At 40.8% G+C, this 72,089-nt stretch overlaps 2 protein-coding genes across 2 annotated transcripts; both read right to left on the bottom strand.

Annotated features, from left to right (window-relative positions):
- Nucleotides 1-35,097: 35,097 nt before the first annotated feature.
- Nucleotides 35,098-65,432, bottom strand: LOC309326875 (taste receptor type 1 member 2-like; the record flags this gene model as incomplete). Its single annotated transcript, XM_081835907.1, has 7 exons — nucleotides 35,098-35,121; nucleotides 35,204-35,236; nucleotides 47,016-47,243; nucleotides 61,015-61,242; nucleotides 62,378-62,509; nucleotides 63,091-63,382; nucleotides 65,257-65,432. 7 exons carry the CDS (start codon nucleotides 65,430-65,432, stop codon nucleotides 35,098-35,100), a joined length of 1,113 nt encoding a protein of 370 aa, XP_081692033.1.
- On the bottom strand, nucleotides 41,852-42,751 carry LOC309328402 (vomeronasal type-2 receptor 26-like; the record flags this gene model as incomplete). Its single annotated transcript, XM_081838401.1, has 1 exon — nucleotides 41,852-42,751. One exon carries the CDS (start codon nucleotides 42,749-42,751, stop codon nucleotides 41,852-41,854), a length of 900 nt encoding a protein of 299 aa, XP_081694527.1.
- Nucleotides 65,433-72,089: the final 6,657 nt, after the last annotated feature.

Raw genomic sequence — 72,089 nt, 5'->3', positions numbered from 1 at the left:
TTCTTTTCTTGTGGATGGTGGGATCCTGGACTAATCTAGGTTGTTAGCAATCCCAAAATAGCGAGGGAAAAGACATCTCAAATGTCAAAGGTCAAGCTGTGTAGCTATGGTGCCACACGGCCCTCTCTGTGGGGAGGGAATTCCAAGGGCCACAAGAGACAACACTTTTTCCCAGACCAACCTACCCTGATATGTCTGAGGGCAGTGAAACTACTAAGAAGGTGATTCTTAGGAGATGATAAAATTGAAGAGAGTCTGTAGAGAAGGAGATGCACTCTCAGTTGTTTAGGGCTTTAAAGAGCACATTTAGTCTGAGCACATTTGCAGACCAAACAGACAACCAAGAACAATGTGGTGGGTTGCACTCCTTCCTTCTCTCTCCCGAAAATATCACCAGCCAGGGCAAGCAAGTCAGTATAGTTGCCTTGACCAGGCCTGAAACCAAACTGAAATTGATCCAGACATTCAGTCTCCTCTAAGTGTACCTGGAGCTGGACACCCACCACCATCTCAAGTATCTTGCCCCAAAGGGATTATTTGTCACTGGGCATGAACGCTGCCTTGCCCCTGTGATCGGGGTTGCCTGGGCAGTGTGATGTCAGCAGGCCATGCACACATGCCGTGGGCTGTTCTGATGTCACTTGCACACAATGTGGGGTGTGTTGACATGTCATGCAGACGCCCCATGGCTTCCGCACGGGTCACAGCATGCTGACATCATGTGGCCCATGCCCCCTCAATTGCGATGGCAAAGTGGGGTGATGTGAGCATGCCCTTTGGCCTGCACCACAATGGCTGTTATTAAATGTTGAAGGAGCCCTGCCCCTTCCTTGAAAATTTTCAGGGGAAGCCCCCAGCCCCACTTAACACCCCTGTCACTGGGTCATAGTTTATGGCTCGTAGCTTCTGGGTCATAGCTTCTGGGTCTATAAAGGTTCTCTTAAAGAGTGGGTGTGCCATTGCCTCTATCATGCCACACACTTTACTCTGAGCTGCTCTGGGACTGCCCATTCTCCCCTGTATCACATTTTCATTTTATTTAAGATACGCAGCCCTGAGCTGGGTTTTCTTTCGGTGTTTTAATAAACATCGCCTTTATACCTGCTGCCCCCACATATCACTTTGATCTGAAAACTTAATCCCTCATGTAGGCAAGAAAGAGGCCTTGTTCTGAACCCGGCCATGCTCTGAGGTAAGTTCTGAGACTGCACGCAGCGAGTGTCATGGTCTGGCTGGATGAGGAAGAGTGGGGGCAGACAGGTGGCACCTGAGGGTGAAGGGGACTTTGAACCAGGTTCAGACTGGTGGAATAGGGAGGAATCACTAGCGGAGAGTGAGGGTGAAGGGGAGACGCTTGAGGTAGCCACAGATGCTGATAGAGAAGGAGCAGGGACTGTGTCTCCTACTCTGCAATACAGTCCTGATTCAGCTCCTTCCCCTTCTCCACTCCCAGCACAGGATAGAAGGGACGGGAAAAGGCTAGATGATTAAGAAACTGAGTCACAGTGAAAAAAATGCAAGGGGGTGGTATAAATCAGGGGGAGAGAGGACAGAATTTTAGCTTCTGCAACTGACGTGCTTATCTGATAGGTGTGCTGTGTGGTGACTCCTTGATTATTGAGCAATAAAGTTGATTACTTCATTCACTGTTCCTGGTTCTGCTTACAGCATCAGACAACAGACAGAGGGCCTTTTCTGGCAACCAGACAATGAGCAACAAAGTACTCAAAGCTAATAGATGCCATGCTTGCAAAACAGAGAAGCAACCATATGTTAACACTGGCCAAGTTCTCAGTGAACTATTTCTTCCTTCCTTTGTTAGTCAAGATGCTGGACCTGGCCACTTTTTCATGCAAGGCATATTCTATACTGTGGAACATTCCCTTCTCTGGAGCATAATGGAACACCAGCCTTTCCATTTTCTCCCATGGCCTGGCTAATCCACTATAATTTTCATTCATATGTTCCTGAAACCAGGTGCTCTGCCTGATCTTCAGTGCAACAGATAATATCTTCTCAAGGGGACAAAACATATTTTGTTCAATGTTTCTGCTGCACATGGTGCCACAGACCTAGCAATCTCCCTGGGACCGTGTACCATGTTATTATCCTAACACACAACAGTTCATTCTTTCTCTAGCAGTATCCATATGGTATTTTGAAGCCCATATGCCACAGAGAAACAGCAGAATGCTTATAAAAAACCACCCCATTGCCAATGACAGCTACTCTACCATTTATAGACAGAGACTAGAGCTGCTATGCTGACATTGGGTGAGGATAAGCATTTATAGACTTAATCAGGTGATTTATGGTTAAGAGGAGAAGCTCCTCATCTCAGTAATGCTAAGTTTACCCTTCTGGGTCCTACTCATGGTGTTCCCTCTATTTTTGGCATGTTATGCTTTGCATTGTGTGATTGACCCCCTCCACGCCCCTCACCAGTATTATCAGCCAGGGCACTTTCTTATTGGTGGAATCACTTCACAATTCTTTGAACCTATCTTCACTTCAATAGAGTTTGAGGAGAAGCCAAAGGAATCACTTGCTGATGATGAATATCTGTAAGGACATTATTTTTATTCTTTTTTTGGGGGGGGGGAACCTCCTGGTTATGTACGTAAATAATAAAAATTAGATAATAAACGTGATAGTATGATCAAAAAGCAGGCTCCTCAGTGTTGGCAGGTGGCTAGTAGGATTTGTAGTAGAGAGGACAGGCAGACCATCAGTAGACTGAGCTAGAGTCAATGACATGGGACCATTGCCTGGACTGTCCATAAGCAGGAATAGGGGAGAACATTAGCTCAATTTACATTGAAAGGTACACCTAACTAATTCAGATTTCCTGAAAGGTTTTGGAAACCAAAACATTGACATCCTTTGAAATGCACATTTGATATGCAGCTATATTTTTCTCTTCTGCACTTTCCTCCTACTCTCGCCTTCAGCAGTTGTGTAATACATTTCATTCTGTTCTCCACAAAGAGGTCATAAGAATTAGCAAATGTAAGAAAGACCCTGCTGGGTCTGGCCAAAGGCCTATATAGCCCTACACTCACAGTAGTCGATGGGTGGCCATGAGAAACCCACAAACAAGTCCTGAACATCACAGCAGTCTTCTCAGCTCATATTTCCAGAAACTGGAATTCAAAGGCATAGTGCCTCCAATGGTGGAGAGAGAACCTAGCCACTGTGCTTAATAGCTATATCCCTGAGGTCTGTCCAGCAGAAGCAAGACAGAAGCAAGAAAATCCACCACATGCATAATCTCTGTATTGTTTCAGCGCATTGCCAAAGAACTACCAGCATGTCCTTTCCTTAGTCTTTGCTGTGAATGAGGTCAACGAGAACCCCAACATTTTATCCAACATCACTTTGGGATTCCAGATCTATGACAGCTACTGTCATGCAAAGATGACTTATCAGAATACTTTGAACCTCATCTCTCATCACAGGAAAACCATCCCCAACTACAAATGTGGTGTTCAGAAGAACCTGGTAGCTGCCATTGGGGGCCTTGACTCTGAAACTTCAAGCCACATGGCCTCAATCTTGGAGCTTTATAAGATTCTACAGGTAGGAAGAGTGTGGCTGGAATGAAGACTCCGCAACTGTTGTATATGATTTAGCCTTAGTGTGTATTCCCAGGGCATTGGGAGGGGGAGAAGGAAATGAGAATGTTTTTTGGCAGGCTAAAACAAATATTTCTTGCTTATTTATTGTTTTATTTATAAAAACAAAACTACCCTGTTCTTTCAACTTTCAGTATGCCATGACTAGAAGAAATTAAGATCCACTCCCTTAGCAGGCCACTGAAGGTGTATGGTATGAGAAACCAAAATTTTAATCTTTATGACAGCAGGTTGGGATCCACCAGAGGATCCTCAGGGCAAAGCCAGACCAGTTCCCCTTCACTTGCCATGACAACACCCTTAGGGTGCATCACAGACAATGTGGTTTGGAGACAGGGAAGGTTTATGGGGAGGGATGTTAAAGTTGGGTGGGTATTGGTATTAAAGGAAATTCGAAAGTAGTATAAAAGATTAATGTTTTTAGTAAATAAATTTATTAAGAAATATATATTAAGCTCAGAATACAAAGGATCCACTCCAACAGCCACTACTGCCTATAAGACATATCAAAAGTAGGAAAATGAGGAGCAAGGATGAGGAAAAGCAAATTCAAAAACTAGTCCTTAAACTCAGAAAGTTATTGAGATTGCCAACTTAAATGGAAAACCTAAAGTAGATGAGGATTACCTAAATAAAACTGACCTCTCATCTGCGTTAGTGTAATGTTTCTGGTCCCAATCTCTCCCTCTGCTGAAGCATGATGTACTAAAAATGTGTTTGATTACTTGAAGACACATAAATATCCAGCACTCACCATAATGCATTTGCACTGTTCAAACGTCTCTCCCTTCCCTTTTGCCCTCAATGTACATCTCAGAGACTCTTGTCCCGAGAGGCCGAAGAAGTTCCCTTGACCCACTCCACCAGCCACTACTGCCTATAAAACATGGCAAAAGTAGGAAAATGAGGAGCAGGGATGCGCAAAAGCAAATTCAAAAAGTAATCCTTAATTTCATAAAGTTATTGAATTCAGCAAGAATAAAAAACCTAAGGACACACAGATATCCTACCTGGTGATTTAAAATCCCTCTGTTCTTCACTAGATCACCTATTCTTCATTCACTCCATCGGTGAGTGAAAAAGACCTTATTTCTTCGTTGTACCAAATGGCCCCCAGTGAAGCACATCAATACACTGGCATTGTTCAGCTTCTTCTCTATTTCCAGTGGAAGTGGGTTGGGATATTTATCACAACTGACGATAAAGGAGAAACGTTTGTGAAAAAGTTGACACACCAGCTTTCCCGAAATGGCATTTGTATAGCTGTCACTGAGAGATTTATAATCCAAAAGGATCTTAGTGATTTGGGGATGATGGCGGAATATCGGAGAATGGCCGAGTCCCTAGGCAAAACAAAAGTCAATGTATTTGTTGTCAATGCAGACAAAAACACCAAGACAAGTTTGCAATGGCTGCTACTAATAGGCATAATGGTGAGTGCGAGTCCCATAAACAAAGTGTGGGTTATGACTGCTGACTGGGATTTGTCATTGGATGTATACCACAAAGATCTGGATATACAAAACTTCCATGGTGCCTTTTCCTTTGCTATTCATTCCAGTGAGGTGAAGGGGTTCCACCATTTCCTCCTGAACCTAAATCCCCACTCTGAGGCCGATGGCTTTATCAGGTTCTTCTGGCAACAGGCATTTGGTTGCCAGTTTCTAGATGTGGAGACGGAGGGGGAATCCTGCACTGGTGAGGAGAAGCTGGAGAGCCTTCCTGGGGCTTTTTTTGAAATGCAAATGACCAGCCAAAGCTACAGCATCTACAATGCCGTATATGCTGTGGCACATGCTTTGCATGCCAAGTTGGCACCCAGAACCAAACAGGGAAAGATGGTGCTTGGTAACTATCTGAGACCTCAAAAGCCACAATTCCAGGTAATGTCTAGCATGGAAAGCAGTTTTTTTTTTTTTTTAATGAATAGCCCAAGCATAAAACTAAATCTTGGAGAGCACATTCCACATCCACAGAGAATGTTGCCTTTTCATTTGGCTCTTTGGAAAGTTGTATGTATTTATTATTATAAGGCATGGGTCAGCAAACTTTTCCTGTGCTGGGGGCCAGTTCACTGTCCCTCATAACTTGTGGTGGGCCAGACCGTGCACGTGCACACACACACAACTCCCCTTCCATCCTCCCTTCTTTCCTAGGGGACAGAGCGACTGAGAAACCTCCACTCACCACATTCATACGGAGCGGGATGGGCTGGGGAGGGGGCACCCTGCTGGCGCTGGGTCTCAGCTAGTGCAGAGGGGCCACAGCCACCCAACCAGGAGGGGCCCCTACCCCGGGGTGTCCATGACCACGCACTCATATGCCACCAGCAAGCAGCACAAAGGAGTCTGCTACTGATAGGTAGAGAGATGAGTCCCATAAACAAAGTGTGGGTTATGACTGCCGACTGAGATTTCTCATGGGAACCATACCACAAAGATCTGGAGACGGAGGAGGAATCCTGCACTGGTGAGGAGAAGCTGGAGAGCCTTCCTGGGCCTTTTTTTTGAAATGCAAATGACCAGCCAAAGCTACAGCATCTACAATGCCGTCTATGCTGTGGCACATGCTTTGCATGCCATGTTGGCACCCAGAACCAAACAGGGAGGGATGGTGCCTGGTGAGACCTCAAAATCAATATTTCCAGGTAATGGCTAACATAGTTTGTCAAGGAATACACACTTGCATTGGTTTGGTGAAATTCAATAAGCAGATCAAAAGCTTTGTTATATTAAATTCTATGTAAGCATGCTGGCAAATTTAAGTCAAATGGCTTGCCAATACTGCAATGCTTGAATGTTTTTAGCAGTTGAAAAGAGCTAAAAAGAGTTGAATGGAAATGTTGAACTTAGGTGGATGGATATGGATTGAGGATTAACTCTGTAAATTAAAATTTAAACCTCGTATCCAACATGTGTGGGAGAAAAAAGATGGCAAGGAGGCTGTGAAGCTAGGAATTATCAAGTTACATATTTTATCTCTGTTTATTTGTGTTCTGCTGATCTTTCCTCAGTTTCTACCTGTTGCTCAGAATAAAGCAGGCAAATTTGTAAAAGTAAAGTTTTTTACTTACATTGAATGAAGGCAGCTACTACCTCTAGGTAAAAAATGCTTCTTAATTACGAAATACAAAATTAGTTTCTAAAATGGAACCTGGGCAGGTATGTCTCCCCTTAAAACTCAAGGGGAGCTTCAACAAATACTGTGAATTGATCCCAGCATGGGAAAACAGAAGCTTTGTAGTGTTCTCTCTTTTTACCCAATTTACCGTTCTCTTTCTTCCTCTGTAGCTTCAACCTTTCCTGAGGAATATCTTGTTTAACAACAGTGCTGGGGACACTGTCTTTTTTAATGAGAAACATGAGCTCGAAGGTGGATTTGATATTATCAACTGGGTGACTTTCCCAAATAAGTCCTTCTTAAGAGTGAAAGTTGCGAAAGTGGATCGCCAATCACCACTGGACAGTGATTTCTTCATTGATGAAAAGATCATTACATGGCACCAGAGTTTTAACCAGGTAGGACCCAATTGCAGCTTCTGAGGTCTATAGGTAGACAGTAACCAGATTTGTTTCATAATCATGTACACCCTGCTGAATGAGTTTCTTTTAGCTGCGTTGATTCTTTGTATGTTAGGGATGGGTTGTTTACATGTCACTGTAGGGATCTTGGCTTTTAGGGTTTAAAACCCTGCAGCTCTTCCCTGAAACACCATTTGAAATGCCTAGACTATTTAGTTGAACCAAGATTTGTTGACCAGTGGTAGGGGTGTTGGTGTAGTGTGGCTAGCAGCCAAAGGTTAGAACCTTTGTAGTCATTCTGTGGAAAAACTTTTTAGGTGTCAGGGAATTATAAATTAATAAAATTATAATTAATTTTTGGTGTGTTCTTTGGCTCCGATACACCTCTGCCTACAAACTGTATTTCTGCTGTTGCCATGTTTGAGATTTCATTTTTCTTAAGGTGGATTGTGAAATAATAATCCAATAATGAAAATAATGAGAACATCCACATGCAACAAGCAGAGAAAGCATGCAATGCAAAATTGTGCTTCGTAGGAATCTTTTGTTTCATTTCTGTGATTCATTTCTTTAAAGGAACCAAGTTGCCACTTCTCATCTGTATAAACGTATTTTAAAAGAAAACATATATCAGTAGATATTCACATTTTCTTTGCCTGAACCATTTACTGGGTGAGTGGCTCAGTTGGTTAGAGCAAGGTGCTGATAATGCCAAGGTCACAGGTTTGATCCCTTTATAGGACAGCTGTATATACCTGCATTGTGAGGGGTTGGAATACATGATCCTCAGCGTCCCCTACAACTCTATGATTCTATTATCTTTGTTGGGTTGGATATGCACAAATATTGGTGATGGTCACAACCATTGTAAAGTTAGTGGCACTTATTAATTAATTTATTTTTTTAAAAAAAACCCTCTCTCTGCCTTATTTCAATGCCGCAGCCTATTGATGAAAAGGCAAAGAACAGACACAAATAGAATAGAATACATGCAATATCTTCTGTTTTATGGGCAGGTGGTGCCCCTTGCCTTGTGTAATGACCACTGCCATCCAAGTTACAGCAGACAAAGGAAAGAGGGAGAACCATTTTGCTGCTATGATTGTACTCCATGTCCAGAAGGGAAGATTTCAAACCAGACAGGTAGGGGACTGTATGCTATAGTATATCAACTATATTGAGAACATGTTTTTTGTTAGCTATTTATGAACAAATAGACGCCTTACAAAATATTTGAAGATAAACCTTTACTTGTCTGGTTTCCAACCGTTGAACAAGTATTATCCATTCACGTATATATATGAATAAAACACCTTACCCAAGACCTGAAGAGAAACGTTACTTGTCTGGTTGTCAACAGTTGAAAATCAAGTATTATTCATATATATATATATATATATATATATATATATATATATGAATGTTCTTCTGTCCCTTGAGCCCAAGAGAGGGTTTAGTCCTTTATTGTTTTCAAAGCTCCTTCATAGCTGAGCATAAGCTAATAATCCAAATCTTGCCCGTCCTCAAAAACCCCTCCAGACAATGTCTGCTTGAAGTCACCAAACTCCCACGCTCTCAGTCAAAGATGCAACTAAGAAAACTAAGAGAAGAATGAACCAACCGTCAAGTACCAACTGCCTCCATCTTTCCCCAATACCATTTATTCTTTGTGAAATATATTTACTGTTTTTAAACCAAGGTACCACTGTAAAAGTGTTTTATCATAAACAATCTTATAAATTGCTAACCAGCATATCTTCTGCTTACCTCCACACCTGAAAACTTACTTGATCACCAAAATTCTAGAATTTTCAATTCAATAGTATTTTTTTGACCATATTCCTAGGTGTGTTAACTGGATTATATCAGCACCTTTAGTCTTCCGTTGACATTAAGCTTCCTTTCTGGGATAGGAAATACTCTGAATATTGGTAAATGAAACTTCCTAATTTACAACCATTTCCACTGGTAAGCTGTGAAACATTAATGTTTAATTATTATTTCTATATTCAGATAGCTTTGAAAGTTCTTATTGATGAACTAGGGATTTCTCCCCTGTAAACAGAATTCCAATTCCCAAATTCCAATTCTATGCACATGTAAACATAAAAATACATTTATGGAGCTTATCATTTAGATTTAATTCTGATTTAATTATCCACTGGAAAGAATCTTCCAAAAATAGCTTACCATAAAGACAAAACATGTTAACACTCTAACAATCTCCTGAAAAAGATAATGTTTTGTATCATGTATACTGTGAATTATGTTGAATTATAGTACAGTGAAATTCAAAGTTTCCTGATCCTAAAGCATAAATATTTGTATCTCAGTGAGACTCAAAATGCTATAACTGTAATCCTGATTTCTTTATACTGCCAGATATGGATGATTGCTTCCAGTGCCAAGAAGATCGGTATCCTAACCAAGAAAGAAACTGCTGTATCAGCAAGAAAGAAAACTTCCTATCTTATGAAGCACCTTTAGGCATCAGTTTGGCTCTTTTAGCTCTGGCTTTTTCTGCAACTACAGCCTTGGTGTTTGGAATCTTCATCAAACATCAAAACACTCCCATTGTCAAAGCCAACAACCGGAATCTCACCTACACCCTGCTCATCTCCCTCCTGCTCTGCTTCCTCTGCTCCTTGCTATTCATTGGGCGTCCCCAGTTACTGACCTGCAATCTACGACAAACTGCCTTTGGTATCATCTTCTCAGTGGCTGTTTCTTCTGTTTTGGCTAAAACCCTCACTGTGGTTCTGGCTTTCATGGCCACCAAACCAGGATCCAAGATGAGGAAATGGGTGGGGACAAGATTTTCCACCTCTATTATTCTCTTTTGCTCATTTATCCAAGCAAGTATTTGTATGCTGTGGCTATGTAGGGACCCTCCATTCCCAGATCTGGACATGCACTCTCTGCGTGAAGAAGTCATAGTGGAATGCAATGAAGGCTCAGCCAACATGTTCTACTATGTTCTTGGTTACATGGGATTGCTGGCTCTTGTCAGCTTCGTTGTGGCTTTCTTTGCTCGGAAGCTGCCGGACACTTTTAATGAAGCCAGATTTATCACCTTCAGCATGTTGGTATTTTGCAGTGTGTGGCTTTCTTTTGTTCCATCGTATTTAAGTACCAAAGGGAAGTCCATAGTGGCTGTGGAGATCTTCTCCATCTTGGCCTCCAGTGCTGGAATCTTGGGTTGTATCTTCTCCCCAAAATGTTATATCATTGTCTTCAAGCCTGAACTCAACTCAAAAGAGCAGCTAAAAAAGAGAAAAAAGTAACAATCTAACTATTGAAATCATTATAGTGGATAGATGTTGCTTACTGCCAGAACTTCAGTTGTCAAAATATGGAAAACCTTGCAGTACTTGCAGCCTGCTCCAGTATGGAAATATGTGTAGTTTAGCACTAGCTGAAAAATTCACCCCTCAATAATATGTTGCCAAAGGCTATGAAGATTGTGAAAAACTCTGTGCGATTTGGTGGGATTTTATCATGTACAAAACACAAGAAATATAGACTCACAGGTTTCACTCTCCATGGTACAACATGAAATTAGGTCTTCCTAACGCTCTTAAGTACTCAACTTATCTAATTTTAATCTCTTTCTGATATATTTCTTTTATATATTTGTACTTGTATACCTATTATTTTTATTGTATTGCTCTGCTCAATTTATTTCAATTAAATAATATAGAATATGTGATAGTACAGTTGAAAGAGTCATCCAGTCCCAACCCCTGCATTGCAGGAATCTCAGCTAAAACACACATGACAGATGGCCATCCAACCTCTGCTTTAAAACCTTCAAGGAAGATGAGACAACTACTTCCTGAGGGAGTCCCTTTCACTGTCTAACAGCTCTGACTGGCAGAATTTTTTCCCCCCTGATGTTTAGTCGCGGAGTCTCCTTTCTTGTTATTTGAATCCATTGGTTTGAGTTCTACCCTCCAGAGCAACAGAAAGCAAGCTTGTTCCATCTTCCATGTGGCAGCCCTTGAGATATTTGAAGATGGCAGTTATATACCTTAAGAATATTAAACATATTATTGCTAAATATACACAATCCATTCAACTGTTTCTCCTAAGGCTTGGTTTCCAAACCCTTGATCACCTTGATTGCCCTACTCTGTACATGCTCCACCTTGTCAACATCCTTCTTCAATTGTGGTGTCCAGAATTGGATACAGTATTCCAGGTGTGATCAGACCAAGGCAGAATAGAGTGGTACTATTACTTCCCTAGATATGGACCCTATACATTTGTTGATGCAGCCTAGAATAGAATTAGGTCTTTCTTTGCTGCTGCATCATACTGTTTCTCAGGAATGAGCCAGCTCCTAGCGAAAGTTTGCAGTTAACAGCAGAAAACAGCCAGAAACAGAGAGGCTGCTTTTATGTTAGTCAGACAGAGGAAATCTGGCAGCTGCATATTCTGGCTCCTCCCGACCTTGACGTGCAAGCTGATAAGACAGGAACGGAGAGCAGGCTAGAACGCAGTCAAAGCTCGCTGGAAGCACAAATGTGCAGGAAAGAGTTAAGAGACAGCCTCTCAGAGAATGGGGAAGAGGCGGGAGCTGACCCTCTCAGTCCAAGGTCTCGGTGAATGGGAGGGTTGCAAGATAGGAAGCAAAACAAAAGACGTAAGAAGTGAAAGTTCAGTTGTTTCTGGTCAAGCCAGAAGCAGTCTTCAGAAGTGTCATCTTGAATCATGGTGCCAGAGGCTTTGTTAGAGCCGTCCCAAGCTATCTGTTTTTGCAATAAATCCTCCTTTTTAATTAGCTACACTTACTGTGTTATCAAGCTGAGAACCTGGACTCCTGACATGTTGACTCATGTTAAGCTTGTCCACCAAGACCCCCTAGATCCTTTTCCAATGTACTGCTAGTAAGCCAGGTTTCCTCCATCTTATATTTGTGCATCTAGTTCTTCCTGCCTAAGTGCAGAACCTCCCTATTAAAATTCATTTTGTTAGTTTGGGTCCAGTTCTCCAATCTGTTAAGGCTATTTTGAGTTATGATTCTATCTTATGAGGGCAACTGTAAAGCTTTGCAATGAGGAGGAGGATTATTATTCTGGTGCTTGTGCTGCTGGTGCTGTTCCCTCATATGGTGTGCAAATTCCATAGTTCTAAATGTATTGCAAATGATCCTGTCCCACATACATGGCACCAGCCAGGTGAAATCCTCCTTGGTTGGATTGTGTCTTTTATTATCCTTTCTTGATGTTGACCACACCAAATGGTGTGTTTGCTATATCCCCCACTCTTTACCTGTCAGGTGCACAGAGTGGCTTACATAATCAAACAATAAAACAATATTTAAAGCAACCGTTAAATCATGCCTATTTCCAAAAAGGGAAAACCTTGACCTTGACCCAGCTAATCAGAAATTAAATGCCTGAGTAAAACAAACAAAACAAACAACAACCTATGCATGAATGAGACAGCAACAACTGCTGAAGCAAAAAAAAAAAAGATAAAATAATGTGAAAAGTTCAAAAGCAGCCTGCATCTATAAGGACAATCTGACCGTGGGGAAATGTGCTTTACCTCACAGGTAGGTTGAGTAAAGCTTATTTATCATTGGTTGCAAATACTTGGTTCACATATTGTGTCCTCCATCATGGAGAGCCACGTGTTGCTGTCAGATCACCTAAACTGCCTCCTTGTTGCTGGGGCGGGCCCGATTGGATGGCCACTGCACCCCGTTGGCTGCACCGCTGTTGCTGGGTAGAAAATTTGGCCGTTTGGGCTTTGATTGGAGTATTAGGGGCTATTTTGTTGGGATACTGTCAGGGAGATATAGGCCATCATGGTTCCACGTCGCCTCCGGACGATCCATCGATCTCCCGTAGATACAGTATCAGTCAATTAGCGACACGAGCTTCAGAAATAGCTTGCCACATTCCAGGGCTCGTGCACGCTCTATCAGCAGAGTTCGCACAACGAAAGATGCACTCAGGAGAGCATATTTACAAGTTTATCAGGGGTAGGGCCATGCCAGAGTCCCTGGGAGCATCTGGGGTGAACTAAGAGATGGAAATCCACCTCTGTGCTCCTCCAGTATGTTTTCCCTTACTGACCTCTGGTTGTGTCCAGTTGTCAGTCCTGTTTCTGCCTGAGTGCAGGTTCAGGTAGTCTGAACCAATGCCTAAGCAACCATTCACATGCTGTAATCAATAAAGTTGATTGTGGCCAAATTAATGCCCCAAACCTAAACAAATATTCTGTGTCTATTGTGATTTATTTTGGGGTGGTTCGGGGGTCTTCACACGCAAATTCAGGGGTTACTTTATACAACCTGGAGCTCGTAGCCACCCAGTTGGAGCAGCAAGAGTAGCTGAGACTGGCAGAGATGACTGGCAGAATCCGGGACCAGGGGAAAGAGATGGTGGAAGAAGATTGGAAGAAATTCAAGGACCACCTTAGCAAATACTGTAAAATTAATGAATGCTAGAAGGACGTGGGTTTTAGAAGTTTAGATGGTTTTCAGTGGTAATGATTAAGTAAAAAGAAAAAGAAGGTCAAAAAGTAGATGAAAAACAAGGGAGAGGTTTTGCTGATTGGATAACTAGAAATTGGGATACAGAAAGGGGAGGTATGAGGAGGTCGGGGAAATAAGTTATAAGAAAATAAGGACTGAAATTATACTTGTTTTTGTTTGTTTTTGTTTGTGTCTGTTTGTATTGTTGTTATGTTTATGTGTAAAATCTTAATAAATATCATTTTTTAAAAAAAGAGTAGCTGTGCAGCACTGCCACCCTGCAATGCAGGATAGTAAAATATTTGACTGACAGGTTAATTTATACAAAACCGGTCTAGTTTATAATTTTGTAATCTAGGTGAAGAGTACAGACCACTGAATGGCACTGAGCCAAAATTTCTCAGAAGCCCCCTTTTTACTCCCTCAGAAAATAATTTAACTTTACAGAATTTCCTTGTAATATTTTCCTCCTCCCCTCCTTTCTCTCTCCTTTCACAAAGCAAAACCATTGCTCACAATGTCACAAATAATTCTAGTTCCAGGTCATTGTGGAGAATGTGGCATAATCTCAGCGGGGGGGGGGGGGTGAACAAGGACATTGTGGGCATTTACTGTGCTCTAGCTAAATGGGACACGGGTGGCACTGTGGGTTAAACCACAGAGCCTAGGACTTGCCGATCAGAAGGTTGGCGGTTCGAATCCCCGCAACGGGGTGAGCTCCCATTGCTTGGTCCCTGCTCCTGCCAACCTAGCAGTTCAAAAGCATGTCAAAGTGCAAGTAGATAAATAGGTACCGCTCTGGCAGGAAGGTAAACAGTGTTTCCATGCGCTGCTCTGGTTCACCAGAAGTGGCTTAAGTCATGCTGGCCACATGACCCAGAAACTGTACGCCGACTCCCTCGGCCAATAAAGCGAGATGAGCACCACAACCCCAGAGTCGGTCACGACTGGACTGAATGGTCAGGGGTCACTTTACCTTTTCCTAGCTAAATGTTTAGGGGATTGGGGTGCTAATGCTTATATTAGTTTATTTTGACCAACCAGCTTTCCCCATTAACTTTAAAGCAATACCCAGTCTCCAAGAACATCCTATTTTGTACATTGGTTGTGGTAACCAGTCAACTGAACAAGGACTTGGACAAACAAATGCACTTCCTGTCACGTCAGCAAGCAACAATCCAAGCAGTAAAGTAGAGAGGGATTTTGGACTGGACATGGGATTTGGGGTATGAGAATGCCCATCATAATATTGCCATTTCTGTTCTAACCAAGGGTGCTTTCTAAGTTCATCATTCAGACCTCACCACCACTGTGGTGACCACAATGGGTAGTCTCACTGTCGAGCAGTAGAAAGTTATGTTGACATTTCACAAACATGGTTATGTCAGCCATTGATACAGTAAATCGGATCCTCCTTAACGTGAGTCCTGGTTGTGCTCGGGCCCCTAAGGCACCCCCACAGGGTGAGTTCTTGTTGGGCATGGCCCAAGCCTTAACAGTTGGGCCCTGAGAAAAGGCCTGGCTGTTTGGGCCAATCTGGATGTATGGCATGATTCCTGGGGCGTATAAAAGCAGTAGCGTGATGTAATTGGGGATACTTGCTTCGCGCTGCTGAACACCCTCCCTCCCTAATTTTAGGTTGTGCTCTTTGGCCTTGCTTTGGATTAGGTCGCCTGTTTTGGAACAGGGGCTGGGTAGTCTTAGGGTTCCACTTGGCAGATTGGCTATACCCACTTGGCTTTCGCCTACCCCCTTAGCAATTGTCACAACTTTGTAAGGTTTGGCGATTAGGCATTGGATCAGCAATGTGTGGGGAGGGGAGGAGCAGCCATCCCCTGCCCCTCCAGCAATAGGGTATTCCAGTAAAGGAATCTAGGGGTCCTGGATCTCGTCCGAAGTCTGCTCGAGAGGCTAGACCCATGCCAGGACGACAGGAACCCCGGGGTGAGTTTTGGTTGATCTTCATCGAAGTTGCACCCTCGTTTGGTGTTTACCCTTTCAGACTACCAGCCAGAGAGGCAGGAGTCAGTTAAAGTGTGTTGCCAATGCCTAAGCCAATACCGCTCACTTTTGCTGTAATCAATAAAGTTGTGGCCTAAATTATTGCCCGATAACTTAAACTGATATTATGTGTCTGTGTGAAGTTATTTACAGGGGACGGGCTTGGGGGCCTCTAAGCACAACCCTGTTACTACTGATGCAATGCCAAGCCCCAAAACACTGCAGCAGTTATGATCTCTTCTATAATTATCAAACTTACAGTCATTATTTCAATGGCAAATCCAAAGCTCAGAGTTTCCTCCCAGAGGCATGGGGGGGGGGGAGGGAAATAAATAAGCAAATGAGTGAAATAATATAAAGCCCCACTGAGATAGATACACCCAAGTGTAGGGATTAAGGGCAGGCAGGGCCATGTCATTTCAAACTCTGCCAGTTTTCCCCTTTCACTATATAGATCAGTCAAGCATTCAGATAATGTTTTTAAAATACAGAAATGCCTTAGAAATCCTTTAGATTGTAAATCTAAAAGTGGACACAAGTCTCTTTAACTAGTGCACTGGCTGGCAGTCAGCTAAAATTTAAAGTGCATTCTTTAAAGTAGGAGGAATTCAATTTATTGATTAGTCTACGGAGAACCATTTGGAAATCAACTATGCAGCTTTGACATCAGAAGGATGGTGACTGTGGTGTTCATGGTTCTTGTGGTGGTGTTTCCTCACGTCGTGTGCAAAGCACACAATGTTATGTGTGCTGTGAATGATCTTGTTCATGTTCCACATGAATGGCACCAGCCAGGTGAAATTCTAATTGGTGGGATTGTGTCTTATATCTATTATCTTGTACCCGGCGTTGACTTCCAGAAACCCCCATCTCAGGAGCAGATTGATGTTCCACTGTAAGATATGATTCCACCCCCTAGATTTGAACTTTCTCTATACTTTGGTAATTCCTTCTATTTCCATGACTGCTGACCCATGAGTGAGTGAGTGAATAAATGTGTGCATATTGGCAAGAAACCATTGTTCATGCAGACAACGAAATGTTGCTAAAGCTTAATTTAAAATGAATTTTAAAAGATGTTCGAAGTCTCATTTCCCCCAAAGCCCGAAGCATTCCTTTTAGGGATTATTGGGAGTGAGATTCCAAGAGACCTAAAGAAAGTGTTCATGTGCACCACCACAGCAGCAAGAGTTTGGATTGCTCAGAATTGGAAAGCAGAGATCTTACTGACAAAGAAATATTGGCTGATTAAATTGATGGAGTATGCCGAGATGGATAAACTGCAGGGCAGATAAGAGATCCAACGAAACAAAAATTCAGAAATGATTTGGATATATTTAAACCTAGTATCTGAAAGTCTATTGTGGAGAATTAAAATTTTTGACTGGTTTAGAATAACTCCTGTAAGAAAAAATATTAAAATATAGAGGAAAAGTAGGTTACCAAATATATAGATATGTTATGTTGGGCATTCAACTAAAAATAAATAAATAGAGGACCCAAGTAAGAAGGGGAGGGAAGTCAAGTGCAAATGGAGTACGAATGAATTAAATGATTAAGTGCATATTTTTGTTTTCTTTATTATGTTTTAGAATCACAGAGTGGTACCTCTGGTTAAGAACTTAATACATTCCGGAGGTCCGTTCTTAACTTGAAACTGTTCTTAACTTGAGGTACCACTTTAGCTAATGGGGCTTCCCGCTGCCACTGCACGATTTCTGTTCTCATCCTGAGGTAAAGTTCTTAACCCGAGGTACTACTTCCGGGTTAGCAGAGTCTGTAACCTGAAGCGTTTGTAACCTGAAGCGTTTGTAACCTGAGGTACAACTGTAACAGGAAAACTGAGACGTTACAAAGTGATTTCATGAACGTTTGTTAAAAGAAACCAATAAAAATGAATTGGAAAAAAAGAAAAAAGAATGTCCCTAAAGCACTATTCACATACTGTATCCCAAAGGCAACAGTGCTGTGGGAAAATGTGCTTTACATCACAGGTACGATATATGAGGGACGGTTCCTTATAGTTGGATTTGAAAAGGTGTGGCCAGGTGGGTCATAGGGTGGCATTCTGTCAGGTACTCTTCATTTTTCGAACTGGAAATGGCAGCTCCCAACTTCCTTTATTGCATTTTGTAATTGGTTTGGAGGAGGTTGCCAGTAAAGTGGTGCCCAATTGAATGTAAAGGAGTAATTAGGCATTGCAAAAGGAATTATCTTTGCTCAGTTATGTCCCTATCCCAGGCAACTTAATCTATTTTAAAGCAGAGCAGACCTGTAGATCTCGGGGGGGGGGGAGTACAATTTCATGCACTGTTCAGGCATTTCAGAATTCTACAATGAAACATCCTATTCTTCTTGCAGTGTGGTGACAAAATTCTATCAGCACATCCTGGCTTTGGTGTTTGCTGTCCAGGAAATCAGTAAAAACCCCAAGCTTTTGCCAAATATCACTATCGGATTCCATATTTATGACAGCTACTATGATGCAGGGATCACATATCGTACCACGTTGGGCCTGCTCTTCCAGTCACGTAGGTTTGTCCCTAACTACAAATGTGGCAGACAGGGGAATTTAATGGGAGTCATTGGCGGTCTGGATTCCGATACCTCTTCACACATGTCAGACATCTTAGGCCTGTACAAGATTCCACAGGTAGGATTCATGGGTTGGGTCTATGGGATCTTCTCTAATCTCATGCATTTGCTCTTCTTTCTTCTTTCTTCTTTCTTCTTTCCTCTTTCCTCTTTCCTCTTTCCTCTTTCCTCTTTCAGATAGCAATTTCAAGATTGAAATTTTTGATTGGGGAAAGGTAGGATGAAACACATGGATATGAAAAGTCTATTCTATAGTTTGTGGATGCATCTGAAACTCCCTCACTTTAAATTATATGAGGGTTGATAACATGTAGGCCTTCAAGTTTTTGGAATTCCCATCACAGCGAAGTACAGCTAGCCCATCGTCAGTCAGCCTATCTCTCCTCTGTTCTTTTTTAAATAATACAGTTTTAAAACTATCCAATTCAGAAGCACTTTTGAGATGAGGAAGAAGAAAAAGGGTGTACTGAATTATTATACGGTCTTGTTGAACTTTCACATACGTAAATTTCAGTTAAAATGTGTTTAATCACGGTTCTTTTAAGAATGCTATATGGATATGTTAAATCATTTAAGGATATATTAATGCAGCTGAATAATTTTTTTATTGAGTTTCTGATAATTTTATACATATAAAACAAAACCGTTTCAAACAGTAAAATACAAGGTTCTTTTGAACCTTCAGACCTCTTTCCCTCCCTCCAAGTGTTCCATATTTAGATTTAAGTTTATCCATCTATTATATAACCATAATTACCATAAATAATTCCACATTACAAGTTCCAGATTACAAGATTTTAACTGTGTACAGTGGTCTTTTAAATAAATTACAAATTTACTCCAATCTTTAGAAAATACTTGATCTTCCTGGTTTTGGATCTTCCCCATCAGTTTCTCCATTTATGCAAACTCCATCGTTTTCATCTGCCATTCTTCTTTTGTTGGTACTTTTTCTTCCTTCCAATTCTGGGCTAGTAGCATTCTCGCTGCCATCGTTGCATACATAAAAAGTCTTTTATCTTCTCTTGGAAAATCTTCACCTATCATACCTAGTAAAAAGGCTTTTGGTTTATTGACAAATGTATTTTTTTAACTCATTATATATTCCAGAAAGCCTTTACTGATGTACATGTCCACCACCCGTGTTAAAAAGTCCCCTATTTCTCTTTACATTTCCAACATAATTTTGAACTTGTTTTGTACATTTTCACAATTTTACTCAGTGTTAGATACCAACGATACATCATTTTCATATAATTTTCTTTCAGCGAACAACATGCAGCAGATCTTATTTCCTCTTTCCATAACTTTTCCCAGGATGAAAGTTGGATATTTTTCTCAAACTCTCTAGTCCAATGTATCATCACTGCCTTAACCTCTTCATCTTTTGTATGCCATTCTAAAAGTAGTTTGTACATTTTTGAATATCCATCTTGATGCTATAGCAATTCTACCAATTATTGGGTTAAAAACTTATATGATTATTTTGGAAATCTAACTTTATTTTTTAAAATACTACTCAGTTTTACATGTAAGATACAGTAATATTTTGGTTTTATCTCATTTTTACCTAGGGGTTATTTTGTGTGGCAATTTATTAAACATTGTTGAATTTTAATTGATTTTATGTAAACTGCTTAGGAAAGCTTTGTTACATAAAGTGGTATAAAATTCTAAATAATAACAATAAAAATATTGTTCAATATTCTACAATTCTATTATTCTATAGTAAGAAGAAAAGCATTCATCATTTTGCACAACCCAGGGATTACATTTATAAGAATTACTTATGGATGTAATATTTCACATACTTATTCAGATGGAAATCCATATTACTTCAGATTAATGTGATGAATACTATTACACTAAGAGCAATTTTAAGATGTATTAGGGAACAGGATTACAAAAAAATAATAATGGCAAAATCTCTTCATTCCACTATGAGAACAAATGAAAAAGAGTGTTTAATTGCACTTGATAATTCTTTGCAAGCTACCTTTGTGATACTTTTCAATCAAAAGGCAGGATAGAAATTAGCATTGCAACCCTATTTACTTGGAAATAAATTTCACTGTTCAACAGAGGCTACACTAGAGGATTGCAGATGCTTGCAGAGGATTACAGCTTTAATAATAATAATAATCTTTATTGCGGTCCAATGACCCATAACATCGATACAGATAAAATACAGATTCATATAGACAAGCCCCCAGGGAAGGGAGACCGAAGCATGATTTGTTTAGTCATGGATATGTTGATTCATATAACTACTGAAAGAAACTTTGCCACGGCCAATGTGATATCTTTGGACTAGTCATCCAGAAGATATTTGATATAGTAGGCTTCAGATTGACCCAGCCAATTTGCCAATAGTGGTTTAATCAATAGTTCCCTCGCTTCATCATATTGTCTGCAATGCAATAAAATATGCCTCATGCAGTCGACATCCTGAGAGCACACACAGATCCCTATTTTGATAAGGGATACCTCTCAATCTGCTGTTTAACACTTCTGATGGAAATACATTTAGTCTGGCTTTGGTGAAAAGATGCCGGTATGTTGGTACAGACAAATATCAAAGATATTCAGGTGTCTAAAACTCGAACCCATAGTGGATTCCTACTGCTAATAGGTCATAAGTAATAACTCAATAACTCAATAACTCAATAAATATTGCTATCCAAGGTTGGATCTAGACATGTCAAAGAAGTGATTCAGTTAAACGCGTTGCAAGTTTATACAGGGAAATCTGGTAGGGAAAGATGAGACTCCACAGCACAAACTGGTGTCACAGTGTTACATTGCATATACAATGCATATAAAACATTTTTTAAAAAAACACACACACCACAACAGCAATCTAGCTGAGTCCCATGTCTATTCAGTAACAAACCTCAATTTTATCAATTGGCCTTCATTCAATATAATATATATATATATATATATATATATATATATATATATATATAGGATTATAGTCTAAGTATGACCCTTACTTGAAATGTCTCCTTTTTAAAAATTTTAGTTTTCATATGGCTCATTCCAACGAGTCGTGAATGAGCAAACTGATCTTCCTTCTTTTTACCGCATGGTCCCTAATGAAGAGCTTCAGTACCGGGGAATTATTCATTTACTTCTGCATTTTGGATGGAAATGGGTTGGAATCATGATTTTGGATGATGACAATGGAGAGCATTTCTTGAAGACTTTGGAGCCCATGTTTTCCCAGAGCGGGATCTGTTCAGCTTTCATCAACAGAGCTCCAGATGAAATGCGTTTCCACAACCTTGCTGAAATGAATGATTACATTTTGAATAGCATTAAAGGTTTCAGAAAAACCAAAGCCAATGCAGTGCTTATATATGGTAAAACAGCCATCATTAGGTGGTTGGCAGCCATTCTGTGGTGGAAAAAGTTATTGCCTTTAAGCGATCTTCAATATGAAGAATATAAGACTCCTGGAAAGGTGTGGATTACAACAGCTCAAATTGATTTTGCCTTCTTTGTATTGCAAAGGACGTGGGATGTTCAAATGTTTCATGGAGCAATTTCATTTATAGTTCACTCAAATGAACATCTTGGCTTCCAAAATTTCATTCAGTTTATAAACCCTTCCAGTTCAACAAAAGATGGCTTTATCAAAGATTTCTGGGAACAAGCATTTGATTGTTTCCTGCAAGATTTTGATGACTCCTGTACTGGAGAGGAGGGATTAGAGAGCCTTCCTGGACCTTTTTTTGAAATGAGCATGACAGGCCACAGCTACAGTATCTATAATTCTGTGTATGCTGTGGCACATGCCTTACATAGAATTTCTACATCTAAGTCCAAAGACAAAACAATGAAGGATAAGGGTGGACTAGATCTCCTGAATGTGGAACCTTGGCAGGTAATAGCTCCTTGCTATCAAAGGTCTAATGTATATTACAGATGTGTGATGTTCAATTGCCATTATGCCTGGCACAAAATAGGGACTCCTTCCTCTTCTTGTGAATCTTTTAAATTCTTTTCACTGCAAAGCAAGCTGGCCTCATTCCAGTGTATTTTGACATAGGAATTCTCCTTAAGTGACACAATCTGCTATAATTCTATAAAAAAATGACAGTGCACTCTTACTAATATTGTAAATATTTATCCAAAAGTGTCATATAATTGTTGACAATGTACAGATGGAAATTAGATATGTTTAAACAATGTTGGATATCCTTTATGCTACAAATGAAGCTATGAAATCCAATTATCGCCACTAATAAGGTCAGGGTATGTAGAAAGTACCATCTACAAATATCTGTGAAAGGGAAAGCAACGCATTTGTGATTATTCAGAAACACTGAACTTCATTCATTGACTATTTGAATCAAAATAGTCTTGAACAATTGATATTCTGCAAATGTATTAAAATGAATTTAATTGAATTGTGCTTGTATGGCGCCTGATAGACATATCCAAGTTCTTTGTTTTATTTGTCAACTTGGTTCTACCATATTCAATCTACTCAATATAAACTGTACTATTTTGTAAAGATGGAATCTAAATTTTTTCTTCACATAACAGTTATAGTGTCTGGAAATTCCTTTCTTAATGTAAAATCTATAGAAAAAGTATATTCTCAGTGAGAAGATTTCAATACAGTGGTGCCCCGCAAGACGAACGCCTCGCAAGACGGAAAACCCGCTAGACGAAAGGGTTTTCCGTTTTGGAGGTGCTTCGCAAAACGAATTTCCCTATGGGCTTGCTTCGCATGACGAAATGTCTTGCGAGTTCCTGCGGGGTTTTTTCCCTCCCCCCCCTTTTCCTAAGCCCTAAGCCGCTTATCAGCTGATCCGCTGATAAGCCGCTTATCAGCTGATCCGCTAAAAGCCACTAAATCGCTAATAGCGCTAATCCGCTAAGCTGTCAATGGGCTTGCTTCGCAAGACGAAAAAACCGCTATACGAAGAGCCTCACGGAACGGATTAATTTCGTCTTGCGAGGCACCACTGTATTTTAAATGCTATTCTATTCTCTTTCTTCCTGTAGCTCCATTCATGGCTTCAGAGTATCTCATTCAACAACAGTGCCGCAGATGAAATCATGTTTAACAAAGATGGAGAATTATCATCTGGGTTTGATATTACAAGCTTGGCCACTTTCCCAAATAACTCCTATGCCACAGTCAAAGTGGGAAGACTAGATCCTCAAGATTTTAAAAGAGCTGTATTATCCATTAATGAAGAGAAAATGGAATGGCACAGAGATTTGACTCAGGTGAATGGGATTTATGATAACCACTGAGTGGTTAGTCAGTACAGTGGTACCTCGGTTTAAGAACAGCCCTGTTTATGACCATTAGGTCCAGTCGTGGCTGACTCTGGGGTTGTGGCGCTCATCTTGCTTTATTGGCCGAGGGAGCCGGTATACAGCTTCCAGGTCATGTGGCCAGCATGACTAAGCTGCTTCTGGCGAACCAAAGCAGTGCACGGAAACGCCATTTACCTTCCCACCTGAGCGGTACCTATTTATCTACTTGCACTTTGATGTGCTTTCGAACTGCTAGGTTGGCAGGAGCAGGGACCGAGCAACGGAAGCTCACCCTGTCACAGGGATTCGAACCGTTGAGCTTCTGATCTGCAAGTCCTAGGCTCTGTGGTTTAACCACAGCGCCACCTGCGTCCCTAGGGTATACAGTAGACCCCTACTATATACACAATCTGTTTTTGCATATGTATTTGCGTGGCAAGGCCCGGAACCCACCCCATTGTTGGAATGAAGACACTAGACACAAGTATTTTAGGTTAATGGGCTAAAAATGGCCACAACTTTAGTGGTTACAGAATGTGAGTGGTGTTGGCTTAGGCATTGGAACCAAACCTACTATATCTGACTCCTGCCCACCTACAGGAAGTCTCAGAAGGGTTAACCACCAGTAGGAGGAGCCCTGTTGATACACATCAACTAGGAACTCCCCCAGGGTCAGCGATAGTCTGGGCTTCGGACGGGGCCACGCCCCCTGGATTCTTTTAATGGAATACCCTTGAATTAGAAGGGATAAGTTAGGGCCACTACGTCCCTTCACCTCCAACTGAATACTCCAGTGCCTAACCGCCTAACCTTACAAAGTTGTGACGATTTGCTATGAGGTGGGTGAAAAACCAAGTGGCTAGTGCCAGTTTTCCAAGTGCGAAAAAATCCTACCAGGCCCCTTCAACAAAGGATTAAGAACCTAACTATAGGGAGGGAGGGAGGGAGGGAGGGAGGGAGGGAGGGAGGGAGGGAGGACTGTGTGACCATGAACCAAAAGGGGCCGAGTTCCCACCGTGAGCAGCTTAAATGGCATAAGCTACGCCCCCCAGCCAACCAGATTGGTCGGCCCAAGGAGTGAAGCAGTCAAGGACTCCCTTGATGTGGGGGCCAGCCCTGCCCACCCCCCACGGGGCCGACTCATGGATATTATCAGACCTGTAATTGTTGATAATATCTAAATCAACATATCTGAAACATTTTCTGAATGCTAATTTCCTCCTTTGTTTAAAACCAGGTGCCTCCCTTCTCCTTATGTAATGAGAACTGCCTGCCTGGTTACAGCAGGAAGGTGATTGAGGGGGAGAAATTTTGCTGCTACATTTGCGCTCCTTGTCCAGAAGGGATGTTCTCAAACAAGAAAGGTAGGTTAGACATTGTAAAGACACATGGATATAATGAAATGACAGCTGAATCTGTGATTACTGATGACAGAATGTCTAGCCTGTATCGTTATTAATGCCTACAATCGTTCCTCCACATACCTACACCAAAGTTATTGACAAGGCTTAGATAGACTGTGGCTTTCTCCCTCTGCATGAATTGTCTGCCTCCAAAGACAAATGGAATCCAGTCAATCCCATAATTGGGGAATTCCTGATGCTGCTGTTGAGCATGTCCTCCCCTGGATGATAGAGTTCATTTACATCCCGCATTCACCAGAGTCGTTAAGGGCAATGCTACAAAAACAGAGTTTCACCTAAATCCAGGTGGTTCAAGTGAAGAGAAATTTAAGGCTTAACTGTGAGTGATTGCCTGCTTGAGCCAAATGTATTGGTTAAAGTTTTGTGATGAAAGGATCATTCTAGGCCAATTCAGACAGGTCAGGACTGTAGGTCTCACAAAGAGGAGAACTTCCTTTTATAGAGATTCAGTGGTACACTGCAGTGGCAATGATCATGTAACTTTATTAAAGATACAGAAACAAAACTATAGCAAAGATATGACACAATTGTTCTCTGATTACATTTAGAAATGAGAACCATCCCCTTGGGTAAGTCTGGGTAGAGGAACTCCATACTATGTGTGATATGTGTCTTTATTCTGATTCCCACCCAAAGCTGCAACCCAAGCCTTATATAGCTATTATCTTTAATAGCTCTATATAGCTATTAGCCACTGCTACATAGCATGGCTTCTGTTCATCTATATTCACAAAACAATGGTATGGAAAGCCACCGAGAGATCAAGTTAGAGAAGCAGGGTCACCTTTCCCTGTCTCTCTCCTGATAAAGGTAATTCATCATAAACATAACATTTCTAGCAATATTACCGTGCAAAGAAGCCTGTAGGTGTGATAAGTGTGAGAAGATGTGAAAGAATTAATAATATATTTTTGAAGAACAAAACGACATAGAGCAAGAAGTACAACCAAGATTTTGGACAATGTCCCTGGATGTCCTGCCAACCACTACTGTATTTCCCATTTCATTTCAACCCATCCCTAAAATAATTAATTGTTCTTGGTAGATCATGTGATTTTTCAAATAGAAGCCAATATTTATAATACCTCAAAACCCTTACATAAGCATATTAGGTTAGGAGGATAGAATGGATGGTAGCCCCATGTTCAGAGTTTTGGTAATAATTACTAATAACTACTTATTAAGATGAATTCCAGGAAAGATGCTCATTGTTCAAGAAAATAGAAGAGTGTTTAAGAAGCATATGTTCTTCTTTTAGACATGGATTATTGTATCAATTGCCCAGGAGATCACATTCCAAACAAGGGACAAGATAAATGCATCTCCAAGACGCACAACTTCCTCACTTTTGATGAACCTTTGGGCATTACTCTAGTTTCTTTGGCTATTCTTTCTTCTCTGATAACAGCTATGGTACTTGGAATCTTCATTAAGAAAAGGGACACTCCCATCGTCAAAGCCAACAACCGGAGCCTCACCTACTTTCTTCTCATTTCTCTCCTTCTTTGTTTCCTCTCTGCTTTGCTCTTCATTGGAAAGCCTCAGAAGGGGACCTGTCTCCTGCGACAAACAGCTTTTGGCATCATCTTCTCCATTGCTATTTCTTCTGTTTTGGCCAAAACCATTACAGTGATTGTGGCTTTTATGGCCTCCCAGCCAGGAAACATTTTCCGGAAATGGGTGGGGAAAAGATTGGCATATTCTTGTCTTGGCTTGCTCTCTCCCTCAGTTTGTCATTTGTGTTATTTGGTTATGTACCTTCCCCCCATTCCCAGATTTGGACATGAACTCACTAGCTGGAGAAATCATTGTGGAATGTAATGAAGGGTCACTTTTCATGTTCTACTGTGTCCTGGGGTACATGGGAATTATGGCAACCATCAGCTTCACCATGGCTTTCCTAGCGAGGAGGTTGCCAGACAGTTTTAATGAAGCCAAGTTCATCACCTTCAGCATGTTGGTTTTTTGCAGTGTTTGGCTGTCCTTTGTGCCAACCTACTTGAGCACAAAAGGAAAATACATGGTGGCTGTTGAGATCTTTTCCATCTTGGCTTCTAGTGCTGGGTTACTAGCTTGCATATTTTCCCCCAAATGTTATATTATTATATTGAGGCCTGAACTGAACAAAAGGGAACAGGTAATAAGAAGGAAGCAATAAAAATCAAATAGGTTCTATCCAAAGCTAGTCCTAATCAGAGTAGACCCCTTGAAATTAGTGAACATTAACTTGGTGTGTTAATGTCAATGGATCTACTAAGAGTAAAACTTAGTTTGATACAATCTGCTATATATTTTGTTTCTGCTCAGGAGCAAACGCCTCTTCTCCTTTATGTTTGTTGAATAGACTAAAAGGTTACAGGCCTCCTTTGAAAAAGCAGATTTTCGCGTTATTGTCTTCACTGCTGTCTCTTTTATTTTGTGCAGTGCCTTTATGATGTCTTTTGCTTTCACAATCTATAAAACAATAAAGACTGGCTCAATTTCTTTTATTGTCATACTACCTTTTCCCATCCAATATTTGTGCTGTTAAGTTAAACACATTGCCCTCATTGCTCTCGAGAGAAGAAGAGAGTTTGGGATTTGATATCCCGCTTTATCACTACCCGAAGGAGTCTCAAAGCGGCTAACAATCTCCTTTTCCCTTCCTCCCCCACAACAAACACTCTGTGAGGTGAGTAAGGCTGAGAGACTTCAGAGAAGTGTGACTAGCCCAAGGTCATCCAGCAGCTGCATGTGGAGGAGCAGGGAATCAAACCCAGTTCACCAGATTACGAGTCCACCGCTCTTAACCACTACACCACACTGGTTCTCTAGATATTGTTGGACTCCAAGTTCCATCAGGCTTAGCCAACATGACCAAAATTCAAAGATGATGGAAGTGGGAATTTAATAACATCTGAAGGATCACTGGTTCTCAGTTTCTGTATGTTGGTCTTTTTCTGTGTTTGTGACAATCATGCTCCAGAGAAAATGAGTACATAGTGGCCATGGAGATCTTCTTCATCTTTGCCTCCAGTGCTTGTTTTCTGGATTACAAGTTTTCATCCAAATGCTTTCTTGTTGTGCTGAGGTATGATCTGAATAAAATGCACCAACTAATAAGAGGGGGGGGGGAATAAAATCTCATATGATCAGTCCTATTTGTTTTGCCACCTTTTTTTGTTTCCTCTGAAGTGACTGTTGGTAGATTTAGCACTGTGGAAAGTGTGGTCTTTGGTAATCCACTTTAAAGTTCTCACCTAGCTCTTCTCAGATCCCAATCAAATAAAATTCTTTGGAATGTTTGCCTACTTACTTAATAATTAATTTAGGCTCGATCTCTATTCATGTTTACATGGTCTAGAGATGATTGAAATATTTGTTATTGTTGCTTTTTAAGACCAATTATGTAGAGGTTGTAGTATATTTTCAAGAAATGTATGTAATGGCATCTATGTGCAATCTAGGCACAGATAAAAACAGATACTAGGGGATGCCCCTGAAAGACCCCCCATAAAATTTACAGAGGTATATACCAGCTGCTTAACCCAAACAGAAGAAAACCTAAACTTCTCCCATTCCCGTCTTTGGGGTCATCTTCTTGCCTTGCTAATAGAAACAACAAAACTAACCAATGAACTTTCACCACAAGATTCAGCCATGCTATAAATTCACCTTTATGCTATTAAGGAATAAAGATTGTAGCCCCTCAATTCCCTATGTGTGGACAGTGACACTTATAGAACACATACAGGGCAGCTGAGTCTCTATTGACACTTTCCCCCTCAAAATATCTTGTGCGCATTTGGGAAATATTCAAATAACAATGTGTCATTGAGCAGCAGTCTAATGAGGGATAAACAAAGGTTTCAACAGACATTACAACATTTCTTATCCCTTTAGAGAGTAGCAGATTATCTTGAGGGACAGCAAATAAAGATTTTAAAAAAGTAGTTCTCTTGGCTTTCATATCTATGACAGCTACTATGATGCAATGAGCTTTGAAATAAGGTGACATATTTCAAATTGGTTTTCATCAGCAGTTCTGATTCTCATGAAACCTCAGAGAGCCCAGAATCATTGCAGAAATTGTTATCCTTCCCCTACAATTATCCATACTATTATGACTGAATCACCTGGACAAACCCCCAATGGCTTCCCTGATTGCAATAGAAAAAAACAAGTATTACATGTTCATAAATACCACAGTGTTCTATTGGCAGCTAAGATTATCTAAAAGCAGGCAGGGCTCTGTCATTCTCCGTATGTCTCCCTTTTTCTATGTATAAGTCAGGCTTCAAATGAGTATCTCCTTTCATCTAGCATTCAAGGCAAAATTTTATAGCACAGCTGAGGCTAAGAGAAAGGTGTATAAGAACTGTTTTGGTGGAATCACATTAAATCTGCACCATTTTGCTTAAACAAATTTGCTCTTGCAGATAGTGACACCATAGAGGGACCAGGAAAAATGCATATTTAGAGGGGGAATTTGCCATCAGGAAATTGAGGTGCTGCAATGTTGTTGATACTGCTGATCTTCTTGCTTCCTCACCTGGTGTGCACAGTGCACCCTATGAATTGTGCCCTGACGGACCCCCTCTCAATCCCCCATGAGTGGTACCAGCCAAACGAGTTTGTAATTGGTATGATCGTATCTCAGATGCATTACATTTTCCCCAATATTTTATTTGACAGAGACCCTTCATTGGAGCTGGTTAACTTTCCAATGTAAGAATCCATTTTAATTTTAAATGCATTTTCATGAAAGCTGCTTGCTTTACTTTGTTTGTCGGTTTGCTTTAGACAGAGAGATCCTATATGCATATAAGTTGGCAAACTGCTTTTAGTTTTGTGGGAGGGAGAATCTCATATATTAATGGATGGATGTGAATATTGTTTGAAATGAAAGGCAAAATGCACATATTGACTCAACCATATTTTGTGGTCTGATTGCACTCTAGTTACATTGCTGCTTTATACATATTTTCATCATTGTCATATAGAAATGGGTTAAGGAAGGTGTAGGTTGCAGTTATCTATTTTGTTTCTCAGATTTAACATGTTGGTCCATGTGGAAATCAGGTAACAAAGGATTCTACTAAGTCATGCCTTCTGTTTTAAAATCAAATGTAATTGTTTTCTTTGTTGCATTTCATACTTTTTCTGCATAAGCTAGCTATTACTTATAAATTTTCTCTTGAATATTTATTTGTTTATTTGTTATATTTCTGGCAAAACCCACAGTAGCTGAAAAAGAGTTAAAGAGATTTGCATTCATTCAGGAAGTGATGTGCTGTTGAATGGGCTTCTTAGTTCAAGTTATTTGAACATATAGCACTGTAACTTAGAAATTAATGTATGCAACCCCCCCCCCCCGCCCGGGCCAACATTGGCTTTTGCCTCTGTCAGTCATTTTGTCTCACTTTGAGTTTTGTTCTCTTTGTGTTTTTTATGTTATTAATCAGTTTAATCCTCTGACAAGTGCATAGGTTTATCTGCCTTGGCGACAAAATCCCTTAGCATTAATCTCCCAACATTGTTGCTTATTCTGTGGGTGCAATGCCCAACATAATATTTTTCTCTGTTTTGTGACAACACCAGCAACCTCTTGAACTAGTTGCTTTATTTGCAGTGTATGTATAAAGTTCTACCAGCATATCATGGCCTCGGTGTTTGCCATTAATGAGATCATGGGAAATCCAAAACTCTTGCCCAATGTCACTCTTGGGTTTCACATCTACGACAGCTGCTCCAATTCAAGGATAACCTACCGTACTACTCTGGACATGGTCTGCAAATCACATAGTTTTTTCCCTAACTATCAATGTGGCATCCCCAAAAATCTAATAGGAGTCATTGGAGGTCTTGAATCTGACACCTCCACACGAATGGCAGACATCTTAGGTCTTTACAAGATCCCACAGGTAGGATATGCTGGTGTTTGTTATGGGAAATTTCCATAACCAACATATAATTTACTGCCGCTTGCTCATTCTGCTTTCCTTCTGCAATTTAATAATTTTTAAAGAGGATAACAATAACAAATATGTAATCTGCACCAGGGTAATATTGGGGTTTCCAAAGCCATAAAGCACCATCTGGAACTCCCTCTTTGGAGAAGCTAGAATATGTCCCTCCTTATTGTCCTTCTGCCAGCAGTTGAAGACCTTCTTGTTCCAACAGGTTTGGGGAACTGACTGCTTTTAATGAAAGAGCTTGTGTTGTGCTGTTTTTATTGTAATTATTTATATGTCTTAAACTGATTATATGTATGGTGTTTATTCTATTAATGTTGTATTTTTTTAATGACCCCCCCCCGTGTTTGTAGTCATTCTTGTTTTTATCTGTAAGCCACCTTGAGTCCCATCAGGGAAAAATTATGGGGTATACTACTACTACCACTGTAGTTAATTTCAGAAACTGTTTCATAAAGTACGACAGCTTCAGGGGATGAAGCTGTCAAATGTTCAATTTATTTACCAAGAACATAAGCAGCTGCCTTCTTCCAGCTGAGACAAGTTGTTCATCAAGCTCAATATAGTTTACTGCACCCAAAAGTGGCTCTATAGGAAAAGAGTTAGAGATCTTGCACATCATCTGTAACAAACAAGCTAGTGGCTGTATGTAGCACATTTTTTGTGCAGTGTATCTGATTTATCACCGAGCTGCAGTTTTTCCAACCCTTCCAAACTATGACAGCCTCTCACCCCTTTCTCTGAAATGTCTGAAAATTTATATGCATTTGTTCATTTAGTTTTCTTATGGCTCCTTTGAACCAGCTGCGAATGATCAAAGCAATTGCCCAGCTTTTTACCGCATGGTCCCCAATGAAATTCTACAGTATGAGGGATTTGTCCAGTTACTTGTGCATTTTGGATGGACCTGGGTAGGGCTCATGACAATGGACACTGAAGCTGGAGAGCATTTCTCAAAGGTCTTTGAGACCATGCTTTCTGAGAGTGGAATCTGTCTAGCATTCCAGGAAACTTTTCCCAAAAATGTGCATTTCATCGGCATGGAGGAAATAGTGACTCTCTTTCTCAACATTGTGCCAGATTTCATGAGGAGCACAGCCAACGTAATTGTTTTATATGGAGAAACTGCATCCATTGCATGGGTGACAGGTATTATATTTGTAAAAACATTATTTCCTATAACAGCTGCTGATTATGAGTTAAGTTCTATAGCGAGAGTGTGGATTATGACAGCTCAAATGGATGTCACATTGCATATAGTTCAAAGGGATTTTAAAATGCAAACGCTCCATGGTGCCATCTCCTTCGCAATTCACTCAAAGAAGATTCAAGGCTTCCAAGAATTTCTTCAGACTATCAACCCTTTGAAGGCAAAGGGAGATGGTTTTATTAAGGATACCTGGGAGAATGCATTTAGCTGTTCTGTTTCGACAGACAATGTTGATGACCTCTGTACTGGGGAGGAGAGATTAGACAGCCTTCCTGCAACTTATTTTGACATGAGCATGACTGGCCACAGCTACAGTATCTATAATGCGGTCTATGCTCTGGCACATGCCTTACATATTACATACTCATCAAGATTCAGTAGAAGAGCAAAGGAGGATGGGAGACGATTGGCCCCTCATAGGGTGGAACCTTGGCAGGTAATGTCTTCTTATTGACTCTCAATGTTAAAAAGAGAAAATGGTGTCTGATCCATCTTCACTGGGATACAATATAATATTTGGAGTGTGTCTCTGCTTGCTGTTTTCAAAAAAACCATTATGTGTGTTGTGTGTTCAGGCCACACTTCTTAGAAATCTCATTGGAGGGCACTCTCATATGTATAATGTCTTCCTACGAGGCTCTCGTGGCTGTGGGAGTGCTAGTAGTGGTAGCAGTTGCAAGAAGATGGTGCAATGATTTGTTGTTTGTTTCAAAGTCAGTTGCTGGCCATCACAAATGGGGAGACGGCTGCTGTGCCAAAGTCCTGTTTCAGCTTGGCATTGGCATCTGGATCCTGGAGCAGAAGAAACATTGGTCTGATGAATCAGGGTCTTACTATGTTCTCAGTTCCTTGATTCTCCTTTTCTTTCCATTTAGATTTTCTCTCTAATTCAGAGGATCTCTTTCAACAACAGTATTGGTGATGAATTTAAGTTCAATGAACATGGAGAGTTAGCAGCTGGGTTTGATATTACAAACTTGATCACATTCCCAAATAATTCCTATGTCAGAGTCAAAGTAGGAAGGTTGGAGCCACAGGTATCATCTGGCATATACCTCACCATTGATGACACGAGAATTGAGTGGCATGAAAACTTCAGTCAGGTTGAAAGTGACTTAATCCTATTTCTCTTCCTTCTCCTCCTCCTCCTGATTCTCCTTCTTCTCCCATGCTAGCAACAGTATGATAATATCTCGCTCTTATTTCATGTACCAGCTTACATTTACATGCCATACCTCCACTCTGAATAGCCAACAGAGGAACTAAATCCCCCCCCCATGCCAATGTTCATGATCATTTAAGGAGCCTGGGAGACATTATATTGAACATAAAACTAAAAAGTCATTCTTCATGCATTACATGATTAATCATTGCAGTTAATGAGCCTACATACTGTGGTGTCAAGTAAGCTTTTCTTTCTAAAACAAAGCTTATGACTTTGTTGTTGTTGTTTTATTATTTTATAAACCATACTCAGAATGAATATGCCCATACGGTTTGAAGGAAGTTGAAACACTTACTCACATCCTACAATATTGCCATTTTTATAGGGACATCCATTCTGTATTTATCACCCCAATCATCCAGTGAATCCCAAGTAGATCTGATGACCACTAGTTAAAATAGCTAATAGAGGACAGTGAAAGTGACTAAATTCTGTGTTTCTGCTATAAAACTCAGGAGACAAGCTCTGAATGAATCTGGTGGCCAATGTCTTAACGTGCACATTTTAAATTAGTGGTTAAAGGCTTTAACCTGTATATTTTAATTGTTTTATATCTGCATTACTTATCGTGTTTTAGCTTATAGATTTTAATTTTAACCTATTTATATGTGGTTTTTTTATTGTTGTATATTTCTGTATTTCTGGTCTGTGGCCATAATAAATCTATTCTTCGTCTTATTGGGTTAGTCTGTCTCAGTTTCCATAAAACTGATATAGGGTAATAGCCATCTAAGACAGTGTTTCCCAACCAGTGTTCCGCGGCACACTAGTGTGCCGCGAGACGTTGCCTGGTGTGCCGCGGGAAAAATTAAAAAATTCGAAAGATATCCGGAGAGGCGGCCTTCGGGCGAGTTTTAATTTTAATTTTCCTTCTCCCACTTAATGCCCCACGCTCGCCCGAGCAGCTTGCAGTCCTCGGTAACCACGGCGACCCGAGGGAGGGGAGGGAACAGGGAAGTCGAGGGCGGCGGCGAGCCGCGATGACATCAGTGGGCCGCGCCGCCTCGCCCTGGCACGGTGTGAGAGCCCCGGCTAGTGGCGCGAGCTTCGGAATAAGTGGGATCCGCGTGCGCAAGACCGAGATCGCGGGTAAGGAGCTCAGCCCTGGGCAGGAGGAAGCGGGGCCGCGCGTGCGGGCCACATCCCCACAGAGAGCGAGCCTCCCCCGGCCCACCACTCCGGGCAGGTCCACTCGCATGAGGGGGCGGCGATGGCGACGGCCGGCAGCTTGCCTGCAATGCCATCCCTCGAGCAGGCGAGGAGCCCGGAGGCTACCAGATGCGAGTCCTCTTTCCCACCCTGCTCGGGAGTCCAGAGCACTTGGTCGCATTCAGGATCTAGAGTGGGGAAGCGGGGCTTGTGTCTGGGCTGGACACATTGGGCTGCCTGTGCCGCTCGACCTGCGGGGAGAAATCAGGGTGGGAGTCACGACCGTGAGGCAGGGCTGCCAAGTGTGGCAGAAGAGGACACGGCCGTCGCACCTGTCCTTAGGTAGGAGCTTCTTCCGTGTCGACCTGCTGCCCTAAAGTCTTGGCTTTTTTCTTGGCTTTTTGGCGGTTGGCACAGAAGGAAGGCAAGGGGGAGGGGAAAAAATTGAAACTTACACTTTCGTGCATCCCTCCCGGCGTGACGCTGCGCGCTGACGTCACGGGGCTGTAATGGTGGTGTGCCTCGAGATTTTTTTCATGAAACAAGTGTGCCTTTGCCCAAAAAAGGTTGGGAAACACTGATCTAAGACATAATAATTTAATTGAGAATGGGTATTTCACCAATACCCAAAGCTGGATGGCTGACAGCAGTGAAGTGATGGACCTTACTCTAAGCTTTCTATATTCACTGGAATTGAATTTCCTTTCTTCAATAATAGGTACGTCCCTTCTCCCAGTGTAATGAAAAATGTCCTCCTGGTACCAGCAAGAAAAAGAAAGAGGGGGAGAAATTTTGTTGCTATGATTGCACTTCATGTCCGGAAGGGAAGATTTCAGACCAGCAGGGTAGGAGATTTATTATTAAGAAATATGGATCTGATCAAATAGTCAATTCTGTGTGACTTGTGACAAGTTGTATAATCTGAAAGATATACCAATGCCTGTCTTTGATGATCTTTTTGCGTCCTTGGTAGCTGTCTGAAGTAGAAATGAAATAATGTGTTTATCACGCATTCTCCAATTATCTTAAATGGTTTTGCTCAGTCATTTGGATAAAAAAGAAAGGCAATCTGTATAGAATACCCCCAGCGTGCTCCTGATCATGGCTCCACCACTGAGTCTTGTAATTGTTTTATTGGGTTTCTATTATGAAAAATAGGGACGCAGGTGGCGCTGTGGGTTAAACCATAGAGCCTAGGACTTGCCGATCAGAAGGTCGGCGGTTCGAATCCCCGCGACGGGGTGAGCTCCCATTGCTCGGCCCCTTCTCCTGCCAACCTAGCAGTTCAAAAGAATGTCAAAGTGCAAGGAGATAAATAGGTACCGCTCCGGCGGGGAGGTAAATGGCAATTCCGTGTGGTGCTCTGGTTTGCCAGAAGCGGCTTAGTCATGCTAGCCACATGACCCGGAAGCTGTACACCACGGTGCTCCCTCGGCCAATAAAGCGAGATGAACGCCACAACCCCAGAGTCAGCCACGACTGGACCTAATGGTCAGGGGTCCCTTTACCTTTATTATGAGAAATGGGGAAACACAGCTTTCCCTCTCATCTCCTGGAAACCTTCCTATGCTTTTATGTGAAGCACAAGTGATGAAGGTTCTGGAGATCAAGAAAGGAAAAATGCACATTTTCTCCTTTCTTCCCTTGTGAAGTCTCTTGATACTGAATAGGGAGTAGAGGTTTTTAACCTCACACCATATGAATATTGGTGCATCACTGCCTCCAAGATACTGTTCAGTGTGATAGGCTCAAGTAGAGTTCTTTCTCCCTCCCTCCCTTATTTCTTCTTCAGATGTGTCACCATCTTTCTTTCTTTCTTATAAATGCTATCATGAGGTCCACAGAGCCTCATCAGATTATTTTTTTCATTTTTTGTTTAGAATTTTGCTTTTAATTTGCAAAAAAATAAATTTATGCATATCTGTGGGGATTAGCAGATTGTGGAAACTACTGCTTTAGGGCTGCATCCAACCAAATCCTACTCAGAGTAGATCCACTTAAAGAAGTTGATGAACATAATGTAGCCATGTGCCTTAATTTCAATACATCTACTCTGCATAGGACTAGCACTGGATACAACCCTCAGCTTCAGGTTTTGTTGTTTCGCTTCCAGACTGATAAACATAACGTTTAGTATTGGAGGGAAGAGGTGAATCTTTTTAAGGTAACCGATACATTCTCTGTCAATTTTAAAATCCCCTCTGGGAAAAAAAGCAATTTGTTAAGCAAAAAAAAAATAAAAAAATCCTAAACTCATAAAATAAGCATAAAATAAGGTGAACAGCAGTTTGGACAATTTAGAACCAGCAAAAAAATGAATATCACACAGACATAGAATGAAGTGTGTGGGGGGGAATAAAGCACTCAACATGTTAAAATTTAAAAAGCCCAGGAGAAAATATACTTGGAATACCTGTTATGTTCTACACACTGCTCTAAATTCCCATCGTACAGCTTAATAAAGAAGGTATAGTTAGGGTGTGATATGGTTAGGGTCTTTTGTGGCTGCAAGTATTGAGTTATATGGACCTGTTTGAAAAGGTATCTTATTCCAGAAAACAAATCAATTTTAAATTTGGTATTTTTTCCGCTTGTAGACATGGATTATTGCATCAGCTGCTCAGAAGATCAGTACCCAAATAAGGGAAAGGATCACTGCCTCCCCAAAGTCCAGGCCTTCCTCTCTTTTGAAGAACATTTGGGTATTTCTTTAGCAACACTGGCTCTATACTTTTCCCTGGTCACAGCTCTGGTACTTGCAGTCTTCATTAAGCACAGGGACACTCCCATTGTCAAAGCCAACAACCGAAGCCTTACCTATATTCTCCTGATCGCTCTCCTTCTTTGCTTTCTCTGCTCTTTGCTCTTCATTGGACAACCCAATAAGGTGACCTGCCTGCTTCGACAAACAGCATTTGGCATCATCTTCTCCATTGCTATTTCTTCAGTTTTGGCCAAAACCATTACAGTGGTTGTAGTTTTCATGGCCTCCAAACCAGGAAGCATTTTCCAGAAATGGGTGGGGAAAAGGTTGGCACTTTCAATTGTCTTTTCCTGTTCTCTTACTCAGCTAGGCATTTGTGCTGTTTGGTTGGCCACATCTCCCCCATTTCCAGGTCAGGACATGCAATCAGTGTCTGGAGAAATCATTGTGGAATGTAATGAAGGGTCAGTCTCCATGTTCTACTGTGTCTTGGGCTACATGGGCTTTTTGGCAACCATCAGTTTCAGTGTAGCTTTCCTAGCCAGAAAGTTGCCAGACAGTTTCAATGAAGCCAAGTTCATCACTTTCAGCATGCTGGTGTTTTGCAGTGTGTGGCTATCTTTTGTTCCAACCTACCTGAGCACCAAGGGAAAATACATGGTAGCTGTGGAAATCTTCTCCATCTTGGCCTCCAGTGCTGGGTTGCTAGGCTGCATCTTTTCTCCAAAATGCTACATTATTATTTTGAGGCCTGAGTTGAACAACAGGGAACAGCTAAAACGAAGAAATAATTGAATAATGGCAGAGTTTCTGGTGTCATTTTAAGATCCTTAAAGGAACACATTAATAAGTACTTGGATCATCCACCAGGAACTGCGCTACACTTACAACTTTTTGCTGAAATTATATATCTAAGGATTTAAAATATATTCAGAAATAAAATAATATTTTGCATGCAGTATTTATGTGTGTTCACTTTTTGCACAAATCTGAAGAAGTGCACAATCTGACTGTGACATGATTTCTGACCAAACAAATTTCTGCTGTGGAGTGTGTGTGTGTGCGTGTGTGTGTGTGTGAAAGAGAGAGAGAGAGAAGGGAAATGCAAGCTGAGCAATAATTGTGAGTAATAAATGGTTCTTAGGCATTAGGTCTGGGGGAGAAATGCTGCCCATCCAATTGTTGCTTGATGACAACTGAGGGAGCAAAAGTTCCAAACCAAATCAGTCACAAATGGGGAAAAAAAAATGTGAGTCTGTATTAGAATACATAAGCATGATTAAGATGAATGTATTACCATAAAGTTGCATACGTTCTGCATATGGTACAGAATCTGTTGCAGTAGATACTACAAATAAGACCTAAATGCAATGACAAAAAATAATTGCCCAATTTGTTCGGCGAGGAAAAGAGGCAGTTGTAGAGTTTATGAGTTGATCCCAGAAACAGGTAGGTATTATTATTCAGGAATTCTGTTCTGGGTCATAAGGTCATTCCAAAAAGAAAATATATAATATATGCCAAAGGAAGAATTAATGGCACAGACTGACATACCTGACACCAGGCAAATATGAGGTCGTCCCCCCCGCTGGCAAGCAAGGCTCCCTCTCAGCTCCCATCAGCACTGACACCTCTGGGATGTCCCTTGGAATCAGCTGCAAGTCCTATAGGAATCAGCTGCAAGTTCCCCATTAGGAACTTTTTAGGCTGAGCCCCACAACTTAAAGTAAGTGACACAAATTAACCTCAAAAGTGTTCTTAACTGGGTAGGAAAAGGGTGATCAGAAAGTTGGGGACATTTACACCAGTTCCTTGTCATGGTCAGCTTTCAGCACCTTTCCCCTTTTGCAAAAGTGGAGGACCTATGAGGATGGTCCGCCCACAGAGGCTGATGGATCCAATGGGATTCCAGGTGGCTCTGGGGGTTTTTCTGGCTGATATGACCAGCGCTCTGGTCAAAGCACTGCCCAACCTCTGGAATATCCAAATGGGTTGGGCCGTTGGCATGGCTGATATTGAGCACCCTTGTACACTTGGTGGGAGCCCACTTGGGTCAAAAGAATGCAAATTGGTATGGAAATGTAAATTAAAGACTGTGAAAACAGAAACTGAGGAAAACCAAAATTGCTCCTCTCTATATGCTGATGAGAATGTCCTGGTTAAATTAAGAAATATGTCCCAGCATTAAAATTTGTTATAGAAGGCTTGGAGTGGAAAAAAAAAATAGTGTTGCATGCCATCCCCAATCTCTGAGTGGTGCAAAAGTCCAGAGAATGTTTATTGTTTCCTTTTAGAAATTGAGACACATATGAGACTATCGCATCTTTGTGATATATGGTTTATTTACACATATGTACAACCTGAGCCTACGGTGGAGGGGTTCACAGCATAATCACCCTAGTAGGGTCTTGTTTCTCCCATATCTGCAACCTTCGATTCAAACTGACCTCAGCAATAACTCTGACTATCTCTCTAACTTTCTGTGTTTTACGGACTGCTGCCTTTACCAGACTGCAACCTTTTTTCCTTAGCTCAAATCACGCCCAAACTATTCTAAACTCAACTCTGCTTTAAGAAAGGGGGTAAAGGGATAATTACAAAGGAGGAAAATACATGAGTAGCCAACAATTGCAGGGGAAAAGCTGGACTGGCTAAAGCTGGGGTTTGCAAGAGAAGTTAAAAATAAAATAAAAGGTTTATTTGGCTATGTCTGAAGAGGAAGAACAAGCAAGTGGTAGGTCCTCCATATGGGAAAGGCTACTCAACACCTACTTTGCCTCTTTCTTCACCCAAAAGGGAAGTGATGCCCAACCTAGTGATAACAGAATAAATGATGTAAGGAGGGAGCACCAGCCCAAGATAGGAAAAGAGGTAGTGAGGGAACACCTAGCTACTTTAAATGAATTCAAATCTACAGGGCCTGATGACCTGCATCCAGGGGTACAAAAGAAACTTGTGGATGTAATTTCAAAGCATTTGACTACTATCTTTGAGAATTCTTGGAGAACAGGTGAGGTCCCTACAGATTGGAAGCGGGCAAATATTCTCCCCAACTTCAAAGGGGGAGGGGAGTAAGACCCAGGAGCTGGGTATGTTTAGCCTGGAAAAGAGGAGAGTGAGATAGCCATCTTCAGATATGTTAAGGGCTGTCACACGGAAGAGGAAGCATGCTTGTTTCCTCCTGCTCTGAAGGGTAAGACTCGAACCAATGGCTTCAAGTTACAAGAAAGGAGATTCTGGCTAAACATTTGGAAAAACTTTCTGATAGTAAGTGGTGTTTGGCAGTGGAACAGACTCCCACGAGAGGTGGTGGACTTTCCTTCCTTGGAGGTTTTTAAACAGAGGTTGGGTGGCCATCTGCCACGGATACTTTAGCTAAGATTACTGCATTGCTGGGGGTTAGACTATATGACCCTTGGGTCCCTTCCAACTTTTATGATTCTATGAAAACTCTTTGTTTTCTGAACTAACTCTGACACAAACAGTTCCCTCCCTTTGGCTTTCTTGTTCGTCTGATACCTTTCCTTTGTCATTTGTAGCGGCTCATCAACTAGGAAATTACCAACCTAGCTTGGCTATTCGAGCAATTGAATCCATGCCGGAACCAGGAATTAGAAGCAGGGTCCAAAAATTAGAAGGGAGTTCTGGGCATTCAGCCTACCACCTCCCCCCAAAAGTCTCATAACACCATGAAGAAAGTGAAACAATTGGCTCGGGTGGGATCTACCATTCTGCGTAAATATCAACAGAAGGTATATTTTTTGATTCAGTGGTACCTCGGGTTAAGAACTTAATTCATTCTGGAGGTCCGTTCTTAACCTGAAACTGTTCTTAACCTGAGGTACCACTTTAGCTAATGGGGCCTCCCGCTGCCGCTGTACCGCCACTGCATGATTTCTGTTCTCATCCTGAAGCAAAGTTCTTAACCCAAAGTACTATTTCTGGGTTAGCAGAGGCTGTAACCTGAAGCATCTGTAACCCGAGTTGCCACTGTACATTGTTTTTTTATAAAAAAAGATTTGCACTGAAAACTGACTTGATTTCATGTTTGATATATATGTCAACTAATAAAATTCAGAAAATCATGACATAAAACCAGCATTATTTCATTATACCCAGGCAATAAAGTATTGAATAATAGAAAGATTTCCTTTACAAATTGTGTGTGTGTGTGTGTGTGTGTGTGTGTGTGTGTGTGTGAATATATCAGACTTGCATCTCATTTTCTTTTAAAAAAGCCCATTTCACACCACAAAATTCTGAAGAAATTTAGACCCTTCAAGTAGTCCCAATTTATTAACACATTTTACATTTCAGTATAGATTACCCAAAATATAAATAAAAACATGAACTCTTTCTTCATATGTTACAGAAATAGACTTTGGAGCTTCAGATTGGGTCCCACAAAGAAGACTCTATTTTGATAGGATTATAGCTTCACTTAAAATAAAAAGTAATGATTTCACAACAACCCTATGATAATTGTTTCAGTCTGGCTCCCACAAAGAAATATAACTTCAATAAAAATAAAATATTTTTTTTCATCTCAAAACAACCCTATAATAATAATAAATGTTTAAATACTTTAATTATTTCACATAGTACCAGTTTTTCTGTAGCTATGTTATATTTCCCTGTGCAGGGGAAAAATACCCAGATTTATTATTCATTTATTTCTCTGCATTATCTGCTCTTTGTTGTTAAGCTCAGGCCTAAAAACAATAATGTAGCATTTAGGAGAAAAGATACATCCTAGTAACCCTGCACTGGAAGCCAAGATAGAGAAAATCTCCACAGCTACCATGTATTTTCCTCTTGTGCTCAGGTACGTAGGAACAAAAGAGAGCCAAACGCTGCAAAAGACCAACATACTGAAAGTGATGAACTTGGCTTCATTAAAACTGTCAGGCAACTTCCTGGCAAGGAAAGCTACAGTGAAGCTGACAATGGCTAGGAAGCCCATGTAGCCCAAGACACAATAAAACATGATGCTTGAGCCTTCATTACATAGCAATATAATTTCTTCAGTCCCTGAGGGTGTGTCCACATCTGGGAATGGTGGAAAGGTTCCCAACCACAGAATACAAATCCCTACTTGAGTACTGGAGGGGGAGATGACTACGGAATAAGCCAAGCGTTTACCAATCCATTTCCTCATCCTGGATCCCGGTTTAGTAGCCATGAATGCCAAAACCACAGAGATGGTTTTGGCCAAGATGCTAGAAAGGGCTACAGAGAAGACAATACCAAAAGCAGTTTGTCGCAGAAGACAGGTCACCCCATTAGGCTTTCCAAGAAACAACAAAGAGCAGAGGAAACACAAGAGGAGGGAGATGAGAAGAATGTAGGTGAGGCTTCTGTTGTTGGCCTTGACTATGGCAGTGTCCCGGCATTTAATGAAGATGACAAGCACCAAAACTGTGGTCAGAGACAACAAAAGCGCAAAGGAAATTAGAACAATGCCCAAAGTGTCATCAAAAGCCAGGAAGTTTGGAATCTTAGGAATGCATTGATCCCGATCTTTGTTTGGATAGTGATCATTTGGACAAGAGACACAAGTTTCCATATCTGGGGAGGGGAAGAAATTTAATTCAATTAAAATTGTTCTCAAGTTTTTTCAAGAGTCCACCTAACATAGATTCACCATGGGTTACAAAACCTTCTGAACTATTGGCTCCCAAAAAAGGAATGCCAGCAATCAAACAAATGTGTGTGTGTGTGTGTATTTGTGTACTCACTCTTGACCCCCATTCTCCCCATCTTAGAATAATAACTGCTGTGCAGTAAAAAGAGAGATTCAGTGCAAATGATATCCAATATCGGGGAAGCTAGATAATTTTGCAACATGAGCAAAAATAATAAATATTAATTATTATTAATGAAAGGTCCTCTGGGTTTTCTTCTCCTGTATGCACCACCTAGAAGAGAAGTTGAACGTGCTGGAATGTGTGACAAAGGCAGAGATAAGGATAGATGCTGGGGATGGACCAAAGGAGATTAACAAAAAGGAAAGAACTACTGGGCGAATGGTTTATGGGAACATTCATAACCAATGTGTGGAACAGCGAAAGATGTAGAAAGGAAGGGACAGAATGAGGAATTGGAGACTTATTTAGGATGTGCTTTTCTGGAAGTCTGAGCAGTGGTGAGCCAGAAACTATATTGTTTGAAAGGACTATGAGTACAATGTCTAGGTCTCTATATTTCTAACAAGGTCAAGGTAAAGGACCCCTGACAGTGAAGTCCAGTCGCAGACGTCTCTGGGGCTGTAGTGCTCATCTCGCTTTACAGGCTGAGGGAGCCAGCGTTTGTTCGCAGACAGTTTTTCCTGGGTCATGACTCATGACTAAGCTGCTTCTGGCAAAACCAGAGCAGTGCACGGAAACAGCGTTTACCTTCCCGCCAGAGAGGTACCTATTTATCTACTTGCACTTTGGAATGTTTTCAAACTGCTAGGTTAGCAGGAGCTAGGACTGAGCAACGGGAGCTCACCCCATTGCAGGGATTCGAACCGCCGACCTTCTGATTGGCAAGCCCAAGAGGCTCAGTGGTTTAGAACACAGCACCACCCACATCCTTTTCTATATTTCTAAGGAGACACAAATGCACTAGGTAAATGTGAGTACAATGTATTATTGCTTGGGGGCTCTCAATACTTTATTGAAGAATCTCATAACAGGTCTGCTTTAAAAGTATTTTTTTCACACTGACTAAAAATAATGAACAATATTAATGGAATGTTCTTCCACATTTTTCAGACCATGGATCATGTCATTATTACATCAGTGTTACTCAGAAATATTTTTTTACCTGTGTTTCTATTATATTAAAAGTTCAAATAATATTAACAAGATCTTTCCATAAAGCTTAACTATATAAACAATAAGAACCATATATTATGCCATGATTTGAAGGGGGGCACCCGAAGTTAATAACAGCTAACTTGCAAAATAGTAAATCCTACCAATCTCATCAGAAAACATCCCATCTGGACATGGAGCACAATCATAACAGCAAAATTTCTCCCCCTCCTTTTTAAACTTCCGGTAACCAGGATGGCAGTGGTCATTACATACTGAAGGGGGTGGCACCTATCCAAAGGGAAAGGTTATTATTAAGAAAATGCCTGGGAAATTGATCTTAAATCAGTATGAATCACCAGTAAATAGGAGTGTAAATGATATGGAATAGCATATCCATATGAGCACAGGTGCAAGTTTCACTGGATGAAATACTGATTATGTCAGGCATCTTAAACACTAAAGTTAGAATTTCTGTACTGAGCTCAGCAAGCACTCAAACATGTTATCTGATGTAATGCCATTAACTAGTTTAGAGACCCTATGACCCTCCATATTTTGTTGAATTAGCATTCCTATCAAGCAAAGTTTCCCAGCTGAAGGGCCAAAGGTATGCATTAGGTGAAAAAGAATTACATCTAACCTGAACTTAGTTGGCTTAGCATAGTTAGGATGGTTCTCTTATATAGGACACAAAATCAATAAAGGGAATTAATTTAATGGAAGAACTAAATGAAAAGATAACAATCTATTTGAATATTCATTGGTAGCTCGCCTATAAAGCATCTTGGTATTTATTTATTAAACACTCAAAGAAAAGGATTTTCAAGCTAATCATTCCAAATTTGAAGAGCCTGTAAAAGAAGGTCCTTTGAAAAGACCTTAAAACATCTATTGACTGCATAGTATAGTCACATTAAAAATGAAACCCTACGCCAAAGATAAATGGACATAAATCTGACATCAGAAATCACAAGACAGAGAAGCCAGTAGGAGAACACTTCAATCTCCCAGGACATTCAATACAAGATCTCAAAGTAGCTGTCTTATTACAAAATAATTTCAGAAATAGATTTGAAAGAGAAGTCGCTGAATTGCAACTTATTACCAAACTTAAAACCATGGAGAGACCTGGTCTGAATAGAGATATTGGATTCTTGTCTCATTACATATGCTAAAAATAATTTTCGTTATCTGCATACTATCTCATGCTTTTTCCTGTCACTAACAGTCGTCAACAGGTTTACCATACCCATTGAGTAAATCACCCATCTCCTACTAAACACCCTCCTACTATGTATAAGGGCCTGGTGACTTCTGTTTCAGTGTATCTGAAAAAGTGTACATGCACATGAAACTTATACCCAGAACTAACTTAGTTGGTCTCTAAGGTGCTACTGGACAATATTTATTTATTTATTTATTTATTTATTTATTTATTCATTCATTCTGCATCAGACCAACACGGCTACCTACCTGAATTAAAAATGAACGTAACAGAAGATATTTTTATTTCTGTTTTAAAATTTAATTGTATCAATCACATATATTATTTTGAAAAAAATAATAAACTGTGGGCAGGCTATCTGTGGAATGGGGAAACAGCTAGGATATTAATTATGACATTTCAAAAACCACAGAGTAGGAGTGGAAATCAATATCCTAAATAAATATTATATCATGATGCGATGGAGGTAAAGATGCTGGAGGGATAGATAAATATGAAGCATTAATCAATTAAGAATAATAATTGGGATAGTTCCAAAAGTTAGGATTGCCCCCTACATCACCCTGATTCACCTCATAATTTCATATATGTACAAAGCCGATACACACATTTATTATGTATTATTATTAGTGTTGTGATGAGGATTTGGTTTCAAATAAATCCAATAACCAGAGGGTTAAAACCAATATTCTAAAAATAGCAGAAACATGAATAAAAATGTTTCAATTAGATCCTCTGGAGCAGAAGAATATTCAAATTCTTTATTATGCCTGGCAATGAAAGGGCATGATAAAGGCTTTGAATATTCTTCTGCTCCAGAGGATCTAATTGAAATATTTTTATTCATGCAAAGAAGGGGCAGCTGGGTGCATTTGCCCCAGGCCTTGGAGAGTTAAGATAGTTGGAGGCCCCCGCCAGGGACTTGCCAGTTCTACACTGTCATGCTAAGGAGGCCTCTAACAAGACTCAGATAAGCTCGGTTCTGGGGGAGTTTTATAAGTTATGTGATGTCTAACTGATTTGAATGACAAGTCTAGAAGCAGGGCCTCTGATTTCAACTATTACAGAACAGAACATTTCTTTGGGGAAGGGACTGGTCTGCTTTCTATAATGACTTTTAAACATCATTGTATCCAATCTGCTTAATACTTGAAGGGTTCCAGTCATCTTATGTATTTCCCCCCCAGGATTAACTCAAAGATGTTAAATGCAAATGGATTGTGCCAGGAATGAGATGTCTGGGTTAAAATATAGCTTAAGCTTCCTATAAATACCATCGTGGCCATAGTCCAGGAGGCGTTGCTGAAGGTAGCGTTTTTCTAGCACTGGACTCCAGCTGAGCTTTTGTGCATCACCTTTTCAACGCCATCCCTTTGATGGTGGAGCTACAACCTTCTACATTTATGGGGAAACCTTTATACATTTATAGCGGGCATGTCACAAGCTTACTGGGGTTTGGCAAAGTATATTTGATGTTATTCCTGGTATTACTGGTTAGCCATCTTATTGTTTGATCATGAATGTCGCTACTTGAGAGATAGATAGATAATACTTTATTCAGCTATAAGCCCACATGGTAAAACAAATCAATAAATAAAATAGCATTTTACAATCTAAAATATCAACTAAGATATTTCAGCGCATAATCTCCTTCACATTACTTACAATCTCAAGATGTACCGTATTATGGCCTTGAAGATAAAGATGGTACATAGTGTTTACTAGATTTTTAATAGTCATGCAGCATTCCATGAAGTCTTTTATATGTCGCTACTTGAAAGGTAGTATGGCTCTTTCCCTACCTGAGTCAAGTTCCAGTGCCATTTGATTCTGTCCTCATCAATGGAAAACTCTTTGCCCGGAGGAGCCTGAGGATCCAGCTTCCCCACTTTGACCCTGATGTAGGATCCATTTGGGAAGGTCACCAAGTTTCTAATATCAAATCCACCTACTAATTCTCCATGTTTGTTAAATGCAATTTCATCTCCGGCACTGTTGTTGAATGACATCATCTGAAGGGATGAGTGGAGCTAGAGAGAGAGAGAGAGAGAGAGAGAGATTTAAAGTAAAAAATGCATTGTAATATTATCATTAAAATATGAGATCACAACAGCTTTGGGTAGCAGATATGGGAAGAGAGTGGCAAAAAAATAAAACCAGTGGAAATTCAGGATTTGAATGTGCTGCCCAATATATTTAGGGAGGAAAACTAAGACTATTACCACTATTGGAGGCAAGTCTTCCTCTAGAGAACATGATTCTTGTTGAAATGAGGAGGGGAAAGGAACACAAGCTAGGGTAAGATAAATGCAAGTCAGCAATAAGATAAGCTAAAAAACATTTCATTGTGCCCATTGCTAAAATCATAAAGAGCAGCAGTAAAACATTATTTAAATAGTTGTGTAGCAAGAATTTGGCTAAGGAGGTGCTTCGATTCTCTCCTCTGAAGGAAATAGTGGAGCTAGAAAGAGAAAGAGAGAGATTAAAAGTCTATAAAGAATTTTAATATTGCCATTGCTTGAAGCAAGAAGGCTTTCTGTAGAAGAGTGAATTCCTTTTGAAATGAGCAGGGGAAAAGGAACAAAAGTTTGGTAAACTAAATGCAAGCGAGCGATAAGTGCACTGTGCACATCGCTAAAAACATAATGAGCAGCAACAACACATTATTAATATAGTTGAGTAGCAAGAATCTCGCTAAGGAGGTGCTAGGACTCTTGGATGACAAATGAGTCAAACGTGTGTTAAAAGAAGATAAGGAGTTTTCGGGGAAACTGAATGATTTTCCCTCCATCAATCTTCAAAGTTGAAGACATGGGGCAAATCCCTGTGCCTGAGCTGCCCTCTGCAGGAAGTATGTTTGAGGAACTGAGGGGAATAGTATTGACCTGAAATAAGTCCAAGGCCTTATTGACAAAATAAAAATTGACAAATTGCCTGTCCTGGATGGCATCTACCTGAGTTATTTAAGAGCTCAACTATGTATTTGCTGAACTGCTAATTAAAATATGTAACTTCTCCCTAAGATCAGGCTCCATGCTTGAGGATAGGCCAATATAACACCAACTTTTTGAAAAAGGGATCCAGGGAAACCCTGGAGATTACAGGCTGATTCGCTTAATCAGAATCTGCATGGTTTCTGAAAGAGTAAGCCCTGCTTTACTCATCTGCTACAATTCTTTGTAAGTGTTACCAGGCATATAGATACGATCCAGTTATTATTTATTGAATTATAGGTCACTTGGGTTTTACAAAAAGCAGCTTACAATATAGTACAAAAACTAAAAGCAGTGCAAAGCTGAAATGGAGCACATCCAAAACTCTCCAAGTTATAGGTACAAAACCTGACTGGGAAGAAACATTTTTCCTGGTGCCTAAAAGGAGCCAGTAATGCCAGGTGTGCCTCCATGTGAAGAGCATTTCATAGGCTGGGAGTCACCATTCAAAGGTTCCATTCTCTGTACCTGAAGTAGCATTTCATCTCAGTCACCCACAGACAATGGCAGAGCCTCCTTGGTTTCTCCTGGGAACTTTCCTTTCTTCTGCCATTCTCCCAACCTGGGGGTGCTTCAATTCCCGGACTCTCTTTGAGGGTCCTTCCATTACCTATCTGCTGCTTTCAAGTGGGTGCAGTCCTTGGCTCCCAATGGCATCCCAGAAGGGGAGACACCAGAGCAATAACTGCATGTAAACTGGAAACTTTACAAAAGGGAGCATTACCTTCCATATTTCCACATTCCAAGGATATGGTCGGCTCCTGGCCTCAGTTATTCTGTAGTTGGCTCTGGATGAGTATGTGATATGTAAGGCATGTGCCAGAGAATGGACAGCATTATAGATAGCGTAGCTGTGGCCAGTTATACTCATTGCAAAATAAGGTGCAGGAAGGCTCTCCAGCATCTCTTCTCCAGTACATATCTTTGTGATGTATATTGGCTCAATATCTTTTGGAAATTTACAGCTGAATGCTTGTTTCCAAAATTCCTTGATAAAACCATCTTTCTTTTTCCAAGAAGGATGTACATTCTGAAGAAGCTCTTTAAAGCCTCCTGGATGACTTGAGTGAATTGCAAAGGTTAGAGCGCCGTGAAGCCCTTCCATATCCATATTAAATATCTTTAGCATGGCACATGATGTGAATTCAATTTGGGCTGTTGTAATCCACACTTTTGCTGCAGATACCTTCTCCGGATATTCAGGATATGTTTCTTGAAACATTATAGTTCCTGCTATAGCATATGGCAACCATGAAATAGAAGAGGTTTCTCCATATATAATAATCACATCAGCTTTGCTTAGCGCAAAAGCTGGCAACAATGCCTGTGTTTCTACAACTACTTTTCCTGGATCAAGGAAATTATGCAAATTTTTACGAATTCGACGTATGAATGCTGAACAGATTTTATTCTGCAGAAGCATTGGCATTATGGTCTGCAAAAAATGTTCTCCGGCTTCATCATTTATAGCCATCAGACCTACCCATTTCCATCTGAAATACACAAGTAACTCAACAATCCCTTGAAACTGAAGGGCTTCATTGGGGACCATGCGATAAAAAGAAGGGAACTTCAACTGATCATTCAATTCTGGTTGAAATGAACCATATGAAATCTAAAATGAACAAACAAACAAAAGTGCACCATTTCAGTGTTGGAGGAGGAGTTCAGTATATTATTTAAAACCTTGGCACGTATCCATCTTTCCAAGCTGAAATTCCCCCTTCAAAAAAAGCATGTAGAAATAGGAGCATGAAACAGAAAGACAGAATGACTACCATTTCCCACATTCAATGCAAAACTCGACACTCTTACCCATTGATACAGATTGTAACAGCTGACCATAAAACTCATTGCATTTTGATATGTAGCACACACAAGTGCTGGATGCAAGTAACACAGCCTTCTTGGACTGAAGTCTCCAATTCCCACACTGCTGGTGAAATCACATTTGCGTGGGTTCTGGCCTGTGAGATCAGCAGGCAAAACGTCAGGTTCCATGAAAGAGCATCAGCAATGCTATCTTTCATAAATAAAATATGCTATACAAGGAAGAGGATGATCAACAAAGGAATGCCCCAGCTGCATGAACCAGGGGTTTCTGTGAGTGAGAGAGTTAATAAAAATAGGCTGACAGTAACACCAAAAAATGGGGGACGCGGGTGGCGTTGTGGGTAAAACCTCAGCGCCTAGGACTTGCCGATCGTATGGTCGGCAGTTCAAATCCCCGCGGCGGGGTGAGCTCCCGTCGTTCGGTCCCAGCTCCTGCCCACCTAGTAGTTCGAAAGCACCCTTAAGTGCAAGTAGATAAATAGGTACCGCTTTATAGCAGGAAGGTAAACAGCGTTTCCGTGTGCTGCGCTGGTGCAGGCTCGCCAGAGCAGTTTCGTCACGCTGGCCACGTGACCCGGAAGTGTCCTCGGACACGACTGGCCCCCGGCCTCTTAAGCGAGATGGGCGCGCAACCCCAGAGTCGGTCACGACTGGCCTGTACGGGCAGGGGGACCTTTACCTTTTTTTAACACCAAAAATGTGCAGTAAAATTCATAAGTGTGCCAGTCAAGCATCAAATTGAATCAATGGAGAAAAAACCTCAAGGAAGCTTACATCCCTGGTTGGTCTCTTAAGAACTGAAGCATGAATCTACTCCCCAACAATAAATTATTACCAAATATAACACCAAAGAAATGCAGTATGGCTTTCATCTGACTTTGCCTAAAGTTTTGTTTTTAAAATGCATTCTCTCCAAAAAGAAACAACCAAAATTCCGCAGGAAAGAGAACCAGACTGCGAAATCATCATGCATGTTACTGGAAAGCCCTGACAGCCAACACTTACATATATACCTCACAAAGTCACAGCCAGGAGCTGTCATTCTCCAAGTACAATTAGATAGATTGATCAATGATAGATAGATAGATAGATAGATAGATGATAGAGAGAGAGAGAGAGAGAGAGAGAGAGAGAGATAGATAGATGATAGATAGATAGATAGATAGATGATAGATAGATAGATAGATAGATGATAGATAGATAGATGATAGATAGATAGATGATAGATAGATAGATAGATAGATACAGATGATAGATGATAGATAGATAGATAGATAGATAGATAGATAGATAGATGATAGAATATTACTATGTTCTGTATAGGCCACCCACTTCATTGTGCCAGATGACAGGATAATAAGAAAAAATACAGACTTCACTTTTTGTGTCACCAAATTTCAACACGAAAGGGAGAAATTTCCATTGTTTGGAAAATCAAATTCTACCTGTGGAATCTTGTAAAGACCTAAGATATCTGCCATTGTTGAGGAGGTCTCAGCGCTCAGTCCCCCGATGACTCCTATTACATTTTCCTGGATACCACATTTGTAGTTGGGCACAAAGTTATGTGAGTTAAAGATCAGATCCTGAGTGTTGCGGTAGGTCATCTTTGGGTCCCAGTAGCTCTCATGGATGTGGAACCCCAGAGTGACATTGAGCAAGATATTGGGATTCTCATTTATCTCTTCAACAGCGAACACCAAGGCTAGGATATGCTGGTAGAATTTTGTCACCACTCTGCAAATGAAGGGACTTGCAATTTCATTGGAAAATTAAAGTAAATTATTTTAACACTGTTTTCAACTAGATCTAAGAGCTGAAAGTGCCTAGCTATAAAGAGTGGGCACAGCCTGGAAAGTTAGTCATTAGCTAAATCCCATTGGCAAGAAAAAAAGCTATGTTATGGTTATTAGACTTGTGCATGATATAATTCTGTTTTTGGAGTTCCATTCAACCAGATCAGAGTTATTGTAACTCAGAATATATAGATGGTAGAGCAATCTACATAGAGGATATGAAATATTTCCTTGAATTTCACTGTACTCATATGTAATATTACATCCATTCTTTTTTAACTCTAGACAATTTCAGCAATGGGCACCAGCTGGGTCACAGAAGTACGATATTGTGTTTGGAATCACTGGTAATTTCTGAAATCTCCTAAAAATGCATCAATTTCACACTTGTCTGTGTACCTTCAGCACCTTCCTTTTAAAAATTTGAAACTCAGTTTTGAGTGGAAATAGAACGGAATGCAGGGAACTGCCTTCTACTAAGTCCATCTAGCTCAGCATTTTTTATATCGTTTACTTTCATGTTGTAGCATGCAAGTCTTTGTCAGCCCTACCAGTGAATGCCAATAATTTAAACTGCAACCCTTTACATGAAAAGCATGTCCTGGAACACTTCCTTATAGCTGTTCCCTGTATGCAGACACAGACAGAACAATTGTGTCTAATGGTTTGTAGTACTGATTTCTTTTTAAGTTGTTTTATAGCATAAATCATTCAAAAAAACCAAACAAACCCTGCTTCTTTGAAGGATGCTTTAATTAATTCATATCTATGATTCAGTATTTCCATTTGTGGTGGTGATTATTATTATTATTATTATTATTATTATTATTATTATTATTAAAATTTACATTCTTCATGTAGTGTTGGAGATGTCAAATAAAGATACGGTGTGAAATGAAATCAATGTGGGTTTTCCAACACAGTGAGATTGGAGTTCCGCTCATGGACTGTCACTTCAAAAATTGTTCCAAATGGTTCTCCAACCTTCTAGAAAAGATTTTGAGAGTAATTCAAATGAGAGAAGGAGAAAGCTGCATTGCACAAGTGGGAATGTGCATTGATTTTCACCCTATCCATTTATCTTTACATATCTTAGTATGTCTAGCTAGAAAGCCATTCAGGAATCAAAGCATGAAATTTATTCCTATGAGAACATTTATAATCTTGGATTTATCTGACCCCATGTCCCCCCACATGGTTTCCTCCTGAAAAGACTGCAGTCAACCAGCAAAAGAGAGACAAAGAGAGAAGTGATTTGTCTGATCTCTCCTGCTCTGTCATTCATCTGATCTTGCTCCCTCCCTGCATGGTTTTCTGCCTGAAAATGGCTGCCGTCAGCCAGCAAAGAGGAAGGAAGGAAGGAAGGAAGGAAGGAAGGAAGGAAGGAAGGAAGGAAGGGGGCAAATGCTGGCTGTTCAGATATCTGAATCTGCAGAGTGTATAGAGAAGTTTGGACATAATTCTTTACATTCGAATCAGTGAATTTACACAGAGCACAGGCAGATAATGGGAACAGTGTGTAGTCTTTTTCAAAGAAATGATGGGAACATGAATTCAAAGAGGCAGTCAACTATAGAAACATAAAACACCACACACACACACACTGCAGTTTTATAGAAGGAAACAATTCCTTACAGAGGTAAATCAATCAGTACTGGGGAAGGTTGCTTTTTGAATGACACTTCAGGGATAACGTAATGTATAAGAGATGTCATCCCACCAATGAGAAGATCGCCTGGCTCATACCACTCATGTAGAACACGTACAGGTTTCTTTCTGCTGCAGCTAATACTATGCACTTTGCACACCATGTTTGGAAGCAGAAGGAGAAAAATCACCATCCTAATAGTAACCTTCCGTCCACACATGAAATCTCCCACGTCTCTCAGTTTACCATATCATTACAACTATTGACCTCATTTGAGCAAGATGACTTTATTAGCAGCTGACTCTGCCAACACACTACTCAGAGGGACTCCTATCCACCTTAACCTTATCCTCGACAATATCACAAAAGCATATCTTGAATGCCAATTAAACTACATCAATTTGAAATGTGAGCTCTACAAAGTAAGAGAGAAACTGGTCAAAATGACACAGCCCTAACTCTCTCTATTCCCTAATCTTAGCTGTCTATGGAACACTGGAGAACTTATAATCATTTCAGACATTCCAATTGAATGTTTTCCCCTTCTGTCTTCTGTGAAGCCACTGGAGCTTTGGTCAATTGAATTGATTATACTAATTTAGATAATTGCAGGGGAAATAATAACTTCTGCAACGTTCTTGCCTGTTGAAAATATGGTTTCTTTGAATAAAACATATTTGTTGCATCACAGAGTTGGAAGGGAACTTCAAGGTTCCCCCTGGGGGTGGGGGTTATTGTTTTGTCACAACTTGCCTGTTGCAGTGTGGGGCAGGTTGACAAATGTTTTGAATGCAATAAATGAACAATTAAATGAAGCTTGGGAAGCTTAACACAGGTCCCACTAAATGTGACATAGGTTTCAAACAGAAATTCTCTTCTTGTAGAATAGACAAATTCTAATAGCATTATTAGTGTTATTACTACTATTTTAATTTATTACTAAAAGTAAAATTTGAAGGGGTTTGAAGAATGCTTCAGAATCTATTATAGACAGTAAACTGTCATCTGTGACCACTGCAGTCTGCACCTTGTAATGGAGCTCCAATCTGATGTCTTTATTCTCTGGCTCTCCCTCTGCTAACAGCCTTTAACCACTGCATTGCAGCCAATTCCCTGCACTGAGTAAGGTTGTGAGGTTTTTGGGAAGGGGTAAATAACAAACCAATGGAAAGAAACAGCAAGAAACACATTCAATTGAACACAGTCAATATGTGTTCTGAATTTATTTACTAGTTTATTGACTTTCATCACAAAACAATCAAAGGGCAGGTAACAACAGGGCACTACTATCCGTGAAACCAATCAATATAATGAAGCAGATTTTTTTTAAAAAAATCATAGCATACTGAGGAAACATCAAGCACTTATCTATCCACATTGTGTGAATAGGAACATATTGTAACTTAATGTTGGTGTTGGCCAGATCTTGAGCCACTGGTTAGTAACAAAGACACTTCAACTAGTTTCATGGTTACAGCATTGCAGCTTCTAGTCTTCCTGGAGTTTATTGTATTTATACCAGAGCTCTAACATCAACTGTAATTTTCTGAAAAACTCTGCCACAGTAATATACATGTTTTCTATTCCTGTTTTCAACTTATTGGCCAATCAAGGAACAAAGAGTTCATATATCTAACTTGCACTGAATGGCATATCCTGTTAACATTTTAGCCTCTTGGTCAGACTTGCATCTATTTTCGTGGGTTTTCTTTCTTTCTTTTTAAAATCACTATGCAAAACCACAGAACAAAAACTGTTGTAATTAGTCCCTGCTTATTTACACATATCTGATGATTATGTGTAGAATACCAAGAAAAAAATTGGAAGCATAAACCCTTCTATTATTTATAGCTTTCTTCGGATCAGTTGATCTTTGTTGTTCAACTCAGGCTTCAGTAAAATGATGTAGCATTTAGGGAAAAATATGCAACAAAGTAGCCCAGCACTGGAAGCCAAGATGGAGAAGATCTCCACAGCCACCATGTATTTTCCACTTGTGCTCAGGTATGTAGGAACAAAGGAGAGCCAAACACTGCAAAAGACCAGCATGCTGAAAGTGATGAACTTGGCTTCATTAAAACTGTCGGGCAACTTCCTGGCTAGGAAAGCTACAGTGAAGCTGAGAAAGGCCAGGAAGCCCAAGTAGCCCAGGACACAATAAAACATGATGCTTGAGCCTTCATTACATAGCAATATAATTTCTTCAGTCACTGAGTATGTGTCCACATCTGGGAACGGTGCAGAGGTTGCCAGCCACAGAGTACAAATTCCTATTTGAATTTTGGAGCAGGAAAGGACAATGGAATAAGTCAGCCTTTGTCCCAACCATGTCCTCATCCTGGATCCTGGTTTGGTAGCCATGAATGCCAAAACCACAGAGATGGTTTTGGCCAAGATGCTAGAGAGGGCCACAGAGAAGATTATACCAAAAGCAGTTTGTCGGAGAAGGCAGTTTACCACATTAGGCCTTCCGAGGAACATCAATGAGCACAGGAAACACAAGAGAAGGGAGATGAGGAGAATGTAGGTGAGGCTTCTGTTGTTGGCCTTGACTATGGCAGTGTCCTGGTATTTGATGAAGATGCCAAACACCAGCACCGTAATCTGTGCTAACAAAACTGCAGAGAAATTTAGAACAATAGCCAAAGTGTCATCAGTAGCCAGGAAGTTTGGAATCTTAGGAATGCATTGATCCTTTCCTTTGTTTGGATATTGGTCATCTGGACAAAGGACACAAGTTTCCATGTCTAGAGAGAAAAGGAACAGCAATTTAAATGCATGGGAAATTGTTCTCATCATAGCTGTCTTAGCAGAAGCCCACCTAACATGGATGCAAAGAATTGAGACTATGCTTTCTAAAGGGAACTTGCTTGGGATCTCTATGTGAAAGACCTCTATGTCTCTACATTTCTAAGGAGATAGAGATCCACCAGATGAATCCAAATTGGGGGTGTGGAATTTGGGGGGCTTTAAGGACTTCCTTAGAGAAGCTCACAACAGATGCCTAAAAAGGGTCCTTTGTATTTAAAAGGGTTTTTCCACAATTTTTTCATAATAACAAAAAACAACAACCCCAAAACAAATAGTACTAATGAAACGTTCTTTTATATTTTGCAGACAACAGATCTTGCAATCATCACATCAGTTACCTAGGAATTTGCTGGTGCTAAAATGTTTCACCTGGGTTTCTACGTATTTTTTACTCAAGATGTTTAACAAGAACTACAGTGGTGCCCCGCAAGACGAACGCCTCGCAAGACGGAAAACCCGCTAGACGAAAGGGTTTTCCGTTTTGGAGGCGCTTCGCTAAACGAATTTCTCTATGGGGTTGCTTCGCAAGACGAAAAAATCTTGCGAGTTCCCGCGGGTTTTTTTCGCTTTTTTCCCCCCTTTCCTAAGCCGCTAAGCCGCTTATCAGCTGTTTCGCTGATAAGCCGCCTCTCAGCTGATCGCTAAAAGCCGCTAGACCGCTAATAGCGCTAATCCGCTAAGCCGTCAATGGGCTTGCTTCGCAAGACGAAAAAACCGCTAGACGAAGAGAATCGCGGAACGGATTAATTTCGGCTTGCGGGGCACCACTGTATTCATAAAACTTTTGTATGCAAATAACAAAAACTATATATTATACCCAGTGCTTTTTTCTGGGGGGGGATGCAGGGGTACGCATACCCCTAAACATTTTGGGAATCTAAGTTTGGCCTCCTTGAGGGGCAGTATTTCACTATGTGTAGGAAAATGAATGTACCCCATAACATTTTTTGGTGGGGGCTGATTATACCATTATTTGAAGATAACCCACAGCTTACTTTGAGGGGGAGGAATGTATTCTTTGATATATATTTATATGACAAGTCCTACCAATCTCATTTGAAAACATCCCATCTGGACATGGAGCACAATCATAACAGCAAGATTTCTCCCCCTCTTTTTTTTTCTTATGGTAGCCAGGATGGCAGTTGTCATTACATACTGAAAGAGGTGGTACCTATCCAAAGGGAAATTTATTATTAAGAAAATGTTCAGGAAATAGAACTTATATCAGTAAAAAGCACCAGTAAATGAAAGTGCAAATGACGTGGAATAAAATATGCAGAAGAGAACAGGTGCCAGAATCACTGGATGAAATACCTACTAGATCAGGCATCTTGAACACTAAAGAAGATTATTATTATATTATATTAATTATATTATATTATATTATATTATATTATATTATATTATATTATAATTATTAAATTTATTGGATACTTATCTTTCTATGCACACATTTTAAAAGGCCATGGATCATTGCCAAAAGCTATTGCCAAAAGCTTGGTTAAAGAGGAATGTTTTTATTTGGCACCCAAATATATATAAAAATTGTGTCGGGCGAGCCTCCCTGGGGACTGAATTCCACAAATTGGGAGCCACCACAGTAAACACCTGTTCTCATGTTGTCACCCTCCAGACCTCTATGTAGTGGGCACACAAATAAAGAGCTCAGATGATGATTGGAATATTGTAGTACCGTATTTTTCTCCCCATAGGACGCACCGCCCCATAGGACGCACCTAGTTTTTTTGGGGGGGGGAATAAAGGGGGAAAAATATTTTCCCCCCCCAGGCACAGGGGCTGGCGCGGGGGAAGCCTGAGCTTCCCCCCACTCCAGCCCCCAGAACAGGCTGCCGCCCCAAGCCTTGTGTGCCCGGCGGGAGGTCCCGCCGGGCGCGCAAGGCTTGCCGACATCAGCCTGAAGCAGGGGGCAGGCTCTGCAGCTCGTCCCCCACTTCGGGCTGCAGTCTGCCACCCCAAGCCTTGCGCGCCCGGCGGGACCTCCCGTCGGGCATTTGAGGCTTGCGGATAGCTTCCTGAAGCCTGGAGAGCGAGAGGGGTCAGTGAGCACTAACGCCTCTCGCTCTCCAGGCTTCAGCGAAAGCCTGCATTCGCCCCATAGGACGCACACACATTTCCCCTTCATTTTTGGAGGGGAAAAAGTGTGTCCTATAGGGCAAAAAATACGGTACCTAGGTAAGGTAAAGTTAAAGGACCCCGGGATGGTTAAGTCCAGTCAAAGGCGACTATGGGGTTGTGGCGCTCATCTCACTTTCAGACCGAGGGAAACAGCATTCGTCCACAGACAGCTTTCCGGGTCATGTGGCCAGCATGACTAAACCACTTCTGGCGCAACGGGACACCGTGATGGAAGCCAGAGCACAGAGAAACACTGTTTCCCTTCCCACCACAGCGGCACCTACCATATTTTTCCGTCTATAAGATGCTCCCATGTATAAAATTCCCCATTATTTTTGGGGACTCCGAATAAAAAAATGGGGGGAGATACTATTCGTGTATAAGACGAGCCCAGATTTTGAGCATTATTTTAGAGTAAAAAAAACCATAGTCTTATACACAGAAAAGAATGGTGTTTATCTACTTGCACTGGCATATTTTCGAACTGCTAGGTTGGCAGAAGTTGGGACAGAGCAATGGGAACTCACCCCATCACTGGGATTTGAATTGGCAAGCCCAAGAGGCTCAGTGGTTTAGACCACAGTGCCACCCGCATCCCCATTGTACCTACACTTAGCCCAGCAAATAGTACAACTTGTAAAACATCTGATCTAATGTCAATACTAAGAACAGGTGTGGCAAACTTTTTACCCTCCAGATGTTGCTAAACTGCAACTCCTAACAGCCTCAGCAGTTATGACTGATGGCCAAGGATGATAGGAGTTGTAGTTCAGCAACATCTAAAGTACGAAAGTTTTTCCATGCCTGAGACAGAATGACTTGAACTAGATGTTTCTAAACTTAATAAAGTGTTAATTTCACTAGCTATCCATAGATAGAATTTCTCCCTTCCATATGAATGTTTCAGGATATAACATTAATAAAAATAATACAGATGCAAAATAATTTAATGGAATAGCTAAAGCAGGATGTAGCAAGCCATTTGAATGTTGATTGTTAACTCACAATTTAAAGTTTATCAGCATTTGCTTTCAAAATAATTATTTCACATTTGAAAGGACTGTAAAAGAAAACCTTGCAATCAATAAGAAAACCTTAAAACTTTTATTGGCTGTGTTGACTGGTTATATTAAAAATGAATGTAATAGAAATTTTAATTTCTGTATTAAAAGGCAATTGTCTCTGCTCCATATATTATTTTGAAGACGTTAGAAATTGTTGATATTGTTATGAGTTTGGGGTGTTAAGGTGGGTGCCTCTAATCCCTGGATCCAACAAGTGTTAGAATTTAATCAAGGTTTCTAAGTCTTGGAATTGCCAGGCCAGCCTCCTGGTGTGGTGATAGCCTGGATGATGAACCATCAAGCAAGATTAAGGGGCTTGGCGCAAGGTGGCAAATGGGTGGGGTTTTCTCCCTCAATAGATAAAGCCAGAGTTTAGAGTACAGAGTTTGGATTTGACCTAGAAGTAAAGCAGCAGAATGGAGAGAGCCAGAGAAATATTTCAGAGCAATGTTTGATCTCACTGAAGGTTCAGGTTGTATATATGGGTAACTAAACCATATCTCTTGAAGACACCATAGTCTCTGCTGTGCCACATTTCCAAAGGAAACACCACCCCTGGAACCCCTGGAATCTCACACCGCTCAGACATTGGGGTGGCATGTAACACTGGTGTTAGAATCTAGATTTGTGTTTCTGGAGAAGAGCCTGTGAGCAAAGAGTCCTGATTCTAAATGGAGGGAGGAACGGGAACACACCTGGAACAGATAAATCAGCAAAGCTAGCAAGATGGAGCAGCAGTTTGCTGAAATGAAGTCCTCTCAATGGGTTTGCTAGATCAACAGCTGCAAGTGGTGAAGACTGACCTAGAAGCCTGGTTGTGAGACTTCAATAAGGGGATCAAGAGGATAGAAGCCTAGCTAGCCTGGACTCTAAGGTATCTGAGTCACTAGCTGAAACCCTGACTAATTTGGAGTTGGCCAACAGGCTCGCAACAGCACAGGGTGGGGGGCTCTGGACTCAGCGTGGGGCGCACAGCACCCGGCCTTCTCCCAACTGTGTGCTTGGTGCGGCCTGCTCCCAACCGTGCCAAGTCACAAGCACTCATTGCATGCCGCACGTGTGACATCACACATGCACCTTGCATGCTTGCAACGTCAGGCCCCCTCAGTCTTCAATGCAAGATGACATTGCTGCATTCCTCAGTTTCTTTAACACACTTTTATCTATTTGTCAACTCAATACAGTTTCCCAGTGAATTTCAAATGTATGCAATATATTAATCAATTCTGCCTTTTTCTTTGTTACATCTACAGTGGCAGAGCTAGGGGCTCCAGCACCCGGAGCGGCTGTGTGCGTGGGGACGGGGCTACCAGTGCACGGGGGCGCATCCCAGGGGGCGATGTCACCCCCCTCAGGGATGACACCCTTTCTCCGCCACTGTACATCTATAGACATCTCATTTTATTGTATGATCATGAATATTGATACTTGGGAGGCTAGATTTTTAATAGTCATGCAGCATTCCATGAAGTCTTTTATATGTCGCTACTTGAAAGGTAGTATGGCTCTTTCCCTACCTGAGTCAAGTTCCAGTGCCATTTGATTCTGTCCTCATAAATGGAAAACTCTTTGCCTGGAGGAGCCTGAGGATCCAGTTCCCCCACTTTGACCCTGATGTAGGATCTATTTGAAAAAGTCACCAAGTTTCTAATGTCAAATCCACCTACTAATTCCCCATGTTTGTTAAACGTAATTTCATCTCCAGCACTGTTGTTGAATGACATCCTCTGAAGGAATGAGTGGAGCTAGAGAGAGAAAGGGAGAGAGAGTTTTAAAGTCCAAAAAGCATTGTAATGTTATCATTAAAATATGAAATCACAACAGCTTTTGGTAGCAGATATGGGAAGAGAGTGGCAAATCGCAGAATTTGTGAAAATTCAGGTTTTTGAATGTGCTACCCCAGAGAGTCTATTTTCTTCAAATACATTCTAGACATTATTTGAACAAATAAATCTACATTATATGCATACTTGTATTCATTAAGTGCATTAACTCTTGAGATGACAAATTCCAAAATTTGCTCATTTTAATGCCAATATGCCATATACAAAGGCATCAATGGTAATAGGTGAGAATTCAGTATTGCATGCAAACTGAACAGTCTGCCACAAGAAACTTTACCTTCCAAGGTTCAACAGTCTGAGGAGATGGTCGGCCACTGGTCTCAATTGTTCTGTAGTTGGCTCTGGATGAGTACCTGATATGTAAGGCATGTGCCAGAGAATATGCAGCGGTGTAGATACTGTAGCTGTGGCCAGTCATACTCATTGCAAAATAAGGGGCAGGAAGGCTCTCCAGCATCTCCTCTCCTGTACATGTGTATGTGTCGTCTATTTGCTCCATAGCGTTTGGAAATCTACACTTGAATGCTTGCTCCCAGAAAGTATGGATAAAACCATCTTCATTTGCCCAGGAAGGACGTACATTCTGAAGAAATTCTTGGAAGCCGGGCAGATCATTTGAGTGAATTGCAAAGGACAGAGCACCATGAAGCTCTCGCATTTCAGCATAAAACAAATTGTGCAGCTTAGAGAATGTGAATTCAATTTGGGCTGTTGTAATCCACACTTTTGCTGCAGATACCTTCTCCTGATATTCAGGATGCATTGCTTGAAGTATTCTAGTTCCTTCTATAGCATATGGTAACCATGAAATAGAAGAAGTTTCTCCATATATAATAACTGTATCAGCTTTGCTTACCGCAAAAGCTGGGAAAAGCCCCTGTGTTTCTGAGACTACTTTACGTTCAATAAAATAGGTATGCAAATTGGTACCAATTCGACGTATGAATGCTGAACAGATTTTATTCTGCAGAAGCATTGGCTCTATGGTCTGCAAAAAATGTTCTCCGCCTTCATCATCTATAGCCATCAGACCTACCCATTTCCATCTGAAATACACAAGTAACTCAACAATCCCTTGATACTGAAGGGCTTCATTGGGGACCATGCGATAAAAAGAAGGGAACCTCAACTGATCATTCAATTCTGGTTGAAATGAACCATATGAAATCTAAAAAGGAAGAAGAAAAAAGGAAGAAGAGGGCATTTCAGCATGGAAAGAGGCATTCATCATATTGTTTAAAACCTTGTCACATACTCTCTAATATCTCAAGGTTAGTGATGGGAACCTCTGACCTGTGTTCTAATTTGGTCTGGCTGACCTAATTTGTCTACAAAGTTGTTTTCGCTAAGCCACTTATGGAAAGAATTAATATCCTAGTGGTGCTGGTGACTTTAGACAATCAACAATCAAGGCACTCTTGCCCCTCTGAAAACCTAAGGTCACTCATGAAAAAGATCTGGGTGTGAGGAAGTTAGTAACTCATCCAGTAGCCTGACAGTAACACCAAAAGTATGCAGTGGAATTCATAAGTATATTACTACCACCTAATGTAACACCAAAGAAATACAATAGGGATTGCATCTGACGTAACCTGAGGTTTTGGTTTGAAAAGGCATTCTTTTCTCAAGATGGAGGCCCCACCAAAATTCTGAAGGAAAAATGACCAAACAGTCAAATTATTGCACATGAATAATCAAATTTCAACACGAAAGGGAGAAATTTCCATTGTTTGGATACTCAAATCCTACCTGTGGAATCTTGTAAAGACCTAAGATGTCTGCCATGTTTGAGGAGGTCTCATAGCTTAATCCCCCGATGACTCCGATGACGTTTTCCTGGATGCCACATTTGTAGTTGGGTACAAAGTTATGAGAGTTAAAGATCAGATCCTGAGTGTTGCAGTAGGTCATCTTTGAGTCACAATAGCTGTCATAGATGTGGAACCCGAGTGTGACATTGGGCAAGATATTGTGATTCTCATTGATCTCTTCAACAGCGAACACCAAGGCTAGGATATGCTGGTAGAGCTTTGTCACCATGCTGCAAATAAATAAATTAACTGGATAATTAAACAGTGCATATAATTATTTTAATACCGATTTCTTCTAGATTTGAGATATGCAGCTGTCGAACTATAAAGAAGGGGCACAACCAGCAAAGTCATTCAGTAAGTCTGGTTGGCAAGAACTATGCCATGAACATCAACAGCGCCACAGAAGTGTGATTCTGTGTTTGGAATCATTGGCACTTTCCAAAACATCCTAAAACTTCATCATCTTCATACCTATCTGTTCAGCTTTGGCACCTTCCTTTTTAAAGTTTCAAAGCAAATTCTGAGCCCAGCCTATCTAGCTCAGCATTCTCTACACTGGTAACTGGTAATGTTTCAGAGTGGGGTCTTTGTCAGCACTGCCTACAGGTGCCAAGCTGTTCCCTATAGACAGACAGTGCTGATCCCTTTATTAAAGCTGTTTTGTAACACAGATGGTCTCCCAAACAAGCAAACCCCACTTTAATGAATTCTTTTCTATACTCTAGTAGACCCCATTTTCAGCAATCTTGGACATATAGTACAAAATAAAATCAATGTAGATTTATCCAACAATATATGTGTGTGGAGGTCCACTTATGCAATGAAACTTCTCCTTCCTTTCCTCTTTCTGTGTGCCTTTGAAGTCTTTCCTGGGGTCAGGGGGAGTCCTCTAGCCTTCTGGGAGCATGTTTTGAGGGGAGGTTGCAAGTGAGAGAAGTGGAAAATTCCAATGGGCAAGTGGGAATCTGCTATTGAGCAGCAGTGTGAGAAGAAACTGCATTTTCCTTCACATATCTTGGTGGCTTCTTTTCAGAAGACCATTTAGTAAAGAAAGCATGAAAAAGAAGAACAAATTTTCTTCGTTTTGTTTTGCTGCTTTGGTTCTTAGATTCTCTTTAGTTAACTCTTTCAAGAAAGAAATAAGTGAAAACCCATTCCCTTCTATAATGCTTTTATGAGATTTTCCTTTGGTCCCATAGCAGATTCTTTTGCCAGTAGCTGTTGGCATTTGGTTATTTTTAAAAGTGAATATAATTATGAAATAAATCAAGGGACTTAAGGGCTCTCATTTTCAATGTAAAGTATATCTCTCCTGCATACTATGATAGAATGCTTCATATTTTGAATTTCTGCTCAAATTGAATTACAATAGGTTGATGTTTTCAAAGGTTCAAATGGCAATATGAGCATATTATTTAAAATCAAAGAAACACGACGCCAACAATATAAATGTAAAAACTCATTGAAACACTCACACCACACCGCACATACACAACACACTTTCATAGAGTGAAACCGTTCCTTACAAAGGTGAGATAATCAGTTCTAGGCAAGGTTGCTTCATGAATAAAACTTCAGGTAAAATGTAACAGATAAAATATGTCAACCCAACAAAGAGATCACCTGGCTCATACCACTCATGTGGAACACATACAAGTTTCTTTCTGGTGCAGCTAATACTATGCACTCTCCTGCTCTGTCATTCATCTGATCTTGCTCCCTCCCTTCCTGCATGGTTTTCTACCTGAAAAAGGCTGCCGTCAGCCAGCAAAGAGGAAGGAAGGAAGGAAGGAAGGAAGGAAGGAAGGAAGGAAGGGGGCAAATGCTGGCTGTTCAGATATCTGAATCTGCAGAGTGTATAGAGAAGTTTGGACATTATTCTTTACATTCGAATCAGTGAATTTACACAGAGCGCAGGCAGATAATGGGAACTGTTTGTAGTCTTTTTCAAAGAAATCAAGGAAACATGAATTCAAAGAGGCAGTCAACTATAGAAACATAAGACACCACACACACACACACACACACACACACACACACACACAAACGAAGAAACAAACAAACACAAAGTACAGTTTTATAGAAGGAAACAATTCCTTACAAAGGGTCTTCATTCAGTACTGGGGAAGGTTGCTCGTTGAATGTCATTTCAGGGAAAATGTAATGGATAAAAGATGTCATCCCACCAATGAGGAGATCACCTGGCTTATACCACTCATTTGGAACACGAACAGGTTTCTTTCTGGTGCAGCTAATGCTATGCACTTTGCACACCATGTTTGGAAGCAAAAGAAGAAAAATCACCATCCTGATGGCAAGCTTCCATCCACACATGAAATCTCCCACGTCTCTCAGTTTACCATATTATTACTGCTATTGACCTGATCTCAGCAAGATGGTTTGAGTGGCAGCTGGCTCTGCCAACACTCTACTCAAAGGGACATCTACCCCCGCCCCCTTATCCTTAACCGCAACAATATCACAAAAGCATACATCGAATGACAATAAAGATACAACAATTTGAAACTTCAGCACTACAACGAAAGAGGGAAACAGATCAAATCACAGAGTCCTGCTTCTCCCTAGTTCTTAATCTTAGCTGTCTATGGAACACTGGGGTGCTTATAATCAATTCAGACTTTCAAGTTAATTTTTTCTTCCTACTACCTTCTGTGAAGCCACTGGGGCTTTGGTTACTTGAACTAATTATAATGATTTTGATAATGCAAGGAAGGTAATAAATTGTGCAGTGTTTTAGCCTGCTGAAAATATGTTTGCTTCAACACTGCTGAAGCAAACATTTTTTTCTACATCTTAGAGTTGGAAGGGAACTCAGAGTTCATCTGGTCCAAGAGGCCTGCCACGGTGGGAAACCCATGGCCACAAAATCCTGGAGAATGTTCTCAACAAATTCTTAGTAATGAGCAGAATCCAACCCTATTCTGAGCTAGAAATTCATTTGTTTTCAAAAGTTGAATCCTGAACTTATAAGAGAATTGCATTCAAAAAAAATGTCCTCTTTATGACTAGAATTTGTTGGAGGATTCTTTACCTTCTAAGCCATGGGTCACCAATCGGGTACTGGTGGGCACACTTATGCCCAGAGATGCCCTGATTTTGTCTTGTTTTTGTCACAAAAGGCGACCCATCTAGAAATGCATGAACTCTGAAAGGAAGCATACAAGGAAGATAACATATTTGTAAATATCTGTTGGTGGTTGAGTTACATGTTTCTATTGTGTGCTAAGTTAAAATATATATGTAACAAAACAGAAGCCAAAACAAACCAATTGCAGTGTAACAGAAAGTAACAGAAGATAATCTGAATGGATGTTGGAACACATTGAGTCATGTTCATACATCACTCCTGCAAAGTTAAGCATGTGAGAGAGACTGAGGTGTCCCACAGCATTTTCTAACCCCTGGATGTGAGAAATGTGTAGAGAACTGATTATTTATGGCTCAGGCAACAGGTGGAATGGAATGTCAGTAGAATATATGTCTTCCTCAGCTGGAGGGTGGGCATATTTATCCTGGGCTGTATGTGATCTGACCATTGAGGATGGATGCCTTTGTGGCCTGGTAGGATGATAGATGGTGTGTTGAACTCTTCTGGCAGGGTATGTCTTGGAAGAAGGATATTGGAGAAGGTGGTTCTTGGATGACCTTAGTAACTGAGGAGAGAGGTAGGCATAGCAGACAGATAACTACATGCACTCTATCAAGCTTGCACTTATACCTTGTATTAATGGACTCTCTACCACAGTCCCCAGCCATCCATTGGTTCTCCTTTTATCCATGATAAAACCATGCTGACCCATGATTTGATTATGTATGAATGGACCAACCTGTTATGTATCATTGGAGAGAAGCTGGTCAAGCCAGATATGACTCAGCTCTGTTCTCCTGAGTATTCTGTGCAACTTCAGCCCAGTATTGAAGGCTTTTTGCTGTGATCCATGGAAGTTCACTTCCCATCCCTTGGAATCCCCTTTCTTTGAACAGAACTTTAGGGCCTACATCTGGTTTTGGGCCAAGCAGACAAGATGGGGATATGGTACATTCTGCTGTTCAGAAGCCTCCCCGACCAAGCTGTCTAAAGTTGTTTTGGTTGTTGTAATTGGAGAAACCTAGAAAAGGAGTGTCAGCAATCAATGACTAGATGGTCATCTTTTCTCCCCAGAAGTCTGAGACTTAGATTGGATCCTAAGCCAGTTCAGCTTGGACATATGACCAAGCAATGCAATACAGAGAACCATTTAAAATGGTGCATTTAGGCAAAACGTGTACTAAAATGTGACTGAGTTTTTGCACCAACAAACAAAAAAAAAACCACCCACAGATAGAGAAATGGAAAGATGAACATAAATTTAGGAAAGTAAGACCTTGAAATCTCCCCCAGCATTGATGGATTGGCCCATCTCTAGCAAACTGCCCTCTTGATTCTTGCTCATCTAATCTTATTAAATCTTGCTGCAGGGAGTGGCTGGGTGGGTCCTGAAGACAATAGTTTTGTGTGTAAGCTGCTCCCACTCCTTGACGCCTCAAGGACTTTTGATTCAATTGGCCATGTTATTCCTCTCAGTCAGCACTATGAAATTGGGACTGAGAACAACATATTGCAAAGGCTCTGCTCCTATATATTGGGCCATTTTCAGAGATTAGCATCAAGATGCTACTGCCCAGAATCAGGACATTTCTCCCATGATCTTCTACAGTGGTCTACGCATGTTATTTAACATCTATATGAAGAAACCTCTCCCCCCCACACCATGTGCCAGTCAATACATTACAATATCTTGTGGGGTTATCACCTTCCAAGCTGAGAAGGGTGATAGCTCACGAGTCTCAAAATTCTGGAACAATCATAAACCATTTCTGCATTAGTTTCTTGAGATGTGTGCATTGCATTGTATGGCCCTTTAGGGGAGTTCGTTCTGAAATAGTCGGCTGGTAATCTTTTTTCATTTTTTGTGTGCTTTTTATTATATCATAATATATACCTGTAAACCACTTTGACATTTATTCTGAAATTGAAATATACACTTAATTTTATAAAGAAATAAAGAAATTCCCCATGCTCTCTAGATCCTGGCATGGTGCTGAGATCCTCTCACTGTTCCCCAAATACAGTAAGAAATACAGAACATGAGGTGTCGTATGGGCTGAAGTACATAGAAGCCTCTAGCACTGAAAATGGGATTAGAAGGAAAATGCTATTATCTTTCTAAAGATGTGGTATATTAGAAAATTATTCATTTTAATTAGAAACAACAACTTATAGTGTGGAAAGATGTTAGAGTATGTTCGTCACTAAAATGTCCTGTTGCTGATATTGATCATAAGAGGAGGGGAAATGAATTGTACTGTTGACATTTCTATCCAAAGCATCTTCCCATTTCCTCATTTATTATTAAATTGGAGTCATTGTTGGTCATCCTAAATTTCCCTGCTCTTACTTCTGCCATTGTGCAGCAGTAGAATGGATCAAATTAGAAAGTCCTACTACATCAGAAAGCAGTTCTTCCTGAAAATTTGAGTGGTCTGATAATGGACAGATGGCCTTTGGTGGTAGTAGACACCCCTTCATTACAAGTTTTTTAAGCAGAAGATGGATACCCAGCTTTTGTAGCAGTGCATTTTGCATATCTTCAGGGGAGATGGAGTTGATGACCTTTTAGGTAGCTACCAAATGGTTGATTCTATGATCTGCCAAATATATTTGCTTCAGGAGTTTTGCTACTGATTTATAATGGCATCCAAAAACATAACAAAAGTTATTTCCCCCTCTATAATCAATTATAGTGGAAGACAGAAGTGCCTGGCATGCTCTGGTCCATGGGGACACGAAGAGTCGGACACGACTAAACAACAACATAATTATCAAAATCACTATAATCAATTCAGCTGCTCAAAGCTCCAGTAGATTTCCAAAATAGAATAAGAAAACAAAATACCAAAAGCAAATCTGAAATGGTTATAAGTAAAGCCCTTGTTCCATTAATAGCTAAGTTGGGGGGGGGTAGGTCTCTGTCATTTTTGTCATTCTGCCCTCTCCCTGTGTAGAGGAAAATTCAAGATTCTGTTTTCAATTAGAATTCAATATACACTTTTAAACAGTTGAGTTTAATGATAAGGTGGAAACGTGTCCATTTGAGAAGTACATTCCCAGATTCTGCTGCCACCCAAGCTATCTTTCAACCAGGAGTCTCCTTGTGTGGAGAGAAGTTTCCCATCAGGATGGTGGTGCTTCTGATACTGCTACTTCCAAACATGGTGTGCTATGTGCACACCATTAAGTGCACCAGAAATAATCCTGAAGATGTTCCACATGAGTGGCACCATTCGGCTGATCTCCTCATTGGTGGGATCCTGTCTCACATCTCAAACCCAGTGCTCTCCAACATTTTCTTCAACCAACACCCTTCTCATGCCCTTATCCAGTATCCAGTGTAAGCAAACACTTTTTTCCCTTTTAGTTTTTTTAAAAAATATTTGTATGAATCACTAAGTACTACTTTAATTTGGGGAAATAATGAAAGTAAACTTTTTAAAGAAATATGAAAACATGAGAAAATGATGTGCTCAATCAATTGCAAATGGGCTGTGGTTCGACTGGCAAATGGATATTTGGAAATATGAATGTCCTATGATTGAATAGCTCTCTACCTGGCTATAGCATAGGTGCTGTGTCTGCTCATATTTTCACCCATCCAAACATATTCGTCCTATATAGTTCTTTAATTCAGGGGTGGACCCATTTAGCACTCAGCCAAATTTCATGCACATGACAAGGAGGAGGAACATATGACATTGTCTTATACTGAGACAGACTAATGGTCCATCTATCCCAGTATTTTCTGCACTGCATACAATGAGTGGTAGTGGCTCTCCGGGGTTTCAGACAAAGGGCACTCCCATCCCAATTTGAAAATGCCAAGGGTTGAATCTGGGACCTTCTGCATGCAAAGTGGATGCTGTACCACTGGCCTTCGTCCCGTGAGGCAAGGTGAGGTGTCCACCTCAGATGGCAGGATCCACAGGGTCGGGAGATCTGCCCTCCAAGGGATGCATCGCCTGGTTCTGCTGCTGCTGCCACAGTGGTAGAGACAGATGGGATATGTTCCTTGGAGGCTGCATTTGCCACCTCTTTCACATTCCCCCCATTGAAGCTGCCACCAAAACAGCCTCTTGGTGAATAGGAAGTGCTGCTGGTCTCTACCCACACTTGTTCCCAATGTAGATCTTCACTCCCACCTTATTTCCTGGCTTGCCTCAGGTGCCAAAATGTATTGTGCTGGCTCTACCCTTGACCATAAAAATAGGAGAAAGGGAGGTGGGTGAAAGCAGTGGCAGGGAGGGATGGACGGATGGAAGAGAGTGGTAGAGAGAGGAAACAGGATGGCAGAAGGAAATGGTGCATCCTGCATTATTTTGATTCTGGCCCTCCATAGCCCAGGCTACCCAAATATTACCCTTAATGGAACACATTCCCTACTCCTGCAGTCTACTTGAAAATGGCACATTTTTCCAGATACTATTTGTTGTGATCTCCATTTTAAGGGTTGTACTATGGAACAGAAATGCTTAGATCAAAGCATTCTAGAGCAGATCAAAACAAAAAAAATTCCTTCCAGTAGCACCTTAAAGACCAACTAAGTTAGTTCTTGGTATGAGCTTTCGTGTGCATGCACACTTCTTCAGATACACTGAAACAGAAGTTACCAGATCCTTCTATATAGTGAGAAGGTGGGGAGGGGTATTACTCAGAAGGGTGGTAGGAATGGGTGATTGGCAGATAGCTGTGATGAGCCTGTTGACGACTCTTAACGACTGCAATAGGTCTTACAGGAAAAAGCAAGGGTGAAAAGGTGAAAAATGGCTTTGCCATGTATAATGAGATAAGAATCCAATGTCTTTGTTCAGACCAGGTCTCTCCATGGTTTTAAGTTTGGTAATAAGTTGCAATTCAGCAGCTTCTCTTTCCAGTCTATTTCTGAAATTCCTTTGTAGTAAAACAGCTACTTTGAGATCTTGTATAGAATGTCCTGGGAGATTGAAGTGTTCTCCTACTGGTTTCTCTGTCTTGTGATTCCTGATGTCAGATTTATGTCCGTTTATTCTTTGGCGTAAGGTTTGGCCTGTTTGTCCAATATAGAGAGCTGAAGGACACTGTTGGCATTTGATGGCATACACAATGTTAGACGATGAGCAATTAAATACTCCCGAGATGGTATGTGTGATGTTGTTGGGGCCAGTAATGGTGTTGTCCGGGTGTATGTGGCAGCAAAGTTGGCATCTGGGTTTATTGCAGGCTCTGGTGCCAGTGTCCGTGTTAAGTCTGGTTGTAGTATTATTGTGGCTTAGGAGTTGTTTAAGATTGGGTGGCTGTCTGTAGGCAATGAAAGGTCTTCCTCCCAGAGCTTGAGAAAGAGAACTGTCATTGTCCAGGAGAGGTTGTAGATCTCTGATGATGCGTTGTACTGTTTTAACTTGGGAGCTGTATGTGATGACTAGAGGTGTTCTGTTATTTTCTTTTTGGGGTCTGTCTTGCAGCAAGTTCTCTCTGGGTATCAGTCTGGCTCTGTTGATCTGTTGTCTAACTTCATCTGCTGGGTATTTTAGTTCTAAAAGGGTTTGCTGTAGATCTCTTAGGTGAGAGTCTCTGTCTGTAGAATTGGAACAGATACGGCTGTAACGTAGTGCCTGGCTATATACAATGGACTGTTTGGTATGTTTGGGATGGTAGCTAGAGGCATGTAGATATGTTTGTCGGTCAGTTGGTTTACGGTATAAGGTGGTGTCTATGCGCCCATCCTGTATTTTTATAGCAGTGTCCAAAAAATGTATTTCTTGCATAAATTGATTCATTGTTAGGTTGATTGTGGGGTGAAAATCATTGAATTTCTGGTGGAAGGTGTCCAGGGTCTGTTG

This window comes from Podarcis erhardii, assembly GCF_964252035.2.
Source record: "Podarcis erhardii genome assembly, chromosome: 13".
Lineage (NCBI taxonomy): Eukaryota > Metazoa > Chordata > Lepidosauria > Squamata > Lacertidae > Podarcis > Podarcis erhardii.
Note: the sequence above shows the minus strand (reverse complement) of the source record. Positions and strands in the feature narration are given on the sequence as shown.